This window comes from Vigna unguiculata, chromosome 6 (genome assembly GCF_004118075.2).
Source record: "Vigna unguiculata cultivar IT97K-499-35 chromosome 6, ASM411807v1, whole genome shotgun sequence".
In the NCBI taxonomy this organism is placed as follows: domain Eukaryota; kingdom Viridiplantae; phylum Streptophyta; class Magnoliopsida; order Fabales; family Fabaceae; genus Vigna; species Vigna unguiculata.
In genome coordinates, this window is record NC_040284.1 from 12,637,339 (window position 1) to 12,709,427 (window position 72,089).

At 32.8% G+C, this 72,089-nt stretch overlaps 2 protein-coding genes and 3 long non-coding RNA genes across 6 annotated transcripts; 3 read left to right on the forward strand and 2 right to left on the reverse strand.

The window, feature by feature from the left end:
- Positions 1-14,649: 14,649 nt before the first annotated feature.
- LOC114188806 lies at positions 14,650-15,591 on the reverse strand. The gene has a single exon (XM_028077450.1). It carries the CDS (start codon positions 15,504-15,506, stop codon positions 14,871-14,873), a length of 636 nt encoding a protein of 211 aa, XP_027933251.1. The 5' UTR covers positions 15,507-15,591; the 3' UTR covers positions 14,650-14,870.
- A 2,729-nt stretch (positions 15,592-18,320) lies between these two features.
- On the forward strand, positions 18,321-24,707 carry LOC114188934. The gene is made up of 5 exons (XR_003605532.1): positions 18,321-18,511; positions 18,635-18,695; positions 22,524-22,622; positions 22,730-22,812; positions 24,232-24,707. It is a non-coding gene; the product is annotated as an uncharacterized LOC114188934 (long non-coding RNA).
- A 4,661-nt stretch (positions 24,708-29,368) lies between these two features.
- LOC114186660 lies at positions 29,369-31,372 on the forward strand. Its single transcript, XR_003605125.1, has 3 exons — positions 29,369-29,475; positions 29,583-29,665; positions 31,085-31,372. It is a non-coding gene; the product is annotated as an uncharacterized LOC114186660 (long non-coding RNA).
- A 21,151-nt stretch (positions 31,373-52,523) lies between these two features.
- LOC114186902 lies at positions 52,524-56,158 on the reverse strand. Its single transcript, XR_003605169.1, has 3 exons — positions 55,669-56,158; positions 53,380-54,669; positions 52,524-52,826 (listed from the first exon to the last, which is right to left on the reverse strand). It is a non-coding gene; the product is annotated as an uncharacterized LOC114186902 (long non-coding RNA).
- An 8,139-nt stretch (positions 56,159-64,297) lies between these two features.
- LOC114186878 (probable mediator of RNA polymerase II transcription subunit 37c) lies at positions 64,298-67,222 on the forward strand. 2 transcript variants are annotated; one of them, XM_028074939.1, is made up of 3 exons: positions 64,298-64,455; positions 65,081-65,310; positions 65,386-67,222. In XM_028074939.1, exons 2-3 carry the CDS (start codon positions 65,091-65,093, stop codon positions 67,017-67,019), a joined length of 1,854 nt encoding a protein of 617 aa, XP_027930740.1. In that variant the 5' UTR covers positions 64,298-64,455; positions 65,081-65,090; the 3' UTR covers positions 67,020-67,222. The 2 variants fall into 2 exon arrangements, with proteins under 2 accessions (XP_027930740.1, XP_027930741.1); XM_028074940.1 differs by lacking the exon at positions 64,298-64,455 and adding an exon at positions 64,466-64,668.
- Positions 67,223-72,089: the final 4,867 nt, after the last annotated feature.

The following is a 72,089-nucleotide window of genomic DNA, read 5'->3' on the forward strand; positions in this document are numbered from 1 at the left end:
AGGTTAGGCTAAGCTGCCCTGGCTTGAAGGTTAACCGATGTCCACTTGGACCAAAGTTCTAGTCGAGTCAACTTAAACCAAAGGTCAAATCAAGTCGGCTCAAGCCAAAATTTGAGTTGTATTGAGTTGAAAAAAAATTTGAGCTGAAGTTGGACCAAAGGGCACGACGATCCATCTTGGACCATAAATCATGAGGCTAACCCAAGAAAAGGTAGAGATGGTCTGGCATTGGGAAAAGGTAAAAATGGGTTGTGATGAGCCAAAAGCCAAAATAGGTTGGGTTAGGCTGAAGGTCAAGACAAGTCGACTTAGGCTGAATTTTGAGACGGGACGACTCAGGCTAAACGTCAAGACGAGCTAGTTTGGGCAGAAGATATAGATAGGCTAACTCTTGACTCTCAATTTGTGTCGAAAGTCGAGATGGACAAGCTCAATTTGAAGGTCAAGAAGCAGAGGTCTAGGCTAAAGGTTGAGAAGGCTTGGCCTAGGCCGAAGATCAAGAACGGTGGGTCTTGGTAGAAGGTTGAGAATGGTAGACCTAGGCAGAGTGTCCACACCTGTTTGCCCGGGTAGAATGTCGAGACGGGTGGCATCAAACAGAAGATCAAGACCGATGGGTCCAAGCTGAAGGTAGATCTTAGCCAAAGGTCAAGACAGACTGACATAAACTAAACTTCATTATGGCCCAACTCGGGGCGAAGCTCATGACAGGCTGGCTCGAGTTAAAGCTCATGATAGGCAAACCCAAACTGAATGTCATGGTAGATTCAAACGGGCTAGCCCCTAATAGAAGGTCATGAAAGTCTAACCTAGATCAAAAGTCGATACAAACTTGTCTAAGTTGAGTGTCGAGACGAGTTGACTAAAGACTAAGATTGTGACGAGCACTCTCTGGTCAAAGGTCATGAAAGGCCAGTTATGACCGAAGTTCGTGACACAACAACACACAATGAAGGTCGTGACAACACGTCACGAGATCAAGGTCATGACACAAGATGATTATCTAATTTAAGCTAGAATAGGAAACTTAAAAAATATATACTATAATATTTGTAGAAGATATGTTATCCATTAATATCATATTTACAACATATATTTTTATTGGAACACAGTCGAGTAGTTAAAAAATTAAATGTTAATGCTTAATTATTACAAAATAAATCTTAATTGTTACGGTATATATAAATAACATATTCTTAGACTAATAATTAGTAAGATATGTAGTAATGATGATTATCAATTGTTCTGGTAGTCCCACATAGTTAAGAAGTTGAAGTTACGTACAATTTAAAATATTCTTCTTTGTTCCATCCTCTGAATTGTCTTTTAAGAATGAAACTGTAATAGAGCTTGAAACTCTAAAATGAACAATATCTCAAATGTGATGATTGACTCTATTGATGCTAACGGATTTGAGGTCGGAATACCACTTAATATATTTCAATTAATTCTTTTGTTTATTAACACTAAAATGATGTGCAAATCAAATTAAGTTATCACAAAGTTTATAAAAGAGTATTTGTCTAATTTAGATCTTCCACTTCAAATGTTGTTATAATCACAACTCTAATTAAATAAAAGATTATTGTAAGATTAACATATTTTAAAATTAAAAATTAAATGTTTTGAAAAAATTGTAAAACTTATTCTTATAATAAGGTTTTGCATTTTGTTGTTGCATTTGCTATTTAACAAACAATATCACACAATAATAGTCATTAGATATAAGGATAAATGAGACATGAATTCAAAAAAACAAACAAATTCATAATATATTAATTCATTACAACAAAATAATTAACTTTTATAGGAGTGATATTTAATAATAGGTTATAATCTAATTACAAAAATCATAATTTTTTACTTAAAAATGAAATTTTAAATTTAATTTAATTTTTCAAAATTAACTTATAATATAATAACAAAAACAATATCTAACAATATTCATATCGGGACTTTGAATCCCCATTTCTTTTCCTCAAGAGAGTTGTTGTGGAGTGGACCTCCCGCATTTAATAGCATGAGATGGACTCAAAATTTCACCTCGGCTTAGGCAATTGCTTGCTATACATCCATATTTTATTGGTTCACCTCCTCATTAAAATGTAATAACGAACACAATTTTCTAAAATCCTTTATATTAGAAAGCTTATAGATTATACTTCTCAAGATATTTCGGAAATTATATTTTGAAACAAGGGTTCTATATAATATTTAGAATTAATGCATAATTTGAAATAAATGTAAACTATTTTAGATTCATCCATACAAATAATTTCTTTATTACATCATAACATATTTTAAATAATTTAAAATATATTTCCTAATAGTCATTTTTAGACACGAAAAATTTGAAATCCTCGTGAAATTCCTTTAAAATTTTCCAAAAAGTTTGTTATATGTTTCCTTAGTTGGCTTTTGTTTCTCAATTACCAAAACAATTAGTTTTCCATAAAATTCATTAGACACAAAACATTTAAAAATTTGTTATAGAAAATTTTGTGACGAAATATGATGTGATTAGAAAAATAGGTGTCAAACATTTTTGTGATATAAATTATAACTCTGTCATAGATTGTGATACAAGTTATATAATCATAAAAACCTTATTTTTTTTAAGTTAAATTAGACGTTTGGTTTGAATTTTGGATGAAATAATTTAAATGTTTTTTGAAAAATTGATAAAATTAGGTCTTTTATGTAAGTATTGTACCGATATGTCATGTGTCAATTCATATTTTTTTTATTTGTTTATTTATTTAATTTAATTTATTTTCTATTTTTTTCTATTCTTTTTCTTCAGTTTTTTAGTTTGTGTCAGGTTAGTGTCATGTCTAGGGATGTCAAAAAAATTCGTACCCGCGGATAAAATCCGCAACGGGTAGGAAATGGATATTAAAAATGGATACTCGCTACTCGTGGGTACGTGTATTTATAATACCCGCATGTTAACGGGGCGGGTACGGATATCATAGTATCCGTACCCGTGGATACCCGTACCCGCTAAATTTTAATTCACAAAAATACCCTCATATATATATTAGTAAAAAATATTCTAACCTAATTTTTTCTAAGCTGCACATCTTTTCTTATCTTCTGTCTTCATTCTTCCACCTTCAAATATTGGTACATTGTCTTCTACTAGATACACCCCTTGACATTCTTCTCTTTCCTTTCTTTGAAATTGAGCATATACATCAAAATCCTATATAGACAGTGACGTTTATGGTATGCTTGTTAACAATGTCTACAAATTTATATAAATTATCTAAATATGTATTGGTTTGTTGTTTAGCATGTCTACGGAAAAAATTTCTACTCCCAAATGAAGGTGAAGAACAAGTGAAAAATGTCTCTAATGTTGGTGAATCAAATGTGGGGGAATCAAATAATATTCTTGTGAATGAAGGTGATGACTCAACCCAAGTAGAAACTGGAAGTTCATTTCAAACAGAGGATAACATTATTGGAAAAAGACGCACATCAGTTGTATGAAATCACTTTAAGAAACAAAAATTAGATGGAAAGTGGAAAGCCATTTGTAATTATTGTGGTTCAAAACTTTTGGGGGAGTCACACTTGATGGCCCACTTTAGGTGTTGCAAACTTCGAAAAACTCGAGACATCAAGCAAGCATTTCTCAAAATAGAAAAAATAGGGAGTGAAACAATAGTTGTTGGCAACTATGTATTTAGTCAAGAAGCAGCAAGGTGTGCACTTGTTAAGATGATAGTTCTACATGAGTATCCAATGTCAATGGTTGATCACATGGGCTTTAAGGAATTTTGTCTTGCTTTGCAACCTTTATTCAAGGGGATTTCTCGAAACACCATAAGGAGTGACATTATGAAGACTTATAATGAAGGAAAAGAGAATATAATGAAATTGTTATCAAAGAATCAGAGTCGAGTTGCAATTACTACTAACATGTGGACTGCTAGTAACCAGAATAGAGGTTACATGACGATCATTGCTCACTTTATAACTGATTCATGGAACCTAGAAAGTCGACTTGTGAGGTAAAGTTTCTAAATTATATAATTACAATTTGTATTATTTTCTATACTTGTTTATGAATAGATTATTAAAATATTTATCTTTATGTTAGGTTCATTTATGTACCTGCTCCTCATACAAGCAAGGTTCTTGCTGATGTTTTAATTCAATGTTTGATGGATTGGAATCTAGATAAAAACTTGTCCACTTTGACAGTTGATAATTGCACTACATATGATGCTATGATTGAGCGAGTTTTAGAGAAGATTTTACCTAGAAATATTATTTTAGGTGGCCAATTATTTCACATGCGTTGTTGTGCTCATATTTTGAATCTGATTGTTAAAGATGGTTTATGTATAATCTTTGATGCCAATGAAAAGATTAGAGAAAGTGTTCATTTTTGGACAACAACACCTAAAAGAGAGGAGAAATTTATAAATGCATGTGGTCAAGTGAACATTCCATTTAAGAAAAAATTAGTTCTTGATTGCAAGTCTAGGTGGAATTCTACATTTTTTATGCTTCAAGTTGCTACACAATACAAAGATGTGCTTCATAGATTATCACAGCGAGATTATCAATACAAAGCTTTACCTAGTGAACATGATTGGATGATGGAAAATGAGATTTGTCAAAGATTGGAATTATTTTATGATGTGACACTTTTATTCTCTGGTACTTTGTATCCAACTGTGAATGTCGTTTTCCCAAAAATATGTGAAATTAAGTTGTCTTTGATTGAATGACTTTCCTGTCCTAATTCCATTATTCATGGAATGGCTGCAACCATGATTACTAAATTTGATAAGTATTAGGGTGTGATCAACGGGGTGATGGCGGTAGGAATTGTATTAGATCCCAGGTACAAAATTGACTTGTTAGATTATTTTTTCCCTCAAATTTATGGAGAAAATTCTCATTATGAAATTGAGAGGGTAAAATCTATTTGTCAAGATTTGGTAAAAGAGTATGCCATTAAAGTCAAGGGTAAAGAATTGGCTGCTTCATCTCAAAGTTCAAACCTAAATGTAGTGGATGTAGGTATTCTTGGAAGAAAAGAAAGTTGGAGGTTAAATTTTGCAAAACATAAGATTGCAAAGAGAACTGGCACACCAAATTTTAAGTCAGAATTAGATCGTTATTTAGAAGAGGCAATACTTCCTGATTCAGATGCACAATTTGATATCTTAGCGTGGTGGAAAAGTAATGGGTTAAAATACCCAACCTTGCAAATGCTGGCGAGAGACATTCTAGCAATCCCCATCTCAACTGTTGCTTCAGAGTCTTCATTCAGTAATGGTGGTCGGATTCTTACCCCACATCGTAGTAGATTACTTCCAGATACTGTGGAGACATTGATGTGTCTCTAAGATTGGTTATGGACCAACATGGAAGGTAATGAAATTAATACTTTTACTTAAATATTTTAATTAAGTGATATTTAGAAATTTTTAATGAACTTATATTTTCAGGCTCTTCTAGATTAAAATTGGACAACATGAAACTTTATACAATGTTGCAAGATGTGGACATTGATGAAGTTAGTAATTTCTTTAATATTTCATTCAAAAATAAACCACAACATAAATTATTAGTGATTTTTTATTTTTTTATTTTTCAGGAATCAATCGGAGGACGTGGGCTTGTTGATCCAAGCACTAATTAAAGAATTTCTATTATGTTGAACGTCATTTTAAATTTATTTGTATAATTATTTGGATTTGTATGAACTTTATTTAAAATTTATGACAATGATGTATTTTATTTGAATTTATAATTAAATATTTATTTTTTTAAATATTTTTGTAAATACCCGCGGATACCCGTGGATACCCGCGAATATGAAAAAAATAGACGGGTACCCGCATAATGAATACCCGACGAATATTGGTACGGGTACGGGGCTGATATTTATCCAGCGGGTAGGGTACGAGGGAGCTACTACCCGTACCCTACCCGCCCCGTTGACATCCCTAGTCATGTCTGGTTGCACTGATAGTATAACGTGACAGTAATAGTGTCATGTGTCGATGTCAGAGTCAAATCTTATTGTTTTATATTCAATTCAGTCCTTATATTTTTTTATTTAATTTAGTCCCATTTTTTTTTTAAATGAAGCAATGTTGTTCCTATCTAAATTGAGACCAAATATATTTTTGTATAAATGTTGTAGGGATATTTTTATTAAAATTGAAATTTTTATTAAATATTTATAAAATTGTTTATATTGTTTTTAAATAATTCCAAAAGTGTTTAATAAAAATGTCAATTATAATAAAAATATCAATATAATATTTATATAAAAATAAATTTTGTCTCAACATTGTTTCATATTTAAAAAAATTGGAACAAGATTAAATAAAAAATAAATATAATAACTAAACTAAATATAACAAAATGACACTTCACACTCATAATTACATGTGACACTATTACAATCACGTCACATTGACAGTGTCATGAGACATAACACCTAACTAGCATGTGGACCAAAAAATAAAAAATAAAAAAAAATATGAACTCACATGTAACATGTCTTTGATGTCCTTGGCACGAATATAAGAGAAATGATCTAATTCAATCAATTTTTCAAAAAATAAAACCTAATTACGACGAGAGAAAAAGAATAGACCTACTTAAACCATTTCAACCAAAATTAGAACTAAACAACTAATTTAACCTTTGTTTTATATCACAAATATACTTAAGAAAGTAAAATTGCATGTTATTGTGATGAGAAGATTCATCACAAAATGTCCTTTGCTTTAGTGCATTTAACTTTACTTGAAAGAATTCAATTTGAGAGGAAAACAAGCAGCTTGAAGCGGGAATATACTCACCGTAAGTGCCAAAATAAATAATATATATATATATATATATATATATATATATATATATATATATATATATATATATATATAAAAGTAGCTTGAAATAATGGCACTTTGAACAAGTAATAATAATTAGATCTTACTTCACTGCGTGTTAATTATGATGATTAATAAACTCTTAGCGTGTTTGTATTTATCCCGATTTTGATAGAAAATTTCTACGGATATGGATATTTATTTTATCAGCAAAACAAAATTAAAATAAAGAAAGGACATCGGGTGCTTTAACCCATACACGAACAAAAAGTTTATAAAAAGTCCTGCGACCCTTCTCTACTACTAAACAAAACTAGTGGCAAAATAAAGACACTAAACTAGTTCCTATTGTTAAAAAAGAACCAATGAGACCAACAACAATAGTAGAAAGACATAAAAAAAACATAGTTGGTCAAAAACACTTTAAAAGATATTAGCATGTTTGCCATTAGGCTAAAGGCATGATAGTTGATCCTTACAAAAAACACACGCTTGAACCCCTTCCTTTGTGCCCTTTGTACCCTTTCTATCTTTGACTAACAAAATTTGCAATTGAGTTCAAAGTCCAAAGGCCATAATCTGCATTTGAATCCAAAGTTTGGAGGCCATAATCTGCATTTGAATCCAAAGTTTGGAGGCCAGTACTATTGCTGAAAACCAGATTTTACTACATTCTAATAGCCTTATCCACGAAATAAAAGAAGTTTGTTCTTTATATACCTATCCTAACACAATTTGGTTTAACCTACCAAACATTTGTCTCCTAGTAGAGGCCATTTAACAATCCTTGAGACCTTGAGGATTAAGAACTAAAGAATTAAGCACCCACACAATTTTAGTATTCATACAAATACCATATTGTACATCACGCCAACCTTAACCCCCTATTTGTTGTGCCTTTTATACCCATTATGCATTTCTCATATAAACCAAACAAAGGACATCATTACACTCCTTTTTCATGACTGCACCACTAAAAATAAAGATTGAATGCAAATAGTTGGGTAAAGGTACCATTCCAAGTACGAGAAGTGTGCCTTCTTGAATTTATACCTCAACCAAACCCATCTACTACAACGCTCTTGAACACAAATCTATTTCTCATCTTTCATATACCCCAAATAATCGTCACCCACATGCATTTCCAGATAATGTTACCTTTGGCATTAAGCTCCAACATACTAAAGTGTTTGAAATGAGACCAGGCTGGTTGTGTTGTATTGAGGTCATCCCCAACCACCGAGTATGCTACATTGACAACTAAATAATAGATGATCTACTATTTCAGTTGTCTCACCACATGACACATATATCGTTGTCTACCACTACACCTTTCCTATTTATGATCACCCTCCAAACAACATGTTGTGTAAGATCGGAGAAATTTAATTAATTAAATAATTAGTTAGTTAATAAATGCGGGTAGTGGAAACCTTTATGACATTTAATACTAACATGTATGACGTGGAATAGTACTAGTTCAAGGGGGTTAAGAGTACTTGGTGGTGTTGAGAAGACTTGGGTTTGAGTCCTATGTATGTTGTTTGTATGTTATTTAATTGATTATTATTTTAATAATAATATGTTTGATCATGATGAGTGATAATATAATCCTAAATTTATCGAAATTATCATGAAACATGTATTGGTTGTGCATTGACAATTTCATTTTTGGTCATTAAGCATAATTAAGCCTTAGTAAAGTGCCCAATTAAGAGTGAGAGAGAGAATTTAGGCACTTACCATTGTTGAGCACTGTGAGAAGAGAAAAATCCAGAGTAAAAGACTGAGTTTGTGAGTGAAAGGTGTGAAAATAACAGAAGCAAAGACTCCACCACTTAGCATGCCTCATGTGTAGCGCTTAGTTCCTTTCTTTCTATTATTTTGTTAGGTTTAAGTAATCGTGCATGCTCCTGTATATATTTCACTTTTCTTCATTCTCTTTTTATAGTACAGTTTTCACATCAATACACTTTTCGTTCTCTTCTTTCACGCTAGTTTTTTATTCACATGCACAAAGCTCTCTACAAGAGTCAAACACCTTTTGCAACACGTCAATCATGAAAGCCACGCATTTCTAAGATAGTATCAGAGCACTTCATCTGAAGTGCTCTAATGTGCGTCTCTGAACTCTCTTTCTTCTCCTTTTACGTTTTCTTGTTTCTCTTTCTTTTGTTTTTTTTTTGTATCTTTCACCATGAGTAAAGAAACACCTGACAACATCTTTGTGAATAGTTTCTTGTATCTTCATCCCAATGAAAGCCCAATAGTTTCTTTGGTATCGCCAGTCTTGGACATCAACAATTACCACTCTTAGAGCAGGTATATGGTCACTGCTTTCATTGCCAAAAACAAACTCGAGTTTGTAGACGGTACAACTCCTGAACCAGAGAAAGATAAAGACACTTACCAAGCTTGAAGGCGATATAATAACATGGTAGTATCATGGCTCGTGCATTCTATTTCACCAACCATACATTAGAGTATTCCATGGATGAATAAAGCTGAAGATATCTGGAAAGATACCAAGGCTAGGTACTTTCAAGGCAATCTCATACGTGTTTCCGATCTACAAATGGAGGCATCTTCCATAAAACAAGGTGATCTTATGGTAACAAATTATTTTATGAAACTTATAATTATATGGGATGAGATAGAAAATTTTAGACCTGATCCCGTATGTTCTTGCAAGAGTTAGTGTCCTTGTGGTGTTATATCTTTGATCTTGAAAAGGAAAGTTATAGACCAGGTCATGCAATTCTTTAGAGGCTTGAACGAATAATACAATAACGTGAAATCACATGTTCTCTTGATGGACCATATGCCCTCAATCAACAAGATTTTCTCCTACGTTGCCCTTAATCATAGGAAACAATGTGTTTAACGAGCTGAGATCAAAGTAAATAATGTCAGCAATCAAATAAGTTGTACCCATTATGGAAGACAGGGTCACCTAGAATCTAACTGTTACAGGAAATGGATTTCAGCAGAATCAAGATGGTAAGAATTTCAAGAACATGACCAAAAAGATTTGTGTTCATTGTGGAAAGAATGGACACACTATAGATGTATACTACAAAAAGCATGGGTTCCCTCCGGGATTTAAGTTTTCCAACAGTAAAGCCAACTCTATCAAAATGAAAGAAGTTCAACAAGAAGGAAATCAAGATACTGGACATCAAGAGCAAGACTTTCGTCTAATCTCTCAAAAGTATCAAGCTCTCATGAGTCTTCTGCAGAATAGTAACAAGGAAGGATTTGTTCCAGACTCACATGTCAACAAGATCAACACCATTTCCTCTTATCTAGCGTAACCAGGTAACCCTTTCGTTGGTTCGTATAATCTCAACAAAGATAATATCTAGATTCTGGATTCTGGAACAACTGATCATGTATCATGCTCTCTAAAACATTTCATTTTCTTTAATAAAATTGAACCTATTGTTGTAAATCTTCCTAATAAAACCTATGTTACTGCCACACACAGAGGTCACGTTAAACTAAAAGATAAACTTCTCTTAAAATATGTTCTTTACATTCCATCATTTGACTATAATTTGATCTCCATCTCCAAGTTAACTTCTTCCCTTAATATTGAGGTTATCTTTGCTACTAATCTTTGTGTCATTCAGGAACGAACCTCGAAAGAGAAGATTGGTATAACTAAAACTAGTGGCAGTCTCTATGTTTTTGATAACCTCGATGCTTGGACTAGTAGTTCTCGTGGATGTAATAGTATAGATGCTAATCTTTGGCATGATAGGTTAGGCCATTTATGTGATGATAGGTTAGGCCATTTATGTGATGATAGGCTAGCCATATTGAAACAAAAACATTCGTATATCAGATACACTAAAACTGATAGGTGTGATTCTTTTCAATTTGCCAAACAGAAAAGGCTTCCTTTCCCTAAAAATGCTTCGAGTGCAATAAAATACTTTGATATTATACATGTTGATATACGGGGGTCATGCTCCATCCCTTCTTTATATTCTCATAGATATTATCTTACAATTATTGATGGATACTCAAGATTTACATGGGTATATTTGATTAATAATAAAGCTGAAACATGAAAATACCTTGCCAATTTTATATCTTTTGTTAAGAATCAGTTTGAGACATCTATAAAGGTCATACAAAGTGACAATGGACCATAATTCAAGATGAGTAATTTGTATGAAGCTAAAGGGATCATACATCAGACAAGTTGTGTAGAATCACTAGAGCAAAATGGACTAGTAGAGCGAAAGCATCAACACCTAATGAATGTGACCCGAGCACTACTTTTCAGGTCATGTGTACCATCTCAATTTTGGATTTTGCTATTGACTATGCTACATATTTAATAAATGTTACTCCCACACCTTTATTGAAAAATGATTTACCCTTTGAAAGACTATACAAAAAGAAACCTGATCTTCCAAAAACCATATCTTAGTTTTTGTCCCTATTTCCAATTTTATATTCTTGTCAAACCAGTTTCGTTCTACCCCTATTCCAAACACCCTCCTCAAATCACTCCACCATCTAGATACGAGTCCAGAATTTCCATTCTCATTCAACTTTCTCGATGTACCATATATACATTCTAGAATGTCTTTCCACAACCTCTTCTCTATCATTCCTAGTCTCCATTTCTAGTTGGCCAGTAGAGCCATATTGAATAAAGTAATACCCTTAATATCCAACACTCCTTGCTCCTTGGGTTTACACAATGTTTTCCATTTTATCCATGCTATACTATTGTGGATATGGCTTTTAACGACAGTTAAAACAAACATGTTACCATGTTTCACGACCCATCGTTGTAACGTTTGTCGTTAAAAGTCTACGTCAATGAACGACAAGTACAACAGTCGTTGTCAATTTTCATACAAAATCACGACAATTTCAAAACTCATCGTTTTAACCTGTCTAAATATTATAAACGATAATTAAAATTCTAAAACAACGACAATTAGTGCAATAATTGTCGTTATAATATAATAATATTTAAAAAAAAAAAAGATTTAATATACCACGATGGCTATAGCCCTAACCGTTGTTGAATTTAATATATAACGACGATTAGGATAAGAATGATCGTTATATGGTGTAATTTTTTTTTAAAGCAACTTCTTGAAATTTTGAATTACCACAAAACTTGTTAGAAATTTCCACACAAAAGTAGTTCAAAAACATCCAAAGATTCAGAGAAAGTTCAAAATATTAAAAGATCTCAAAATTGTTACAAATATCTAACTAATATATATATATATATATATATATATATATATATTATAAACTAGCTCTAACTATAACTAATATCTAGACAAAAAATACTTCACCCACGCCTCTTGAACATAAGCTAATGTATTTGAATCCATTGGACTTGAGTCATTGAAATTTTGCAAAAGTTATTTGAAGTTAATATTAGTATATATGAAAGTTAGTTTATGTTAAAAGTAGTACATAGGTAAGTTAGCATATTACCTTATCTCAAACACTTTGATAACTGGCTTGCACAATGGTTTTCATCCATTGTATGACATAATAGTCACACTCATAGCTCCCAATTTGTTTATTGTTATATACTCATAGTAAAACTATTTAGATAAATTAAATGTTAATAAAAAAGTAAATGAATGATACAATATAAATACTTGGAGGGAAGTCCATTTGCCCTTTTAGTATATGCAGTTAATCTTCCACTCAACATACTATGTCCATTAAAAGCATTAAAACTAAAACAATCAATGTTAGAAAACATGATTATATATTCAAGGTGAATGTAATAGAAGGCATTTCTTAAAATAGACTTACGTGTCTACTATGCTTTCAAATAGATGGGAGGTTTATGTAAAGAGCAAAACCATCAAGTGATAATTTTGGTACTAATAGAATTGGTAGTTGCCAATGACGATTGCATTGAAAATTAGTTGAAAGATAATTAAAATGCAAAAACTATATGTTATGGAATAAAAAGTAAGGATATATTGACTTGTCTATATATGGAACAAGGTAAATTTGTTTCTTTCGCTACATTATGAAATTAGTGATGTACTCTTTTTTAGTTACTGTTACTTGTTGGAGTCATGAAATGAGGGTCTATAAATCCATGTGTCATCCTTTCCCGCTTCCAAATACAAATCATGCAAGTACCTAATTTGATAATGAAAACACACATTACATCATCCATAATTGCAGAACAGATATGTTTAAATCCTCATTGATTGCTAAGCTCGCTATCTAGGCCAAAAATAGCGGCATCCCAAGGAATCAAAGTTGCCTTTGCACTTATGGTTGCAATAACCTCCACTAATGTTGCTACTAGTTCCTTTAAATTTTGTGATACATGCAACTCTGTTAAATGTTGCTACACATAAAACAAACATGGAATTAGTTAGGATATATATATATATATATATATATATATATATATATATATATATATATATATATATATATATATATATATATATATATATATATATATATATATATATATATATATATATATATATATATATATGGATATACAAATTGATTCAATGTATGGTGTTATCCTCACGAGATGTTTTGGCTAGATGATGAAAGTTTTCAATTAATGCTTGCAATACAATACCAACCTCTGATATTTGTATAGGAATTGCAACATCACCATAATATATAGTCTCCACCATAACTTGTACCAAATGAGAGGGGAGACACTCACCATGTAACATGGTGGAACCTTAAAAGCACTTCTTGTGGGCACCAACTAGGGGGAGATACATAATGAACCAATATGTGCAAGTCACATTGGCACTCGAAGCCAATGTTACCCCCGGTTTCAGGTGCAACTAAACAAATCTCTTTAGTGTTGACTAAGACAATAGGAGAAAGGTCAGGTTGTACTATAATGGGGATCTTTTGTGAGATTAGTAAGCTCTCTAGCCGCTTGTCAAATGCTTCCATCATCGTTTGCCGCTTTTGACTCATCTTTTGACGCTCTTGTCTAATCTACTCCTGTTTTTTTCCCATCTCCTCTCGTAGTTGTTCTGCCAAGTCAATTTTCATTTTTTGCAAGGCTTCCTCCATAGTCATTGATAAGTGTCAATAATAAGTAAATATTCCATTTGAAATTGACACTTATAATGTATCAAATGGTGTTATTTGTGTACAAAATGAGATATTGAGAAATAGAGTTTTTCTTCTTTGCCACCCTATCTAACATTCCCTCCAAGTAAAATATTGTGCTAATGGGACACCTTTAAACTCTAGAATAAGTAATGCATGTCACATTTTTCCTCTATATTTAAATTTTGTAATTTTGTGTATCCGAACTCCCTTATTATTTTATCCTTAATAGTTGAACTCTCGTATAATCTAGGGAACCTAATTAAAGAAGCGTCTTTTACCCATATATCTTTACGAAATTTGATCCTAGATCCCAACCTGACTTTCCATTTTATATTCTAGTCATATCTCCCTTCTTCGCCTTCTTCACATATCTCGTTTAAGTTTTTCCACCAGCTAGATATGTATAGTGTTTTCTAGTGTTCTCTAATATTCATACCAAAACTAATGTACTGGACTCCATTAAAATTTCGTAGTTAAGCATATTTGAGTACGAGTAATACTATAAGATGGGTGATACCAAATCTAGTGCATCTACAAGATCAATAACTAACAAGTCTTTGTATAATGTATTCTTCTTGCTGCTGCGACTTATCAAGATCTTTTCTGCTATATATGAAAATTTCAAGAAAATAGATTAATGCAGCGAAATTATGATTACGCCGCAGTTGCGAACATTAATTTAGACCATGTTTCTGACTCCAAAACCGGGGGAGGGGGAATGAATTAATCATTCAAGCTTTATTTCAGTACATCAATTTTGACTACTTTCGAAACAACTTTCATCATCAAATCACTTCCACAAAACTATGAACAAAACTGGTGCCGTAATTAGTTGAAGTATCTATTTTTAATGTATAAGTGTACAAATTTCAAACATCTACTGAAAATACATGAAAATTATCAAGAAGAAACAACCTCTGTCTTTTCCTTTTCCTTCCATTCTAAACCTATCAATCTACGTGGTGAAAACCGAACCTTGTGCTCCGAAATGGTTTCAAGCTTAGGTGACCAAACCTGATCCTTAGACTTCACAAGCATTTGATAATGTTTTTTCAACTCAGGAGTGCTGCAGAGAAAGTTGTTGTGAGTGGTGGTGGGGTTGCATCGTTTACCTCTATTGATGAGCATTGTGATGAACTGAGGCATGACCTTTATGAGTACCCTTCCGTTGGACCCTTTCAAGTACTCAAAAGCGCATTCCCCAAATTTGATAGAGGCCTTGTTAGGGGATGATCCCAAAGACAAGAGTGAAGAGACAGAAAGGGTTTTGCATGTGAAGAACTGAATGGGAAGAACGAAATAGGCTTCACCTTCCATCAACTCATCTTCTAATGCTAAAGCAGGAATTGGGTGTCCTATGAAGAAAGAATCTGCATGGCAAACAACCTTATCTGGGAACTCGAACATGATCTCACCAGCCACATGCTTACCCTTCAGACATCTCGTGCTACCATCCCAGAATATAAGTTTCGATGACAACAATAATTCTGATGAACTCTTTTGGTGAAAGCATGGAGTCACAGCTGCATTTCCCATTCTACTATAGGTAGAACAAATCTTGAGAAAATATGGTTGTGTTGTTGTGTTGATGAGTAAACAAGGTGTAAGAATGATGAATATTATACATAAACAATGATATATTATATATATATATATATATATATATATATATATATATATATTCATGGTGAAGGCAATGGCTGACTTTGAATAAATTTGACTTTGATGCAGTCTATTAGGGTTGTTTGTGAAAGGCGTGGAAGGGTCGGTGGGGTCTGGTCAACCATGCCGGCTTTGAATATTTTGATTTTTTTTTTTTTGGTACACTCTTCTGTTAGACTTGCCACAATCACAAATCACCATTCTTCGAAGATAAGGGTTTTCATTTTTTTCTTTGTTGAAGATTTAACACATAAGGATTAGGGTTTGTTAAACCTTGATCTTGTATTCTAATGGTTATATTCAAACTATATTACACCATGCTTCTGGATTCCAATGATGGTGGGGTCTTTCAAGGTTTGTCTTGAGACAACATGGTATACCTAACATTGATTCTCATGTTTGGTCAGTTTCAGAAGCACGCATATAAATTATTGGCAGAGACAAAATTAAAATAAAATATTCAAACTATGAAATTAAAAGTTTATTATGTTTTTGTTCTTCGATGTTTACGTTGGGATTGCCTACTTTTCCTACTGTGTGATCCATGTATTTAGACATTTATGGTCGAAGGTTCTAACTAAATGAAGAAAAAACAAAGGATTCTCGAATATTCTTTATGGTATATAACAACTTACCATGGTCAACAAAATAAATGGTGTATAACAACTATGAAACCGTTCCTCTCAAGAAAAATCTATGGAAACTTTTTAAGTGCTGGGGATAAGACGAATGGCTTGATGACATGGATGAAATGGACTAATTTTTTTTTATAGGAATACAAACATGATAAATTTAACATGGAATTTGACTAACAATTATTGCTTAAAAATTTAAGAAAAAATTTGCATTGTTTGTATCCATTTTTGTCAAATTTGATTTAGTAGATTGTATATTTAAATTGATGAATTATTTCTTTAATTTTAATTGTAAAGTTGAATCATCTTTTAGTTTAACTTTTAATGACCGTCTTTTACCGTCACAAAATTATAATAGAGATAGAATTCGGGTATTTTCTACAATGTGTGAAGTTCGAAATTGTATGATTAAAAAATTAAGTGTGTCCAAAAGTCTTTGAATGAAAAAATCCAAAATTTAAAATAACTATAAATATTTATTAAAAAGTAGCGCACATAATTTTTAAGGAGGTTTATAGATAACGTCAAATATTAATTTTCTTTTTTGTATATAATATAGTTTCTCTTTCAAATTTTCCATCAATTTCTTAATTTTTCTTTTTACTTTTAGTTCTTCCATTCCAATCACTGCCTTTCTCACTTTAATGTTAAAAAATATCTCTACTTATTACAACTTTACAACTTTAGTTAGAGAACCTATATTAAAGAACTTATATAAGAAACAACCCACGTATGATGTTAGAATATGTTAATACAAAATTTCTAGTATTTTTTTTTTTCCAGAAGTTCTTATACAACTCGGAGAAAGAAGTAATTATTTTTTATGATAAACACAATCGTTATGACGAATGAACAGACGTAAGCTTTTTAAGAAACAGTGCGTGTTTTGACGGAAAACAAAAGCCGGTGATCACAAAGTTGACCAATAGACCAAAAAGATTTTTCTCTTTCTTGCAAACTATATTTGTGCATTTCAAACTTTTTCATTTTTTAATACAAGTGTATTTTTTATTTTTGACAACTTAATACAAGTCTATGTAGTGAGTTGTACATTCCAAATATTATTTCTTTATAAAGGTAAGAAATGAATAAATAGAAATGTTTTGACCCATCATAACATATGGGTATAATGTAAGGTGGTATATACATATATCATTATTCAAATTTATGAGTATTTTAAAATTAAAAATATTATAATTAGTTACAGTTTTTTAGTTGTTAATAAAATATTATGAAGCTTTACTTAATTTATGTTTCCTAGTAATATTTATTATGTTAGACAACTCAAAGAGAATTATTTAATTATATTAATTTTGTTTGAACTTCATTAATAATTAAAATAAATGAGTAGATAGTCTTTAATAATTGTCCAATGTAATTATTAAATTAAAATTTAATTTTAATATTAAATGTTAATATTAACCATGAAATAATCCTTATATTAATGTTAATATAAATCTTAATATGTAACTAATTTTGGATTTATGTTGAAAATTAAAAAGCATAGCCAATTATAAGTTAATATTAATGTTTTAACATGTATACTTAAATATTTAGCTGACTAAAAAAACTCTACAAATATTTTTTATAATAATTTTAAATTAGTAATAAAAATAAAGTACATTTTCGTATTGTTTGTGCAGGAGAAAATTAAAAAAAGAAAATATAAAGTTAATTTAACTTCATGTATTTAACAAAACGATCAAAAGCATTTTTTTTTTTCAAATTACAATTCAAATACGTCAATTTAAATTTGAAGACAAAGAGGACTAAAACTAAATTTAAATTTTATACTAATTTTATAAGGAACAATTGTTGATGAATATTTTTTTGAAAAATAATTTTCTTATTATGTAACTAGTGGAAGTGTTATCATGAACACCTGCATCCATGTATTACATGATAAAAATAATTATCATAACGTTATGATATTAAGATAAAATTGCATAAACAAATAGCTACACTATTAACATTTATCAAATTTAATATTGCCTTTAAATATTACTAACAGATCCACACACCCACACTGACCCACTTTTATTTTATCATTATGGGCTCAACTTTAATTTTGTAAGGGCTCATAGCCGACACCCTTATCCCCTGAACCCCCAACTGCCCCTTTTCGCTTCTCATTTTTCTTCCTTTTTCAAAAACAGCTCACTTACCTTCTCTCTTATTCTCAACCAAAAGTTCTCTTAGGGCACAACGAGATATTCCCTTGAGCTAATCAAACTCTTCCTTCGTGTAAGTAGAACTCGAAACTCAAGTTTCCTTCTAGTTCTTTTCTGTTTGGAAGCTCTAGCTCCATGTAAATAGTTGTGTGGTCTCAGTTTCGTGTGCCTTTGTCTTTGTTTTCAACTCTTTAAGCTACTCCAAGTCTTGGTACTCCTTCCACTAAGGGTTCCTTATGTTAGCTTTCAGAAATAAGGTAAGGGAAGCTAGTGTTTTTCATGTTTTTAAATATCTACCTATTTTTAATTTTATTTCATGCTTATAATGCTTTCTTGTTGTTGTGGTTGTCTGGAAACGTTGAAATACTGTTTGGTTTTGAATGTTTGATGTTGCATGCGTGAGTAAGGGAGGAACATGGTGTTTTCACCCAAGAGAGCAACCCTTGCTTAAGCAAGAATAGCAGAAAACTCTCTAGGTTTCTGCTCGAGTTGTCGCTTATGGGACGTGCCTCAGTTTGAGCGAAGAGAAATCTCGCCCAGGCGAGAAGGTCTCACTTAAGCGAAAACTCGCAAATAAAGGTGGCTACGCGGGCCGGGCTGGCCCGTTAAGGCCTAGCCCACATGGGGCTCGCACATCGTAGGATGGCCTGGCTCGGCCCGCACAAATTATGTGGGCTGCAATCACTGGCCCGCCCCACACATCACTTGGCCCGCGGGCTGACCCGCACAATTGGGACATTATTTTTATTTTTTAACTTAAAAGCATTTTAAAGTAGTCATACAACATAAAACAATGTAGTAAAACAATTCCTGGAGCATTATAGCAGTGTAATAAACCAAAATCTAGACAAGTGCAATAAACAACATAAAAAAACACTCCATAAAATGAAGTCTTGGAGCATTAAAACAAGTGTAACAAACAAGTCCTGGACATCATATCAAGTGCAATAAACAACATAAAAGAGTCCATAAAGTGGTCCTAGAACATGAAAACACCAAACCAACAAAGTTCAAATAAAAAACAGTCCAAGAAAACATCTTCATCTTCCATGCTTATAACATTGGAAGCAACAACGGAGGACCCTTCATTTACCACCACATTTTGGTAACTAATATTTTCTACATCTTTTGCACATTCAAACAAAAAAAATAAATAATAAGTATGAATGAATTTACTTTACAATAAAAATAATAGAAAGTAAGAATCAAATAATTATCCTCAACAAAACCATGCTTCCAACTAGAAATGCAAATATTGGATTCGACATTCTCGGGTAAGAGTCGACTCCTATATTTGTTAAGGATTTGAGACCCAATGCTAAAAGAAGATTCTGATGCCACAATTGTTATTGGAATGCTTAACAGATCTCTAGTCATTATTGATAGCTTAGAAAATCTTAGACTATTATTTTTCCACCATTCCAACACATCCATGTGCTCCAAAAATCGAAAACCTAGATTTGGTTCCTCCAAATATGTCTCAAGTTGATTCTTTCCAAATCTATTACTTAATTCATCATTGCGCTCTTTTAATTCCTATTAACAATGAATAAATAAGTTAGTAAAATCATAATGAAGAATTGTATACAAAATAAATCCAAGTTAATTCGAGTCCCAAAACCTCACAATGCTCTCTTATCGCCTGAGCGAGAGCTCTTTAGCTTGAACGAGATTGATAGCAGAATTATCTTGATTATTTGGTTGCTTCCATGATTGATTGATTTACTCCTTAGAGCACAAAATATGATACCATGTATGTATTATGCGATGTAATGAGACTAAAATTGATGTGTTTGGTGAAATGAAACATGACTTGGTTGGTTGGTTGATGGTAAAAGAGTTTTAAGGGAAATTCTTGGTGATGGTATGGTTAGTGTATGCCTTGATATATGAGATGTCTAGATAAGGAAGGTATTATGAACTCTAATAATCACTCACACTCACGTGGAGTAGAGTGATTATATGGTGAGAGTGGCAGGAGATCCTAGTCTTGGGAGGAGTTTGAGCCTGAGATATATTGGGATTAACCTTGTGATTTATTGGGTGATAACCCCTTGTGACTAGACTCTGCAGAGTTTAGAAATCAATGTAGGTGCATACTTCCTTAGAATTTTATATCAAGCGCATAATCCAAATATGGCGTCAAGAGTCAGTTGAGTGTTTAATTGAGTGAAAACTTTGTGAGTTGTTGTTTCTTTTCTCCATATATGTGTTTCTTGAGTGATGTACTTATGTAACTATATTTACGTATGAATTCTTAAATATACTAGCTTAGCCTTCTTTCTTTTTGTGTTTGTTTCTTTTTGTGTTTAGTTTTTCCTTTTTGCAATGATCACCAATGTTGGTGTGAGCAGATATGGAAATCCCTGGCAATCGCAGTGATGATGAAAATGTTGCAGTCTAGTTTGGCTACGGTGTTAGTTTTAGCTCATTGTTGAGCTCCTTTTGAAGTACTATTTTATATGTAATTCCTTGTTTTGTGATCAAATTTCCAGTTTAAACTGTTTTGGTTAAATTTTGTTTATGGCATACGTTTTCTGCCTTAGTACTCTTCATTCAGTATATTTTGAATTACTGTAAAAGGTTAATTTTGATATGTTTATGCTTTGACCCTATTTTATTATGATTATGCGACTTTTATTTATTAAATTTATCTATTAAATTGGATGTCACACCCACACACATGAGCGTCTACATCTATATTCTACTAAAATGATAACTAAAAAAAAACACATTAAAAAAATATTTTCATGAGAATAGTTTTAAAATAAGTTGGTATGTTGGAAGAAAAAGAATTGGTAGTATAAAAGTTATTTGGGCTTAAACTTTGTTGAACCTTTACATTTTTTTACTACAAGTTAGGCCTTAACTCAATTTATATGATTATTCAATAATAACTTATTTAATAAAAACACAGTAGACCAGTAGAAAAATGAATATAAGAAAATAAATATAAAAAGTAGAGTTAAAAATATTTTTAATTATATATAGCGAATGTATTTTGATTTTGTTTACGGTAAAAAAAAATTCTCAATATTTACTCCTTTTAAAATTTAAAATTATTATTTGTTATCAATAATATTATATGATATGCTATATATGTTAAAAAAATATAAGAAACCAAAATTAATAATTTTAAATTTTAAAATAATAAAAAAGAACCTAAAATCTTACAAAAATTAAAGCCAGTGATACATTTTATAAAAATTAAAACCGACAATTTTAAATTTTTGATAAATAAAAATGAAAAAACTACAAAATAAAAACAAACGAGGGCTAAGTATATTTAATTAATTACATTGAACTGCTTTCGTGTTTCTTGAATCAACAAACCGTACTTATACACATGTACATGCAAGTTTAACTACGTTGAATTAATAAGCTTTTTTATCTAAACTCATTAAAGAAAGCAAACCATAAATTTATTTATTTTTATAGAAAACATTCAATTAAAATAACCCAGAGAGGCATATAGTTTGCATTATTCGTTGACTCTTAAGGAAGATTCGAGCTTTGAAATTGTAATAATTTAATATAAATAGTTAGTTAGGGTTTGAGAAAAGGGCATCGTGCCAAATTGATTATTTTAACATTTATAGTTGAAAGCAATTATTAAATTATTAATGTTTGAAATTGAATAGAGGGCGTTTGGATAGTGTAAGTCACTGAAAACCACAAGTTTCCTTTGGAATAGGTGGGTGTTATTTAAACCTGTGGCTGGTTTATGACCAAACTATTACCTATTTTCTAAACCGAAACTTTTTTCACGTGTGACGACTAAACATTGGTGACTTGTAGGTGGGATAGGGCGTGAATCCATCATTTTCTTTTTTTTTTTATATAAAAAATCTTTAAATTAATATAAATACGAGTACGAGTATAAGTATAAATTTACAATCTTTTTTAAAATTAAGTACATGGATTATGAATATAATTGGTTTATTCATATCTTAATACATATATTGTAAGACCCTATTTTAATTATGCCTTCTTTAAGGGCTGCCCTACAGTATTGGGCCTAAAGGTCGGCCCATAGGTTAAGAGCTGTCCATGTTGCCCTAATTACACACTCTCTTCACTTTCAGAACCGTAGCCGTCACCTTCCTCAGTGCACCAAGAATTCGTTCTGCTAGAGTTAGGTTCTTACTGTTGTTGAGCTAGTTCGAAGTTGCCTCCTACTCCAAGTAAGTACTGTGGCTAGCCCATACTTGTCTCTATCGTTCATTTTGTTGCTTTCATAGCTAGGGTTCCAAGTGACCCATACTGTGCTTCTGTCTCGCTATCTTTCCAGTTCTCCCGTTCGTTCCTTGAAGCTGTTGTGCTCGTGCGTTCGGTAGCGAGGGCGTGTCGGGTCGTGTTGCTAGCTTATTCCAGGTAAGGGAAGCTAGAACCTTTCTTGCGTGATGTGCTCAACTTGTATTGTCATGGTTTGTGAATCCTCTGAGTTTGTGCATTGCTATGAATGTCTGGTTTTGGCTGGAACCTCTGTTGGGTGCGTGAATGCGATTTGCAGGTGAGAACAGTGGCGGACACTGATAGACTCGCCCAGGCGAGCTTGACTCGCCCAGGCGAGATGTGCAGAGGCTCGCCCAGAGCTTTCTGTGCGAGTGGTCGCTTGGGCGACCAGGGTGCGTTTTGAGCGAGCACACAACTCGCCCAGGCGAGAGGGATCTCGCTTAAGCGAGATCCCGCGTTGCTTACTTGTTCCTGTTGAGCCCTCGCCTAGGCGGAAGGGGACTCGTTTGGACGAGACTGTCTCGCCTGAGCGAGACCCCTCAGCCTGAGCGAGGTGCTGGGCGAGACAGTGCGGTGATTGAATATTTGTTTGTTCTTGAATGGTCTGTTTTGGGTTGGGTATGAATGCATGATGAGTGATAGGTATGTAATGGAGTATGAGGTATACGTCGTATGATCCCTAGATTACAAATGATAGGTTTGGCATGAAAGTTGGCATAATCTATACATGACTTGGATATGATGAGTTGGTTACATATGTATGTGTGTGGGGTCACAAACCTGGTATGAGCAATAATGAATCTTGGCGGTTGGCAAAGCTTTGGTATGATTGGCATGAGGAGAAACACCTTACTCATGATCGAGAATAACGAATTGGTAATGATTCAACATATGAGAAATGGAGTTTTGTTGTGGGTTTTGGGTTGAAACCTCATGTGCAATGTATGTATGAATCCCTGATTGTATATGAATGTTTGTTCGTGTCAGCGTGTAATTCCTCGGGGTCTCTAGGTGAGACCTCCAGGGCTGCACTTCAGTGGTCGGGACGTAATTCCATGGCCCCTGTTAGTGGGTGCCCATGGTGGTGCCCCATCTATATAACTAGGTAAGGATTCCAGGTAAGGACTGCATCCTGACACTCTAAGGGGCCAGTTAGTCTCACTTAGAGCAGACTGACTCCTGTGGTGAGAGTAGCAGGAGGCCTAAAATTCATTAAGGGCTAACCTTGTGGTGAGGGAGATTTGATTCATTGTAACACTTGTAACACATAGCTCGGAGATGAGCAGCTCAGAGTCGAGCAGGGATATCCACCACAAGTGCAAGCATCCGCTGAATCCGACTAAGTTATACGTATCCGGATGAGTCGAGTCGAGTCGTAGTGTATTTGAATGAGAGTCATAACATGTTTGGTTGATTATATGGATGTGAGATGATGAAAATACTTTTGACTGTATGATGCATATGTTGTTGGCTCTAGCTTACCCGTTTCGTTGCTTGGTTGTGTTGTATGTGGCTGTTCTTTCTTGCGATGATCATCGACTTGGTTGATGGGAGCAGATGGGCGAAGTTCTCGTGGTCAACAAGGGAATGGTGATTCCACCGTTTAGCCGTCTGGGCTGGATCTTACACTTCTCTTCTTCATGTCTTCTTTAGGGCTATGGCCCCTGTACTCGTTGTCTTTGGATTGTAAACTCTTAGTTAAACTGTTATCCTGTTTTTGTTGGCATCATGGTGTGCCTGGTTTTGTAGGGGTGATGGTATGAACCCCCGGACTACATTGTTGATTATCTCTGTGTGACGTTTCCTTTAATTTTATGTATTAAATTAAATGGGGCGTTACATTTATGGTATCAGAGCGGTCATTCCTTAGGTCTGTGGACTTGGGTTGTCCGCTTAGCTTTCTCTGTGTGTCTCTGAGTGTTTAGTTAAAATTCTTGCCTTTATCAAGCCTAACCAAGTGATTTTCTGTGTGCCAGTGGACTATGGCACCTCCTCGTCGAGCTTCTCAATCATCTCAGGGGGACGCACCGGATATCGCCAGAGCCATAGAGGCAATGGTAGCAGCTATGGTGCAGCAGAGTGCTGCGATGATGCAACAGCATGAGGCGTCTATGCAGCGACAGGCGGCATCGCTTGAGCAGCAGCAGGCTGTGATGCAGTAGATGGCGGCTGCGAGGGTAGTTGCTGAGGATGCTCATCGGCAGCATATGGAGGCCCTCCGCCAGTTGGAGGAGAACAGGGCGGCTGCCCCTGTGTTTGGTCCTGAACCACGACCTACAGTCAAGGAGTGGAGCCTGGAGGACTTTCTGAAACACCACCCGGCAAAGTTTGATGGGAAAACCAATCTTGACGCCGCAGACTAGTGGCTGAAGGACCTAGAGCACATCTATGACGCCAAGATGTGCCCCGCGGAGAACAGGTTGGCGTTCTCAGTTTACATGCTCATAGGGGAGGCGGAGCATTGGTGGAGCAGCACCCGATCCATCCTGGAGGAGAGGGATGAGCCAGTGACATGGGAGGCTTTCAGGGAGAGATTCCTCTCAGAGTACTTTCCCGACAGCATCTGGTACGCCAAGGAGGTGGAGTTCCTCTAGTTGACCCAGGGAGGGAAGACTGTTACAGAGTATGCTGAGAGGTTCAAACACCTCAGCCGTTTCTACACCCTGCCACTCGATGAGGAGTGGCGATGCAGGAAGTTTGAGAACGGGCTCCGCGGCGACATCCGCTTGATGGTAGCTCCTTTGTCCATCAAGGACTTTGCCGCTCTGGTAGAGAAGGCCAGGGTGATGGAGAAGATGAAGCACGAGGTGGAAGGCCAGCGCCCACAGCAGAAACAGCCGCCTCAGAGGATCGGTGGACCATCTGGGTCCAAGCCCAGGCATGAGGAGCGGAGGAGACCGTACGATAGGCCCCACCATCAGCCTTAGGGGTCTAGGGGTCTTCCTCCTCAGCAGGGTCGAGTGCAGTGCTACACATGTGGAGGACCCCACCCGAGGTACGCTTGTCCGCGTATGGAAGGCTACCGCAGATGCAACAACTGTGGCAAGGAGGGCCACTTTGGGAAGGATTGTCCCAACCTTGCTAGGGCATCAGCACGCCTTCCAGTTCAGACTCCTCACCAGCACCAGCGGAGAGATAGAGGCAACCAGCCTCAGGCGACAGGCAGAGTATATGCCATGACCGGAGCAGAGGCTACAGGTTTAGGTAACCTTGTTATGGGTTATTGTGTGATTTATGGGATGAGATGTTGTGTGCTATATGATTCTGGAGCGACACACTCTTTTGTGTCAAATGCATGTGTGGAACGGTTGGGTCTGCCGGTGCGCGAGCTGCAGTGTGAGCTTGCGGTGTCTACTCCGGCGTCGGGTTTGGTCAGGACGTCGTCCTTGTGTGCTAGGCTTCCAGTGGAGGTAGAGGGGCGCAGGTACATAGTGAACTTAATCTGCCTACCCCTACAGGAGTTGGAGGTGATCTTAGGGATGGATTGGCTCTCTACCAATCGCATCCTGATAGATTGTCGGGAGAAGAAGCTACTTTTTCCCGATGCGGAGGAACCTGAGTTGGTGTCGTCTCAGAGTGTTATGAGGGAACTACAAGACGGTGCGCAGTGCTACATGATCTTCACACATATGGAGGTGGAGAGAGGAGAAACGACGTCGGTGATACCAGTTGTGCAGGATTTTGGGGATGTATTCCCGGAGGAGGTACCAGGGTTGCCTCCCAGTAGAGAGGTGGAGTTCTCCATTGATCTAGCCCCAGGAACTGGCCCGGTCTCGATGGCCCCGTATCGCATGGCTCCGGCAGAGTTGGTGGAGCTCAAGAAACAAATAGAAGGTCTGATGGAGAAACAATTCATCTGACCCAGCACTTCACCTTGGGGAGCACCAGTCTTGTTGGTGAAGAAGAAGGATGGAAGTTCACGCCTGTGTGTGGATTACAGGCAACTGAACAAGATGACTATCAAGAACAAGTATCCACTTCCGAGGATAGACGACTTGATGGATCAGTTGCATGGGTCATCGGTGTTTTCGAAGATAGATCTGCGATCAGATTACCACCAAATTTTGGTAAAGGCTGATGACGTACAGAAGACAACCTTCAGATCCAGGTATGGCCACTACGAGTATGTGGTTATGCCTTTTGGCGTGACCAACGCCCCAGCAGTGTTCATGGACTATATGAACAGGATCTTTCGACCCTTCCTAGATAAGTTTGTCGTGGTCTTCATAGACGACATCCTTATCTACTCCCAGACTCAGGAGGAACATGCAGAACACCTGAGGTTGGTGCTTGGTGTTTTGAGAGAGAAGCAGTTGTATGCCAAGTTGTCCAAGTGCGAGTTCTGGATGGATGAGGTTCAGTTTTTGGGGCATGTGATATCAGCCCAGGGGATTGCAATGGACCCGGCAAAGGTCGAGGCAGTGGTAAAGTGGGAGAGTCCGAAGTCAGCCACAGAGATCAGAAGCTTTGTGGGATTAGCGGGCTACTATAGGAGATTCATAGAGGGATTCTCCAAGATAATGGCGCCTCTGACTTTGCTTACACGGAAGGACCAACCTTTCACTTGGACGGACAAGTGTGAGGAGAACTTCCAGGAACTAAAAAGGAGATTGACGAGTGCTCCTATATTGGTAATTCCGGATGTGGGAAAACCGTTTGAAGTCTACTGTGACGCGTCTCATCTCGGACTTGGCTGTGTACTGATGCAAGAAAAGAAGGCAGTGGCGTATGCTTCACGACAGCTTAAGGTGCATGAGCGTAATTACCCCACTCATGACCTCGAGTTGGCAACGATAGTATTTGCCTTGAAGATCTGGAGGCACTATCTTTATGGTGCTCAGTTCCGAGTGTTCAGCGATCATAAGAGCCTCAAGTACCTATTTGATCAGAAGGAGCTGAACATGAGGCAGAGAAGGTGGATGGAATTCCTTAAGGATTATGACTTCGAGCTCCTATACCACCCGGGGAAGGCAAATGTAGTGGCAGATGCTCTGAGTAGGAAGACGGTACACACTGCACACCTTATGATTAAGGAGGTGGAACTACTAGAGAAATTCAGAGACATGAGGCTACAGGTGGAGTTGGGGTCCGAGTCCATTAGGTGTAGTACCCTTACTATATCTAGTGACTTCTTGGGCTTGATCAGAGAGAGGCAGTTATTGGATGCCAGTTTGAACAGAGTTAGGGAACAGATTGGATCAGATGAGGCTAGAGATTTTGTTTTGGGTGAGGATGGTATACTGCGATTTCAGGGCAGGGTATGCGTACCTGATGACGCAGAGGTGAAAAAGTTGATTCTTGAGGAAGGACATAAGAGTCGTCTTAGCTTACATCCTGGCATGACTAAGATGTACCAGGACCTCAAGGAAACTTTCTGGTGGCAGGGGATGAAGAAGGATGTGGCTCAGTTTGTATCCGCCTGTCTGACGTGTCGGAAGGCGAAGGTGGAGCATTAGAGACCCGGTGGCATTCTACAGTCGTTGGAGGTACCGGTGTGGAAATGGGACAGCATCTCCATGGACTTTGTGACTCATCTTCCACGGACTTTCAGGGGACATGACACCATCTGGGTGATAGTGGATCGGTTGACCAAGAGTGCTCATTTCTTGGCGATGAACTTGAGGATGTCCATGGCCAAGTTGGCCCAGTTGTACATTAATGGAGTGCCCTCGAGCATAGTTTCCGACAGAGACCCGCGGTTCACGTCCCGGTTTTGGCAGACGCTACAGAGTGCTATGGGTAGCAAACTCACCATGAGTTCAGCTTATCACCCTCAGACCGATGGCCAGTCTGAGAGGACGATCCAATCATTAGAAGACTTGTTGAGAACTTGCATATTGGACCACCTGGGAGCTTGGGATGAAGTATTGCCTTTGATTGAGTTCACCTACAACAACAGCTTTCATGCGAGCATTGGCATGGCGCCATACGAGGCTCTTTACGGCAGGAGGTGTATGACTCCTCTTTGCTGGTATCAGGATGGAGAGGCCGTGTTGGTTGGACCCGAGTTGTTAGAGCAGACCACCGAGAAGATGAGGATGGTGAGAGATAGGATGTTGGCTTCGCAGAGTAGACAGAAGGCCTATGCGGATCACAGGAGGAGGCCTTTGGAGTTTGCAGCGGGAGATCATGTATTCTTGAGGGTAACCCGAACCACGGGCGTGGGAAGGACTCTCCGCTCAAGGAAGCTTTCGCCTAAATTCCTTGGCCCGTATCAGATCACGAGGAGGATTGGACCAGTGGCTTATGAGATAGCCTTACCCCCGCAGTTGGCGAACCTTCATCTAGTGTTTCATGTGTCACAGCTGAGGAAGTATGTATTTGATCCGGCCCACGTGTTGGAGGCTGAAGATATACAGATCAGGGAAGATCTCACAGTGGAAGTACCACCCATAGCTCTTGAGGATAGCAAAGTTGAGGAACGCCGTGGAAAGACCGTAAGTCTTGTTAAAGTCATCTGGGATCGGAGGACGGGTGACTCGACTTGGGAGTTAGAGGAGGACATGAGAACATCACATCCACACTTGTTTACCTGGTGAGTCTTTATTTTTGAGGTCAAAAATTTTCTTGTTACGGAGAATGTAAGGCCCTATTTTAATTCTGCCTTCTTTAAGGGCTGCCCTACAGTATTGGGCCTAAAGGTCGGCCCATAGGTTAAGAGCTGTCCATGTTGCCCTAATTCCACACTCTCTTCACTTTCAGAACCGTAGCCGTCACCTTCCTCAGTGCACCAAGAATTCGTTCTGCTAGAGTTAGGTTCTTACTGTTGTTGAGCTAGTTCGAAGTTGCCTCCTACTCCAGGTAAGTACTGTGGCTAGCCCATACTTGTCTCTATCGTTCATTTCGTTCCTTTCATAGCTAGGGTTCCAAGTGACCCATACTGTGCTTCTGTCTCGCTATCTTTCCAGTTCTCCCGTTCGTTCCTTGAAGCTGTTGTGCTCGTGCGTTCGGTAGCGAGGGCGTGTTGGGTCGTGTTGCTAGCTTATTCCAGGTAAGGGAAGCTAGAACCTTTCTTGCGTGATGTGCTCAACTTGTATTGTCATGGTTTGTGAATCCTCTGAGTTTGTGCATTGCTACGAATGTCTGGTTTTGGCTGGAACCTCTGTTGGGTGCGTGAATGCGATTTGCAGGTGAGAATAGTGGCGGACACTGATAGACTCGCCCAGGCGAGCTTGACTCGCCCAGGCAAGATGTGCAGAGGCTCGCTCAGAGCTTTCTGTGCGAGTGGTCGCTTGGGCGACCAGGGTGCGTTTTGAGCGAGCACACAACTCGCCCAGGCGAGAGGGATCTCACTTAAGCGAGATCCCGCGTTGCTTTCTTGTTCCTGTTGAGCCCTCGCCTAGGCGGAAGGGGACTCGTTTGGACGAGACTGTCTCGCCTGAGCAAGACCGCTCAGCCTAAGCGAGGTGCTGGGCGAGACAGTGCGGTGATTGAATATTTGTTTGTTCTTGAATGGTCTGTTTTGGGTTGGGTATGAATGCATGATGAGTGATAGGTATGTAATGGAGTATGAGGTATACGTCGTATGATCCCTAGATTACAAATGATAGGTTTGGCATGAAAGTTGGCATAATCTATACATGACTTGGATATGATGAGTTGGTTACATATGTATGTGTGTGGGGTCACAAACCTGGTATGAGCAATAATGAATCTTGGCAGTTGGCAAAGCTTTGGTATGATTGGCATGAGGAGAAACACCTTACTCATGATCGAGAATAACGAATTGGTAATGATTCAACATATGAGAAATGGAGTTTTGTTGTGGGTTTTGGGTTGAAACCTCATGTGCAATGTATGTATGAATCCCTGATTGTATATGAATGTTTGTCCGTGTCAACGTGTAATTCCTCGGGGTCTCTAGGTGAGACCTCTAGGGCTGCGCTTCAGTGGTCGGGACGTAATTCCATGGCCCCTGTTAGTGGGTGCCCATGGTGGTGCCTCATCTGTATAACTAGGTAAGGATTCAAGGTAAGGACTGCATCCTGACACTCTAAGGGGCCAGTTAGTCTCACTTAGAGCAGACTGACTCCTGTGGTGAGAGTAGCAGGAGGCCTAAAATTCATTAAGGGCTAACCTTGTGGTGAGGGAGATTTGATTCATTGTAACACTTGTAACACATAGCTCGGAGATGAGCAGCTCAGAGTCGAGCAGGGATATCCACCACAAGTGCAAGCATCCGCTGAATCCGACTAAGTTATACGTATCCGGATGAGTCGAGTCGAGTCGTAGTGTATTTGAATGAGAGTCATAACATGTTTGGTTGATTATATGGATGTGAGATGATGAAAATACTTTTGACTGTATGATGCATATGTTGTTGGCTCTAGCTTACCCGTTTCGTTGCTTGGTTGTGTTGTATGTGGCTGTTCTTTCTTGCGATGATCATCGACTTGGTTGATGGGAGCAGATGGGCGAAGTTCTCGTGGTCAACAAGGGAATGGTGATTCCACCGTTTAGCCGTCTGGGCTGGATCTTACACTTCTCTTCTTCATGTCTTCTTTAGGGCTATGGCCCCTGTACTCGTTGTCTTTGGATTGTAAACTCTTAGTTAAACTGTTATCCTGTTTTTGTTGGCATCGTGGTGTGCCTGGTTTTGTAGGGGTGATGTTATGAACCCCCGGACTGCATTGTTGATTATCTCTGTGTGACGTTTCCTTTAATTTTATGTATTAAATTAAATGGGGTGTTACATATATTCACACTCCTTTAGTTTTAATTATTAAAATATTGATAATTTATTAGGTAATTTAAAAATATATATTTATTAATTTATTTCATCTTTAGTTTTGTAATTTTTTTTCTTTTCTTTCATCACACAATCCTTTGTATTTTCTTAATATATAGTGTGATTTGATCAAAATTTACTAATTTTGTTCACATTTTCAAAGTGTATTTCCTCTTATCATAATATTAATTGCATAATTTTTCCTTTAACTACTTTCATTTAAATGATATTTTTTATTTTTAAAAACACAAACCACAATGAAATCAAATAGTTTCTTAAGGTATATAATTGATAATTTTTACTTACTTTTAATATTTTTATTTATTATTCTTTTCACTATAAAATATTCGACTCTTAATCTTAAATGTTCAATTGTATAACATATACCTCTTTAATTCTTAATTTTTTTTCATTTGTAGTACCTTTCATTTGTAAAAAAAAAAATGCATTCTCTTTGGATGATTTGTGTGATTCGATATCCACCAAATGCATATGTTCAAAATATTTTTCGTTCGATTATAACATTGATTACACATTTTTTTCCTTTGTGTATTTTTGCTCAAATGGGATATAGCCTTTCATGAAATGCAATCATAGATTTCATTAAATCAACATTTAATTATTTTTACTCTTATTTATAATTATTTAACTTATTCAATTTTTATTTAACAATTTGATTTGATATGCAATTATAATTATTTATATTTGACATTGAATAAAAGAAAATGCGTTCTCTTTCTATTTTGATTTTTTAAAAATATTTACTTAATATTTAAAACTAAAAATACGGGCAAGCTACCCACATTATCCGAATGAAAATGAAAATGGGACAAAATTTCATTCTTGCTACATGTGAGAACATAAATATCAATAAACTTTTACTTTGAAAATAAAGAAGAGAATACTAAAAAACAAGAATAACATGTCGTAAAATTATTAAAAATTTAAGGTTAAATTATTCTTTTAGTCCCTATTTTTGTATTAAAATTTGAATTTGGTCCCTCAATTCTTTTTTATCTCAATTTAGTCTCTATTTTGGAAAATTTGATGCAATCAAGTCCTTTCCGTTAGTGGTGTAGTAACGGTGTTAAATGGGGTGCCACGTGTCAGCTTCTGGATTTTTTGAATTTTTTGAATTTTTTTTAAATTTTTAAAAAAATTAAAAATTTACCACGTGTCAAGCTGACACCGTGCCACGTGGCAGTGACAGTGCCATGTGTCACTATTATGGCATGTGTCATTTTCTCATTTTCAATTTGGTCCTTGTATTTTAATTTTTGTCTCAATTTAGTCTCAATTTTTGTAAAAATAATACAATTTCGTCCCCCTCCAAATTGAAACAAAAATTATAAAATGTTATACAAATATTTTTATTAAATTTGATTTTTTTTATTCAAATTGATATTTTATTATATATTTTCAATAAAACTAAGTTTATTTAAATTTGTTTCACATTCAATTTTACTTAAAATTGTTTTCAAATTTTAAATTTATTTGTTTTTTATTGTTACATAAACTAGTTAATTTTTCTTAAATTATATAATTGTTATTTTTATACCAACTAAAATATTTGTATAGAAATTATTGAATTTTACACATTTTAAAAATATGTAATTATTTAAAATATAAATTCAAATAAAAAACAATATTAAAGTATAATGTAATAAGATATCAATATAATTTATGAATTTTTTTGTTATTAGCATTATTTTCTATTAACAACTTTAAAATAATTTTAAATAAAGTTTAATATAAAATATAAATTAAAATAAACTTAATCTTGTTAAAAATATTTACTTGAAATATGAATTTTGATAGAAATATTTGTGCATATTTATATAGAAATTAAATTTGGTTTCAATTTAGAGAGAGACAAAATTGCACAATTTTTACAAAAATTGGGACTAAATTGAGACAAAAATTAAAATACTGGGACCAAATAATTAAATTTGGTTTCAATTTAGAGAGAGACAAAATTGCACAATTTTTACAAAAATTGGGACTAAATTGAGACAAAAATTAAAATACTGGGACCAAATTGAGAATAGGAAAATGACACATGGCATAATAGTGACACGTGGCATTATCACTGCCATGTGGCACGATGTCAGCTTGACACGTGGCAAATTTTTAATTTTTCTAAAAATAAATAAAAAACAAAAAAATTCAAAAAATCCAAGAACTGACACGTGGCACCTCATTTAACACCGTTACTACACCACTAACGGAAAGGACTTGATTGCATCAAATTTACCAAAATAGGGACTAGATTGGGATAAAAAAGAATTGAGGGACCAAATTCAAATTTTGCTACGAAAATAGGGACCAAAAGTATAATTTAAGCAAAATTTAATTAGTATAAATAGATTATATTATGAAGAATTAAGGTAGCTATTATTTTAGATAATATATTATGTGACTTTAAAAAAAATGTAGCAGTTACAGGTTTCATATTTACATATGCTATTGATATTTTAGTATATGGGTTGAAATATTCTTAATAAAAAAATTATTTTAACTAATAAATATTTCACAATAATACTACAATTTATAAAGGAGTTAAAAACTGATGAATGATTAATTAATGAAAAATACTTCGCAATGATTGACGGACATCAATTTGATATGAATTATTTTAAACTTAACATGTACAAAGTACGGGTTTTCACAAGTTGATTTTGGAAATTTGTATGCACAAAGTTAGTTTATAAGTTAAATAGTCCAATTCAATTGCGGATCATCAGGTGCAATTCTTAAGATAATAAAGTTAAGCCGACTTTATGTACATAATGATTTCCAAATGTTTGTATATAGAATTGATTAGTCTTCGAAAGGTTTTGATCTCCTACTTCATAAACTTTTACAATATTTTTGGAGTACTTTTTTCTCGAAGCAAGTGAAATGTGGTATTTACAAGTACTCCGACACCCAAGTCAGAGAGATGAAATATATGATCATTATAATGATAATATGAATATACGTGATATCGAGTCAACTTTATATACCTACTCTTATTAATTATCTCTAGAAACATTTAGATTCCTTCATAAATGTTAATGAATGCTCTATTGTAATTGTCGTAACGTTAATCACATGTATTATGGCCTTGTTGAAGCTAGTAGGTCTTTGTCTATTCTCGTATCACACCCTTAATTTCCTTTGCTGAGATGTATCAGGTTACCTTGGCTGAGATGTAACAGGCCTTGTGTCCAAAGCTCACCAAGTTATTGGCTAGGATTTATCAAACCCACCTTGGTTGAGAGGTGTCAGACCTTTCATAGGGAAAGAGGGAAGGAGTTTGGGAAACAATCATATCTTTGGCAAAAATGTACTCTAACCATCTTGGCCTAGAAGTGGAAGTCCAACACAAACCGAGATGTGCAAGTCCTACACAATACAACAAAGAAACTGTAAAAGTAGTTTATACCATTTATGTAGCATAAAGAAAAATAAAAATTAAAAACTACCATAGATATAACACTCACTAGAGAGTCTCTCTGATATGTCTTTGTTATGAAAGTGTTTGTTATAGTAGTTGGAAAGAAATTTGTTTTCTAGCAATTATATATCTAGTTAACTACTACTATTATAAAGAGTTTTCTTGTGATAGTTGAATTCGTTCAAATTCTTCTTACATCTTCTTTCTTAAATAATATTCAGTTCAAGATTATTCTTGGTTAAATCCTTTTTGTTTCTATAACTCTTCAAGTTAAATTCCTATAATTGCTATAATCACAATAATTGGTTTCAGTCACTTTGGTCCTTTTTTGTTTATAGTGGCAGACGCGACTCAAAATGTTGTAGCTCTTAAAGATTTAGAAGAACGTTGAGTTCCATATTGGAATCACAGTTGGTAGATTTGGTTGGATCTATACAAAAGAAGCTTATGGAATTTATTAAAGACCAATTTTAAGAACTCTTGAAACCTCTAATAAAGGAGGTATGAGGCACTCAAATGTGTGAGGTATGTGTGGGGTTCGTCATTCTCAGGCCCCATAGTCTTGTGGCACGCATTTTTCTCCCATTGACTTTCCTCATTTTTCTGGTGAGAATGCGAAACAATGGATACACCAATGTGAGAATTACTTTTTGATTTATAATACAGCTGAAGAATTGCATGTCAAGTTAGTTGTTATTCATTTGGAAGGGAAAGTGTTGCATTGGCATATGGCAATGGCTCGATCTGCACCCTATACTCCCATACTTTCATTAAGAGAATATATGTTGAGTTGTTTCTTAGGAGGCATGAAGAAGGAAATATAGATCTTGGTTCGCATGTTATCACCACCTACGGTTACTCGAGCGTTTGCTTTGCCTAGATTGTATGAAGCTGCTAGTTCTTCATCTATACCTGGAACATGAGTGCTTGGAAACTTACTTAAGGTGCATGTGTGTTGATGTTCCACACATGTGGTCAAGGTGGCTTGGTCTAGCTGAATTATGGCATAATACCACTGATTTACCATATCTGTAGAGAATGTTTTTGTTGAAAAAGAACCTAAATCCATCTTGGACAAAATAACTTTTAGAAGATAAGGTTCACTACAAGAAAATGTCTCATTAACAACCAATTTCACTACTAAAAATTTTCATATTTCATGGCATTTTTTGTTTTTGCAAATTTCTTAAAAAATTTGCAAGAAAAGACTTGTTTTGCCATTTTTTCCAAGAGTTTTAATTGGTAAGTAATTCTTCGTGGATAATTATTTCTTACAAAATTATAAAATTTACAATCATTTCCTACAAATTTTTTTATGAAAAGTATTTTATACAAAATATTTGGCAAAACAATTGGTAACAATTTCTTGCAATTTTTTTATAACAAAATTTGTAAGTATTTCCTACAAAAAAAATTCAAAACAAAATTGGCAAAAAATATGTATTATTTTTAGTAGTGTTTTAGTGAACAATTTGTTAGATACCAATTTACAAAATAAAAAATTATTGGTTACTAAAATAATCACTATTATGAACAGAAAAATATAATTGGTCTCTAAATTGACACTAAAATTTAACTACCAACTTTTAGCTACAAAAGAAAACTAGTCACTAAATATTAGCTACCAAGGTTTTTGTTGCCAAAGAAATTGATTTCTAAATTAGTCTCTAATTAATTACTGACCAATTTAACGACCAATTATAATTTTTTTTCATAATAGTAACTATTTTACTAACCAATAATTTTTTATTTTGTAAATTGGTATCTAAATTGATCATTATAGTAACTAACAACTTTTGGTCACTAAAATTAGTTAAAATTGATTGTTAATGAGATATTTTCTAATTCAACCATAACTAAATATTGAATACGTGTCTTAATTGATTTAATGATTAGTTAAATAATATATATATATATATATATATATATATATATATATATATATATATATATATATATATATATATATATATATATATATATAACAAAATAAGGATAAATTGCAATTTTATAAATTCATGTTTGCAAAGGAACTTATACAAGCCTCATCTATTTGTAAAACAATTCATGTTTGAAAAACAAAAAATGTATCCACCCACAGAAAAGAAAAAAAAATGGAAATAGTCAACAAAGCTATGTCATTTATAGCAATTGTGGTGCTGATCGTGTTTGCTTATCAAAACTCAATACCTATTCTTACTTTCTATTTTTCTTATTAAGACTTCTCATATCATAACTAACTGATAAGATGTGTATAAAGGACACAACGAGTGATGGAAATAAAAACAAAAATCCCAAGTCAACTTTCTGAAACACCTCATGGTCGACATCTTTTCCATTTATAATTTTTTGGGTTTTTTTTTCTCTTTTTTCTAGAGGCATTTATTTAATACATTTTTGTGTTTTAAATGTTCATAACTAAAAGCATGCCTTTCTCGAAGAATTTTCTTATCCACGTACACTTCACGTGGATAGTGTAAAACGTACTTTAATTTCTCATTTTTCCATTCTCCTCTTTCTTTCTTTTTTCTCATTTCGTAATAATTTTTTTTTCTTTTTCTTATTGTTCTCCATTTTCATTCCTTTCATCTTTTAAAATCTGGCTATAGTACATATTTAATTTGTAATTTTAGAGGTTATATAGTTTTGTAATCATATGACAACCGAATTAAAATTAATTTTTCAAAATTTTATTATTTTAGATATTTTTAATTCCTATAAGAGACATGAGAGAGAAAAACCTATTCCGCATAACTTGATTTATACCCATTTTTTTTATTTGTCCTTGGGTATTTCTTTTATCTATAACTAGTCTATGACCCGTGCATATGCACGGGTCTTTTTTTGTTTTTTTTAAAAAATAATATAATTGATATTATATTTATTATTTATAGAAAATGTATAATTAATTTTTAAATAATTTTTTTTATAAAAAAGAAATAAAAAATACACATTTTTTAATAGTAACCTACGTACCTTTTTTTATTTAAATATAATATAAAATTATCTCATAAAAATATGATACTATAGTTTTATAAATTTAATAATAATATTTATAGTTTATGGTAATTGTAATAGAAATATTTAAATAAAATAAAAATAAATATTATCAATTTTGATTAAATAAATATTTAAAAGTAATACTATACTAATATTTTTACTATTATTAATATTATCAATAAATTTAATAATAACAACAATCATATATAATCATAATATTAATATATTATATATTAATATCGTTAATAATACTAATAATAATAATAATAACAATAATAATATAGTAATAATTTTACTATTACTACTAATGTTAATAATTTTTACAATAACAAAATATAATAGTAATAATACTAATAGTAATACTAATAATTTCACTCCTAATTTAAGTATTAATTTTTGTATATTATAGTTAATAATTTTTCTAATTACTTCTTTACTTATAATAATAATAATAAATCAACAACAAAAGGAATAAAAAAATGCAAGTAATTGAAACATGATCATGTAGTAAATATCAATAAAATGGGTGTCTAACTATAATAATAATATCCCGTATTGATAAAAATAAAAATAAAAATAATACACAACTACATATATATAAAGATACATGGTCTCCTATTTTGTTTTTACAATTATATTCTCTTAATTATTATTTTTTAAATTTACATTATTATTGATAATAAAAAAATTAGTCTTTAGTTCTATTATTTTACTAATTTTAGTAACTACTTTTTTTAATTCAGCTAATAACTCGGATGTAAAGATAAATCAACAACAAAACAAATAAAAATGCAAGTAATTAATATATAATCCATAATAGATAAAAGTAAAATGTGTATCTAAATACTACAATTCAAATAATAACACTAAGATCGATATTAATATGATAATAATAACACTAATATTATTTAAAATAAAAATACAAATAATAATAATAATTATTATTATATTAATATTAATACTAATGCTAATTATTATTTTTTAAATTTAAATGATTATTTATAATAAAAAAATTACATTTTAGTTTTATTATTTTACTAATTTTAGTAACTACTTTTTTAGATTCAACTAATTACTTAAATGTAAAACAAACCAACAACAAAGAAAATAACAATACAAGTAATTAAAATATAATCTCGTAGTATATAAAATAAGATATGTATCTAAATACTACAATCCAAATAATAAAAATATAATCTTGTGTCAAAACGGAAATAATATTAATAATACTAATATTATTTATGATAAGTATAGTACTAATAACCGTAAATAATAATAATAGTACTAATACTAATAATTTCACTACTAATTTAAGTATTAATTTTCGTATATTATAGTTAATAATTTTTCTAATTACTTCTTTACTCATAATAATAATAATATTAATAATAATAATAATAATAATAATAATAATAATATATAATAATAGTAATAACTATTTTTTTTTGAATTAATTAATCCGGTGTAATGATAAATCAACAACAAAAGGAACAAAAAAGTGCAAGTAGTTGGAACATGCTTATGTAGTAAATATAAATAAAATGGGTGTCTAACTAAAATAATAATATCATGTATTGATAAAAATAATAATAATAATACACAACTACATATATAGAGATACATGGTCTCCTATTTTGTTACAATTATTATTTTTTACATTTAGATGATTATTGATAATAAAAAAATTAGTCTTTAGTTCTATTATTTTACTAATTTTAGTAACTATTTTTTCTAATTCAACTAATTACTCGAATGTAAAGATAAATCAATAACAAAACAAATAAAAATGCAAATAATTAATATATAATCCTAGTAGATAAAAGTAAAATGTGTATCTAAATACTACAATTCAAATAATAACACTAAGATTGATATTAATATAATAATAATAACACTAATATTATTTAAAATAAAAATACAAAATATAATAATAATTATTATTATATTAATATTAATACTAATACTAATTATTATTTTTTAAATTTAAATGATTATTTATAATAAAAAACTACATTTTAGTTTTATTATTTTACTAATTTTAGTAACTACTTTTTTGGATTTAACTAATTACTCAAATATAAAGACAAACCAACAACAAAGCAAATAAAAATGCAATTTAAAATATAATCTCGTAGTATATAAAAGTTAAATGTGTATCTAAATACTACAATCCAAATAATAAAATTGTACGTAATTAAAGTATAATCTTGTGTCAAAATTGAAATAATAGTAATAATACTGATACTATTTATGATAAGTATAGTACTAATAATCGTAAATAATAATAATTTTATTAATAATAATATCATTAAAACTAATAATAATAATATTATTAGTAATAATAATTTTTTCTAGTTTTTTTATAATATATAAAAATATTAATAAATTATATATTGATATTATAAGTAATTCTATACTAATATTTTTACTAATACTAATATTATCAAAAAATTTAATAATAACAACAATCATATATAATCATAATATTAATATATTATATGTTAATATTTTTAATAATACTAATAATAATAATAACAACAATAATAACAATAATAATTTTACTATTACTAATAATGTTAATAATTTTTATAATAAAAAAATATAATAGTAATAATACTAATAGTAATATTAATAATTTCACTACTAATTTAAGTATTAATTTTCGTATATTATAGTTAATATTTTATCTAATTACTTCTTTACTCATAATAATAATAATAATATATAGTAACTATTTTTTTGAATTAATTACTCCAATGTAATGATAAATCAATAACAAAGAAAAACAAAAAAGTGCAAGTAATTGGAACATGACCATATAGTAAATATAAATAAAATGAGTGTCTAACTATAATAATAATATCCTGTATTGATAATAATAATAATAATAATAATAATAATAATAATAATAATAATAATAATAATAATAATACACAACTACATATATAGAGATACATGGTCTCCTATTTTGTTTTTACAATTATATTCTCTTAATTATTATTTTTTACATTTAAATGATTATTGATAATAAAAAAATTACTCTTTAGTTCTATTATTTTACTAATTTTAGTAATTACTTTTTTTAATTTAGTTTATTACTCTGATATAAAGATAAATCAACAACAAAACAAATAAAAATGCAAGTAATTAATATATAATCCGTAGTAGATAAAAGTAAAATGTGTATCTAAATACTGCGATTCAAAATATAACACTAAGATTGATATTAATATAATAATAATAACACTAATATTATTTAAAATAAAAAATACAAATAATAATACTAATTATTATTATATTAATATTAATACTAATACTAATTATTATTTTTAAAATTTAAATGATTATTTATAATTATAAAACTACATTTTAGTTTTATTATTTTACTAATTTTAGTAACTACTTTTTTGGATTCAACTAATTACTCAGATGTAAAGACAAACCAACAACCAAGCAAATAAAAATGCAAGTAATTAAAATATAATCTTGTAGTATATAAAAGTAAAATGCGTATCTAAATACTACAATCCAAATAATAAAAATGTAAGTAATTAAAGTATTATCTTGTGTCAAAATTAAATAATAGTAATAATAGTAATATTATTTATGATAAGTATATCACTAATAACCGTAAATAATAATAATAATAATAGTAATAATAATAATAATTTTATTAATAATAATATCATTAAAACTCATAATAATAATATTATTAGTAATAATAAATTTTTCTAGTTTTTTTTCATAATATATAAAAAGATTAATATATTATATATTGATATTATAAGTAATACTATACTAATATTTTTACTACTACTATTATCAATAAATTTAATAATAACAACAATCATAATATTAATATATTATATGTTAATATTGTTGATAATACTAATAATAATAATAACAATAATAATAACAACAATAATTTTACTATTACTAATAATGTTAATAATTTTTATAATAACAAAATATAATAGTAATAATACTAATAGTAATATTAATATTTTCACTACTAATTTAAGTATTAATTTTCGTATATTATAGTTAATAATTTTTCTAATTACTTTTTTATTAATAATAATAATAATATATAATAATAATGTTAATAATACTAATAATAATATATAATAGTAACATAATATAATAATAATAATAATAATTATTATTATATTAATATTGTTTATAATTTTATTACTATCACTACAAATAATATTTATAATAATAATATTATTAATAATTACAAATAATAATACTTATAAAAATATTACAAATAATAATATTGCTTATAGTTGAAATCATAAATAAATGAAAAAAAAATAAAATTGGTTTTTGTAGGATTTGAACCCGGATCCTTTTATTACACAGTTTTAAAATGACTAAAAACTAAATTTTATGATACTTGTCAATAAAAGAAAATGGGTAATGTAGTAATTTTGGTGGTATCTTCTTTTCTTAATATGTAATAGACAATATATAATGAGGATTCTCTCTTTTGTGTTCACATTTCATAATATCAATTTTACCCTTTATAATATAATTTTTTATTAATTTTTTTAAAATTAATGGTTATTTTTACTTATTTTCTATAAAACTGTTTATCTTTTTTTCTTTTTTTTATTCATTAACAATTAATTTCTCTATTCATTTCACTTTATTTTTAATAAATATAAATTTATTTTATATATTAACTTAATAATATTGCACTATTATCACCTATTAACATATTAAAATGCGTACACAAGCATGATAACGCCTGTGTGGACGCTAATTCAAAGATAATGCGAGATGCAAAGAGTTTGTTGGCAACATTACAAAAGAAAAATGTTGGACCAAAAAGAGAAGTTAGCCCAAAATAACTATTATAAAACATAAGTTGAGTAGGCACACAAACACAACATGGATACTTTTGAGGAAGATAATATAATTTATGTAATATTCTATTATTTTATTATAGTTTAAACTGTCAAAAAGAAGAAAAATATAAATAAGTTATTCAAATATAAACTCTGAGTGATAAGACCATAGTACATGAGGAAGAGCTTCCATAAAAAATTGCATATCTTATTTAACGGGATTTCTTTAACAGCTCTGCCTCAATCCACTTCATAAAATACTCAACTGTAATTAAGATAAATTTCAATTGCCTTGTGACTAAAGAAAAGGATCCTAAAATATCCAACACCCATTGGTAAAATGACCAAGGTAATAAAACTGAATAAATTTGTTCTGTTGGGACCATAACAATATCTACATGCTTATGGCATTACTCACATTTTTTTACAAACGACATGCAGTCCTCTCGTATAGTGGGCCAAAAAAAATCCAACCCTTAAAACTTTGTACCATAATGCTATGCCTCCATTATGACTTCCACATAATCTTGCATGGACATCTCCCATAATATGTTGAGCTTGCAGCTTATCCACACATCGTAATAGAGGTCACGAGAAGCCTCTTCGATATAATACTACTTCCATCACCATGTATCATGATGCATATTTCCGTATAGTTTTTGCCTGCTTAGCATTTTGCGGTTGTTTTCCGTGCAATAGCTAGTCGATGGATCCTGCATCCAATGATCTTCACCTATTATTTGGAGGATGGAATCCAACATGACATTGGGCGTGGGTAAATGCTCTTGAATGAAGGATCTATTACAACCCGATGGTTTTGTGTTGGCTAACTTGGATAATAGATCGGCCATGACATTCTAGTCCCTAGGGTTAAAGAAAAATGTGAAAATTTGTTAGTCATTTCTTTAACCTTTCAAAGATAACTGGCCATATGTGGATTCTTAGGTTGAAATTTTCCTTCTACTTTCTTGGTTATGAGTTGTGAATCATTTCTAACTAGCAAGTTCTTTACACCCATTTCTTCTAGTAGTTTCATCCCTACTATTAGGGCTTCATATTCTAGTTGATTATTGCTTGCTTTCAAAAAGAAATGAAAAGAATGTTAAACTAAGACACCACTAAGTCCTTCCAGTTTTATTCTTGCACCACTACTCTTCAAGTTTGAGGCCTCATCCACCGAGAGTTTTCATCAAGAACATGTGTCGTCTTTCTCTACCAGAACGGTTAGTTCGGCCACAAAATCAGCCAAAACTTGGGCTTTAATTGGGCCTCTACTTTCATAAATGACGCCATATTCAAATAGCTCTATGAACCACTTCATCATCCTACTTGCCATATTCATCTTTCGGCCAATCAGTTTTAGTTACAACCTTGTAGTTTTTGAAGTAATGCCTTAACCTTTTGGTTGTGAATACCACTGCAAGTGTTGTGTTTTCTAATTTTTAATATACAATGTGGTTTCTACTTTTTAATACCAAGTCCCCATCATAAGGTTCCAAACTTTCCATTGGTATGCCTAGATTGATGAAGGCCTCCCAAAACATAACATCAACAAAGCTACCTTCATCAACCAGCATACGATGGATCCTTCCGCTTCACATGATTATGGATATTTTTACCGGATTGACAAGTGTATCAAATCGCATAAGTAATAAAGTGAAAAGTCCAAGTATCGTTTCCCAAGAGACTTGTGAAACACTTGACAACTCTTGCAATTCATAACTCAATTAGACAATAAATTTCACAAGAACAAAAATAAAATTCATTTTGTATTTTTATCAAACATATGGTGTGCAACAATATATGATAAAGGATTCACTAGGATTGAGTTTCATGATTCAATTAAAAGCGAAAGCACCAAACAATATACTTTTAATTCCTTATCTAGCATTCATACCTTTTGTAGCAAACAAAAATGTCTTATCGACAAGTCTAAACTTGAACAATAAAAACACTATGTTTAGAAATTTTTATTATACATTTACATTCAGATCAAAATTTTGATGTTAAGAATGACCAATGATGTACTTTATGTCTAGATGCACAATCAATTAGTTGGTTTTCTAGTCTAGGTTCAAATATCGTGTCTAATGATTAGATACCCACAAATATGTAATCAATAATTATCATGCAGTTAAAACAAAAATAGAATAAAAAAGTGGTTGATAACAATTATATTGAATAATGGAATTCAAGAAGAGTTAAGAATAAATTACAATGTACCCCTACAAATAAGTGAGTTAGTTACTCATTAAGATTCTAAATACTAGAATAATGATGAAGATGAATGCCTCCAACCTTCAGAATGTGCCTCTACCTTCTTTCCTTTTAGGTCAAGTGTCCTTCTCACCAAAACTATTTATATTTCCTTCTTTCCCCCAAATGAGTTTTTTTTTTTCCAAAAGGGGTTTTTTTTTTGTGCCTAGGGGGTTGTGTATTTTTGACATCTGTCAAATCCCTTATTTATAGATTTTACAAATTGGAATGGGCATGTAGCTTTATATTTGATATTTTATTGGAGTAACCAACTTTATTAATATCTCTTCTTGCTAATAACATTGATAATCAATTTTGTTGATATTCTTCTTAATTTATTTGATATTTCCACTTATTTGTAAAATATTAAATATGTAAACCAAATACTTATATTTTCCAATTTTATTAAATAAAACATAAAATATCTAAAAATAATAATAAAATAAGAATAAAAGATAAAAGAAAACATGATAATGTCAATTATCAAATATGACAATCGGGTCATCTGCATAGGGGACTACCCCAATACAATTATCATCCGAAAAGGTAATGATCACATTATATTCTCGACCAACAATCGATAGGGTTATAACATATCGTGTGTATCTCCTCCTTGCATTACTTTTACATCCTCCTCCAGCAAATCCTTCGACTATTTCATGTAAATCGTCTTTAACGCGCGATTCATGTTCTTCCTGCTTTTCCTTTTGGTCATCATATTGCCTTCTCTGCTCTTTGAGATTATCGTGCTTGCGAAACATTTCCAAAAGGCCTTCTTTCATAAGTCTATTGATCTATCTTCACAAAGTTATGCAACTTTCGGTATAATGACCATTTGTTCGATGGAAATGGCATCAAGCTTCTCCATCGACCCCCATTTGAAAATTTAATCTTTTGGGAAAGGTCGGTAGTTTCGCTACGTATACATCCCTCATTAATTCTCGATTAATCATCCTTAAGTCTTCTCTCCCATCCCTCCTATCCTACTTCTCCACATTTCTCATGTGGTTTACATAGTGAAACACATGTCGTCCCTAATCGGTCTAAGCAGGCCTCCTGAACATCGACATTTTCTCGTGTCCTCCTTGCTTACGCATAGTAATGCTTTCTTCCTTCCATTCAACTTCCCCTTTCCAGGTTATCACCTTTTCCACCTCTATAAATGATCATGTCCTCATCCATACTTTGCTCGTGTTTTCGGGCCTCCACTCTTTTAAGGATTCTCCTAAATTCCCCTTTCACAGGACTTTTATGAAGGCATTGGTAAACATCCCTTCATTTGGTTAGGCTATATGCATCATTAGTTCACAAAAATGCCTTAAAAACTTCTCCAATGATTCATCCTTCTCTTGTTTGATGTCAAATAAATTAAACACCTTTACAACCTTAGGTTTGTTAGCAGCAAAATGGATTATGAAGAGTTGGGAAAATACATCGAAGGAGGTTATGTTATGCTTAGGTAAGTTGTTGAACCAATCCAATGTCTTCTCCGACAAGGTGCTTGCAAACATTTTGCTTCTTACAGCATCAGATTCCCCGCATCTCAACATGTAGGCCCAAAACACTTTAATATGTGTTAATATGTCCTATCTTCCTATGAACGTGTTAATCTTTGGAAAAACATATTGGGGGAATATGTTCCTGCAGAATATTCTCAACGAATGGCTGAAAGTCTATGTCTGCTTCAACATCAGCTAACACATTCCTCTACAAAGCCACCTGCATTTCTTCATTCATCTTTTTGTAAAGCTCTTGATTCCTCAAAGACTCCTCTAATAGGCCTCTTGTTTTTTTGTTTTCTCGCTTTAAATCTTCTTGTTGCCAATGTGAGGCCTTCACCTTTTCTCAAATATCATCTATTTGTCTTATTAGGTTCTCCATCATAGCCCTTAGTTAACCTGAGGTGTGAGACGATGTTTCCTCTACCATTTCATTCTCTTTCTCTCTCTCTCTCTCTCTCTCTATATCTCTATCTCTTTCTCTCCTCTCCTTAGTGCTTTGCTTTCAAACTACATAGTGCAGACCCCACGTGGGCACCAATATGTTCTAGTTGAAACGGTAAGGACTGATCAACCAGAGCATTCAAAATGTTCTGCCTTTTTCTAAAAGTTCTTCTCCCAGCCACTGAACTTCTCACCTATCCTTACTTATTTAAATCTTTTCAATTATATCCCCATCTTTATGCCTCCATTAAACCTACAATCATATCAATAATGATTAGTTACAAAATATCACAACCCTTCAATTCCAGTTGATATTAGTATACTTTACCCACTCGTGTAGTTATGACATTCTGCATCGTGTTATATGCTTTAGTTTTCACGAAACCGAAACATATAATGACACAGTGGCATTTTTGCAATTTTTGCAACCTTTTCAGCATTGATTCTTTTAACACCCGAAGAAGATTGGGGTTTTTTGCTTCTGATACTCTACAACTGGTGCCAAACATCCTTATAGGCTTCGATTTTTCTGACCCGAAGTCGAAAAGTTAGGTAATATTTCAAAAATTGCACTAGGAGCTTGATATTTGGCCTCAGGTGGCAGGGGAACCCGAGCTAGAAGTCATTTTTACCTCAGTTAAAAATTGAACCAAAGCTAGAAAGTTTATAAGGCTTCAAAATTTGCGAATCATTGTTCTTCATCTTCCTTTCAACTCCATTCTCTCTCTCTACAAACTCGTGCCACCTACTTCGCTGCTCTGTTTTTTCATCCACGCTGCATTCTTATGCCTCTTTCCACACCAAGCACCACCAAGTTGGTTTGGGTTCCACCGCTACTCCTTCCACAACCGTACTGTTCTGATGTTCCTTTCTTTCACACAACCATTGTCATGTTGGTCCCTCTTTCCATACCAGTCATTGTTTGTCCCTCAAAGTTGTTCCATTCTCTCTCTGCCTCTCATGCCAACGTTGTTCCCGTTTCGGCAAGCCATCATGTCGCCTCGTTCTTCTCTACCAGCCACTATTACTCGTCGCCAAGTTCTCCTTACATGTGGTGGTTAGTTGGAAATGTGGAAAATTACACGTTTCCCCTTTTTATTTTCGCGTTGTGTGTAATTATTTTTGCGATTTGGGTTGTTGTTTAGTGTGTTATTGACGTTTTTGTTTGTTTTCCTTTTTTCTGCTATTTTCATTATCTCTTGTGTTTTTGTGGTTGTGTTTTTTATATGGTATTGCTGCATTGTGGTGGGCTGTGAAAACGTGGGTATCATTGCATCCTCCCATTGTCATTTGCTTTTCACACTCCCCGGTTTCTATTTCAAATATGAGCCTATGATTGTGTAGTGTGTTGGGTATTACTTTTATTTTATATATATGTGGTCAATTATTTTATATGTATTAGTTTCAAATATATATTTGTCAACTATGTTTTGTATCGATCTTCGGGTACATATTTGTTTGTGGTTGATAATCACTTTCATTTCGTGTAACCTGAAGACCAATGCAAAATGTTTGTAAAATTTCGTGAAATTTAAGATATGTTTTTTAAAATTAATATGTACCAATAAAATAAAATAAAAAGGTGAATCTTCTTGAATGGTATAGGGTCACACCTTGAATAAAAAAGTGACATGATCATTCATTCAAAGATTATTGAGATTGTTCACGCGATTTCAGTATATATACATATAGATCGATATTGGATTAATTCACCACACATCGGTGTTAAGTATGAGAAAAGAGTAGAAGAATTTATATAATTTGCGTTACATAATGACGGTAGAAGTGATGATGAGGTGAAGTTTAGATACCTTTGTGTCAACTGTTTGAATGAGAGAAAGTTGAATGCAACTAAAGTTAAGGAACATCTTAATTTTGATATTTTCGTCAGAAGTTATACAATATGGACATGACATGACGAATTAATAGACTTCCCAACTCTTTCCCGAACTGAACATGTTGTCGATTCCACCATGGAAGAACGATTGGAAGAGTGACTGGAAGAAGACAATTTGGAGGACATGATCTGAGATGTTGGTGCAGAAACTTTTGCACAAGCACATGTGTATGCGACAATGTTTGTTGATGCAGAGACTTCGTTGTAGTGCAATAAACAACCGTTGTGCGTGCTCGTATTACAATTAGTTGGGAAATGGTAATATATATTTGAATTGAAACAAATACTTTGCAACATTGTTTTTCTATACAGTAATTGAAGTTAATGTCTTATTTTGCATACCAATTCCTGAGAAGTCCATAAAGTTTGGTAGGCTAGCTTGTGCAAAATTTATAATTCAAATGTACAATAGTATTTAGGATATTCACTTGTTCTAACAAAAGACTTTTAGATGTAGTTGAATTGTGGATGATGTTGGGTTTGATAAAATGTATTGTGTTAGGTTTGATAAAATGTATTCACTTTTTTAATTTTTTAATTTTTTTAAATGTATATGTGTCAACCCAATAACATGCCACGTGTCAAAGTCAACGTTTTATATTCAATTTAGTTCCTATATTAGTTATTTTTGTTTAGTTTAGTCCTAATTTTGTTTGAAATTGAGCAATTTTGTCCCTCTAGAAAATGAGATCAAATTTAATTTTTATAACCTTAAACCAAAAATATTTAATAAAATATGAATTTTAACAAAAACATCATTATAATTTTAATATAAAAATTAAATTTGGTTCCAATTTCGAGAAGGACAAAATTGCTCAATTTTAAAAAAAGTTGGACTAAATTGAACAAAAATAACAAATATAGGGACCAAAATTGAATATAAAACATTGACTTTGACACGTGACACGTTGCTGGGTTGAGACGTGAACATTTAAAAAAGATTAAAAAAATTAAACAAAAAGTAAAAAATATATATATAAAAAAATCAAAAAATCATGAAGTGACACATGGTAGCCACTGTTCATTATCATTAATGATTTAAACGCAAGGGACCAAATTGAACAAAATTGACGAAATTTAGGATCTATTTGAGCACAAAAACAAAATTAGGACTGATTTGACAAAACTTAAGGAAAATTGAGACCAAAAAGATATTTTAATCTTTGTTGAATATATATAGGTTAAAAAATGTGGGAAGTAACAAAACAGAAAATTTATTTAGAAAAAATATTACATATGGCCTCGATTGTTACACCAATCGAAGTAGAAAGACACATATGACCTCAGTTCTTACCACAGTCGAGGCCAAATAGTCAATAAATATGGCTTCTGTTCATGCATAACTGAAGCCAAAAAAGCAATCATATTTAAAAAATAATTGTGTAATTTTAAACCATGTGGTTTCGATTCTTAGTAGAACCGAGGCAGAATATAGAGTTTTTGCTTCGGTTGAGAATCGAGGTCAAAAGTTGACTTTTTTTATCTCGCCTTAATATGTTTCGGTTCTGGAACTAAGACAAAATGATAAAAATAACCGCGGCCAAAAGTCCTTCCTACACTAGTGACTTTATCAATGTGCGCCTTAAGCAATGGACATGATGATCCAATTGAAATAAATCCTAAAGATCCAATTAGAATTGAACTTAACACCACAATATTATATTTTCCTACAAAAACTTACGAGTTAATTAATGGTTCCCATTAGTTACACACCCTTCCTATATGTAACAACTTGAAAAGGAAGAAAGGAACTTGGACGATTGAAAATCAACCATGTGTGAAATAATAGTGGTTTAAATATTGTTACTAGAATAAAAATTATTCTTTTTATTTTCAATATAATTTTAAGGAAAAATGATGTAATGACTACTAAAATTTGACTATTTTGTTACTCCTTGACGTGGCTTTTTAATTTTTATTTTTATTTTCTTTTGGAACAATCCAAATTCAGCTTGTTATGCAGTCTCTTCATATGGATACAACGGAGCAAGTTGGCAATGAAGAAGCGCTCCAACTTTCGTAAGTTCCTTGACGCATTTTGACCGTAACTTCTTCCCAACCATTCACCTCATTCTTCCCAACCCACAAGCATGGAAAGGAGAGAACGATGTTGATTCAAATGTAGCCTAGATTTTTTTTCTTCTTCTTGGTGCCTCTGTGCTTCTTCTTGGTTTAACCCACTCCTCTACTATTCATTTTTCGGGGACAATGGGCACTCCCAGCTTTGCCTTTGGAGCAGAAACGAGCTATTCAACAAATATTGCCAAATTTATGAAATATAATGTCAGTCTGTGCTTTAAAATGCCAAGTTCCAATGCTTCATTAATTTTTCAAGTAAATCAGGTGTTTTTAATGGTCAAATGTTAAATCAGTACTTGGAATGCATATTTGCAAAGCCAAGTATTTATGGTTAGAATCTTTAGTTGTTTGTAAAATGAAAATGGGATGTTCTTTCTATAACAATTTTCAGTTTTTTCTTTTTTAGGGAGGATAGTGTTAGCAAAGAAATATTTCTAAAACGTTTGTTCTCTTGAACTTATTATTGGTTGAAGCTTAATGGTAATTAATTGGCTTAAATGGTCTCCAAAACAAATGACACAAAACCTGTCAAATACATATGGTGATCCAAGTACAAATAAGTATGGAGCTGAGAAAGACATTTTGTACAAGTCTAACAAAAGTTGCAAAATTAATCTTTTTTGTACATATCAACTTACATGTACTTATTATAGACCAACAATGTAATTACAATTAACTACTTATGAATCCAAACTAATTAACTGGTTTGACTGGTCTCCAAATAAAATGACACAAAACCTGTCAAAATGTATATGGTGACTTAAGTACAAATAAATGACGAGTTGAAAAAGACTTTTTGTACAAGTCTACCAAAACTTGTAAAATTAATTGTTTCTTTAACACCAATTTACATGTACTTCTTATGGACCACCAATGTAATTACAATTAAATACTTATGAACTCAAACTAATTAACTGGCTTGACTGATATCCAATAAAAATGACACAAAACCTATCAAACATATATGGTGACCCAAGTGCAAATAAGTGAGGAGCTGAAAAGGACAATTTGTACAAGTCTACCAAAATTTGTAAACTTAATCTTTTTTGTAGACACCAGCTTACATGTACTTGTTATAGACAATCAATGTAATTACAATAAACTGGTTATGAACCCAAACTAATTAACTGGTTTGATTGGTCTCCTAAAAAAATGATACAAAACCTGTCAAACATATCTAGTTACCAAAGTGCAAATAAGTGAGGAGTTGAAAAGAACTTCTTACACAAGTCTACAAAAACTTGTAAAATTAATTTTTCTATACAAAACCTGTCAAACATATATGGTGACCCAACTGCAAATAAGTGAGGAGTTGGAGATGATATTTTGTACAAGTTTACCCAAACTTCAAAAATTAATATTTTTTGTACACACCAACTTACATGTACTTGTTATAGACCACCCATGTAATTACAATTAACAATTTATGAACCCAAACTAATTAACTAGCTTGACTGGTTCCAAAAAAATGACACAAAACTTGTCAAACATATTTGATGGCCTAAGAATAAATAAGTGAAGAATTGGAGAAGACTTTTTGTATAAGTCTACCAAGCTGACACATAAATATTTTTTCATGATTATCCAATTACGTATTAATTTATATATAAAATTTATTAATTTTTAACTTTTACTAAAAGGAATCCATGTTTAATTGATAAAATACATTATTTTCTATTTCCACAAAAAACATATTAACTAAAAAAATGTTAATAAAGTGTATTTTTGTTTCTATTCTTATATGTGTTTGATGAGATAACAAGATATATTAATAATACTAATAATACATATAAAAGTCATGGAAAATTGGATATTCTTGAAATAGTGACAAATTTTGCTATTCTTCTTCTCCTTGCTCTCAAAAGTCTTCATCATGTTGTTGCTATTGCAGGTTCTTCTTCTCTCAAGCTTAAAAGAACTCCAAAATTATATAAGTCACTCCTTGTCCTTAGATGACCTTTACAATATACACAATTGAAAAAATGTCAGTGGTTATAACACAATTGAAAAATGTCGGTGGTTATAATATAAAGGATCATTTTTTCCTTAAACTATTTATGAAGTAATTTTTCAGACAACACACCCATTTTTGAAAAGCTTAATACATGTGGCAATATAATCAAGAGCAACGTAGCCAAAGGTGCCCATCACCCTTGTAGAAACATGACTTTTGTCACCTTCTGGTCCATTTTTTGTCAACCCATTATCAGGGAGTTTTGGATTATAACTTTGTCATTCACAAAAACAAATTTTAGAAACCCAGGACTAACTAATAAACTTATCTCTAGCTTGTATGATCAATACTATTTCACTTGTAGAATCAAGTAAGACATTAGAAGTTTTGAGGTTTTGAATATTACATCTACTTCATTAGTGAAGAAATGTAAGGCCCTTGGCAGCATGAGCAATATTCACAATAAATATCTAAACAGAAATGTGAATGCTGAATTTAAATTTGTCTAACAGAAATTAAATGACAGTAACTATATAATGTGGCATGATTTGCTTACTGTAGAAAATTGGTTCATGCAAATTAGAGAAAGAGAAGATTATCTTCTCCATTACATCCTTTGACATCGCTTCCTTGAATAGATTACGAGAAATCAAATTTTCATGCAACGATCTTAAGTATGAGAAATCACATAATGATGAATATCACCTTACAGGGCTTTTCAGCTTGGGCCAATGGCCTGACCAATTTAGTTTTTTCTTTGTCATTAAATAAATACATATTTTTGAATGATTTAATTTCAGTCTAATAAATAGGCTTTATTATGTAGTGTATTTGGGCCTAGACTACAATATCTGCCAACAGCCTACTAATGTTCTTAGTGTGGATTCATTGTATCCACCAGCATGCTTAAGCTAGTTGGACGTGCAAAGAGAATCAGCCCAATATTTGAGTGGTACAGATGATGAGGCAGAAATTTCAGATTTGAGGACAAATCCTTCTCAAGAGGGAGGGGATGATGAGATGCCTCTAAGCAAGGGACCCACAATAAGAGCAATGGTTAGGAGGATACAAGAGAAATGGGCCTCCAATGCACATACAAGGCCCAAGATGAACTTTACATGGGCCAAGGAAGATGTGAAGACCTAGCCTAAAACTCTTTGTTTGTAAATATTAGAATAAGGTTTATTTTTGGGCCTTGTATTTTGAGCTTTGTAGAATAGGGTTTTTGTTTGGGCCATGTACTGGGCCTTGGAGGGTTTTTGGGCTTTGAAGAGAATTGGACCAAAGAAGAGTTGGGCTTGAAATTGGCCCAACAAAGAGAGAGAGCGCATTTGTGAGAGGATCTAGATCCTTCTTGCTCCAAGCTTGGTCACCAAGCTTCTCTTATGTGCCTAGAAGCAAGTCCCTTGTGACTTGCTTAGGTGGCAAGTCACACTTGCCTCATGCTCTCTTTTTGGCTCCAAATACCACATTCTAGATTCTTTATCCCTCCATTTTTCTAAACCACTTAGCTCTCCTTTTCTACTATAAATAGAGAGCTTAGGACCCTTGTATTTTCATTCATGAATATAGTAGAGAAACTCTATTAAGATGACTCCAGACTCCTCTCTTTTTGTGAATCAACTTAGGCTAGAGTTCTCCTTCTTGGTTTCCTCTAGCCCCCTTCCTTGAGTGTTAGCCCAACCTCACTTGAGAGCTTCTCCAAACACCATTGCCACACCACTTCTCCTCTCATCTTCTAACTTCCGCACCTTCATTCTTCTCCATGGAAGCTTCTCAATTCTGCATGGCTTCTCCTTGGCTTCCTTACTCTTGAAGATGGACTCATCACATAACATGTAGCCAACTTCAAAGAAGAACAAAAAGAAGCTTAGTACATAATTTTACTTCTATCTATTTAAGAAAGCATGAAATCTAAAATATGACCTATGAACCTAAGAGACTAGCTAAAACCAGTAAAAACAGAACTTAAAACTACATAGGCTTAAAACAACTATGACAAACTATCTACTAATTCATGCAAACTTAAAAATAGCAAAAGATTAATGGAAATAAAAATAACTACTAAAACTTATGCAGAAATTTAAAATTTTCCTTTATGCCACTTGATAAACTACTCTAGAAGACTACTAAAATGAGTATTTAAAACTGAAACAGGATTAATACCATTAGAATTAACTAGAAACAGTAACTATAAAATATCAATTTCAACTACTAAAAAACTATTGCAGATACTTATAAAATTAAAATTGAAATAAAAAAAGTCACTGTATGCTTAGAATGTACTTCATTAATCATCCGCTCCACCTCCTCATCACTTAATTTCTCACCAAGAATTATCATAACATGTATCAAGTACATTTAAAGCCCCAAGTTCAAAGAATAATGAAGAGATTAATTACCATCATTGAAGACTATGCAAATTTTAAATTATTTTTTTAAATCACAACTAACATGCTGCTTATGTCGTTGATTCCAATCCCTTAGCTTTTTACAAACTAATTTTAAGTCACAAGTAAAATTAGTCTTCTGCATCAGGATGGAACTCATGAAAAATGTTTTTTTCACTAATTCCAAACTTTATATATTTGCAACAAAATTCAATTACAGGCTCAAAGCTAATTTTAGGATATTAAATCAATTTATGTACTGGTATAAATGAAAAACTCCTTTTAGGATTATCATGATAATCCACTTCATTTCTTGTGCATTTGTCTCAAAGTTCATTCAATTTTTTTCTCAAAATTTTCCCACTATCAGAACTTATACAACCTCGCATAGCACCTACGAATGCTACATACAATAATCACGTGCGAAACTTCAATGTAAACAACAACAAACAAACCTGTTTTCACCTCAAATCCCTTATCGTCAACCCTCCTGAAGCGGTCCCTTGCCTGTTGTGCAGCACTTGGGTCAAAACCAACAACATTTCACTTTTCACCTCCTCACAGCATAGCAGAACCCTAAAACAGACAAAACGATGTCGTGCACTAACCTCAACGACGAGAAGGGCAAAATTTCTAACTATAGCGCTGGTGGCGGTGCCACCTTTACGCCAATTGATGAGTTAGAGGGCATGGGGGGAGTAACGGGAGATGCCGAGGGCGTCGATGAGGGAGGTGGGGAGGACAGACCCCTTGAGGCCGTAAGAGTCGCGCCCGCGATCGAGGTTGGGGAGTATGAGGCAAATGGCTAGGAAGAAGTTACGGTCAATGAAGAAGGCATCGAGGAACTTTCGGAACTTGAAGCCCTTCTTCGCTGCCGACTTGCTCCGCTGCATCATGGGAAGAGGCTGGACAACAGACTGAGTTTGGATTGTTTCAAAAGAAAAATAAATTAGAAATTAAAAAGCCACGTCAGGGACTAAAAAAAAGTCAAATTTGAGTAGTTATTATATCATTTCCCAATTTTAAGTTATGTGTGACATCTCTTGGATTTTCCTACTTCCATGTATAAAATGTGTTCTAATATTTTAAAAATGACAAGTATAAAAGAAAAAGAAGAAGTACCACAATACATTTCCTCAGTGACAATGTAATTAATCTTTCACTCTCCACGTAATTTATTGTCCATTGTACCGATTTAAATTTTAAAGTTAATATTGTTTAGAAGTTATTGTTAATAATTTGAGTTAAAAACAAGAAATGTGAGCTTTTATAAATGGATAACAGTTAAAAGAATTAAATAGTAAATAATTAAAAGCTATAACTTTATTTAGCAAAGACAAAAATATAAGTTACATATGAAATACACGAAACAAATATTTTATACATATAATATACTATAATGGGAAGAGAACTTTTGATTAATCCAACGGACAGTGAAAGATTAATTACATTCTCGTATTGGATAATGAAACGTATTATTGTACTTCTTCTGATTTTTGGTTTTTTAATTATCAATTTTTTAATAAAAAAAAATCCTCCTCTATTTGTATATTGGGTAAAAATGACAATCAAATACATAACATATAACATATAAGTGAAGTGCAAACCTCACCTTACAAACTAGTTGTGTGGGGTTGAGTTAAAAAACAAATTGTGTTGAAAGTCCCACATCAACTAAAGATAAGGTAATCTCATAATATATAGGTGAGGTCCAAAGCTCACCTTATAAGCTGGTTTTAAATGATTGAGTTAGACTTTAACTCCACTTCTAACATGGTCTAATATTAGGATAATGATACAATGCCTCAGTTTTTTGACCCCAATTTTACTCGCCTACATGGCATGAGTTATTTAATATTTTTTAAAGTGTTACTGTAATTGGAGGCAGTGTCCCAGGTTTTTTTGTGTGGTGTGCACGTGCGTGAAATTGGGGAAACATTTTAAAAAAATAAACTGAGTTGGTTCGATTTTCCCTCGTTCTTCTTCTTCCGTAACATTCTTCTTCCAAAAGCTTACACAAACACAGAGCTTTTTCTTCCCCAAGAGCTTTTTCTTCCCCAAAAGCCTCTTCTTCCAGAAAGGTTGTTGTTGATATTTGGTGTGGGTAGTAGTCGAAGCGGAGAGCGGACTTCTCAAGAGTAGTTTGGGTTGTTGGACGTGGTTGGTTCACCGAAAATTGGTGGGTACCGTTGGGCGCATTTCTTGGCCGCAGTCTTAGTGGCGTAGTTCTTGGTTTATTGAAGGCCATTCACACAAGGAATCTTTGCCCGGTAGGTTATCGTCAAAAACCCCTGTTTGAAGGCGGTTAGTTCCGAAATGGTTATTGGTTGAATGTAGGTGAATGTATGGTTTTGATTCCATAATTGAATGAGTTTTGTGCACTTGAAGTCATTGTTGAATTTTTGACAGTAATTTGTGAATGTGGTTGAACATTGTGTATATGGTTTAATGTGGGTATTTTTTTACTTCGTTGCTTCTACTTTCTTGATTTGTGGTTGAACATTGTGTGGGAAAGGATATTTAAACAGTTTAACATATTCTGCCATGAGAATTGATAATTGTAGTAGGTATAAATGGTCCAGTGGAAGGAAAACAGTAGTGAAAGCTTTGCAATGAGTTTGAAAATAAATACAAGGCCAAATTCAAATATCAATAATTGGAATGCAACCCTTAAAGCACTTGCATGCAGTTCTTATCCCCACCCCCTTCTCCTAATTAGAGACCAACTAATGCTTGTAGCAGACCACATGCTCACAATAGTTCTTACCTATATAATATGTTTTTTTTTTGTTTTTAGTCTTTCTTTGAAGATTACATTTGGTAACATTATCATGTTGTTCTTTTTAGGAAGAGCTGCAATTAATTAGGCAGAAATTCGTTTGTGATTGGGTTTTACATGAAGATAATGTCCACCGCGATGACGTTATTCAATACTATGATCTGTTCATGAAGAAATAGCTGTTGTAAATGTAGAAGTTTGTAGTTTTGCATACAACATAATTTTGTGACTGTATTGTTTTGGAGACTAAGGTTATGAATTTGGGCATACCTTTGATGGAATACAATAACAAGCTTTTTTAGAAATGGGATGTAGATAATTGTAGATATGTATAGTTAGAATGAAGTAGATGCAAGAAATGAATGTACTTATTGTATATTTTGTTCGAAAACTTGGATGAAATAGAAATTGATACTTACACAGTAATTTATATGCCATATTAATACATTTGAATTTGATTGGAAACTGTTATTTGACTTGTAATCTGTTTTGCAGTGTTTGAACTAAAAGTGTCATTGAAAAAGGTACTTATATAGGCACAATAATATATATTGTTGAATCATTTGTTGGAGTAAATATGTAGTTTGTACATTGACAGGTTTATTGATGATTTGATGATAATCCAACCATTTGAATGTGAATACCATTGATGGCAAACGAAATTTGTTGTGAAAACAGACCTCAAAGGGAGTTGCAGTATTCTTTGTACTATATGTACACTTCAAAAAGACATTTATACAAGGTGAACAATATACTTAATTTTAGGAAGACAAATGTTAATTTTTGGTTGAATTAAATTTTAGTTCATTCATTGAGAGAAGTTTACTGATCAATGGTCGTTGATGGAATTATTTGGATGTGTTTTGCATTGTGTCCAAACCAGTTTTAATGTAAAAAGACATTTGAAAACCAGTTTCAGTACTGCTCGTACCAAATCTAGACTTGAAAAAGACACTTATTCAAGCAGAAAAGTAAAGTTCATTCTAAAACCACAAATGTTGGTTATTTTTTTCTATCTTCATTTCTACTTATTTGTTTGAGTTGTTTATTGATGATTCACGTTGATGGAATTATTTAAATGTGTTTTGCATTGTGTCCAAACTAGTTTTTATGTAAAAAGACATTTGAAAAACAGTTCAAGTGTTGCTCGTACCAAATCTAGACTTGAAAAAGACACTTATTCAAGACGAAAAGTACAATTCATTCTAGTACCACAAATGTTGGTTATTTTTTTTATCTTCATTTTTACTTACTCCTTTGAGTTGTTTAATGATGATTTACGTTGATAGAATTATTTGGATGTGTTTTGCATTGTGTCTAAACCATTTCTTATGTAAAAAGACATTTGAAAACCAATTTCAGTACTGCTCGTACCAAATCTAAACTTGAAAAAGATATTTATTCAAGCAGAAAAGTACAGTTCATTCTAGTACCACAAATCTTGGTTATTTTTTCTATCTTCAATTCTACTTACTTCTTTGAGTTATTTATTGATGATTCACACGTTGATGGAATTATATGGATGTGTTTTGCATTGTGTCCGAACCATTTTTTATGTAAAAAGACATTTGAAAACCAGTTCCAATACTGCTCGTACCAAATCTACACTTGAAAAAGACACTTATTCAAGCAGAAAAATACAGTTCATTCTAAAACCACAAATGTTGGTTATTTTTTCTATCTTCATTTCTACTTATTTCTTTGAGTTGTTTACTGATGATTCACGTTGATGGAATTATTTGGATGTATTTTGCATTGTGTCCAAACCATTTCTTATGTAAAAAGACATTTGAAAACTAATTCCAGTACTGCTCGTACCTAATCTAGACTTGAAAAAGATACTTATTCAAGCAGAAAAATACAGTTCATTCTAAAACCACAAATGTTGGTTATTTTTTCTATCTTCAATTCTACTTACTTCTTTGAGTTGTTTATTGATGATTCACACGTTGATGGAATTATTTGGATGTGTTTTGCATTGTGTCCAAACCAGTTTTTATGTAAAAAGACATTTGAAAACCAGTTCCAGTACTGCTCGTACCAAATCTACACTTGAAAAAGACACTTATTCAAGCAGAAAAATACAGTTCATTCTAAAACCACAAATGTTGGTTATTTTTTCTATCTTCATTTCTACTTATTTATTTGAGTTGTTTACTGGTGATTCACGTTGATGGAATTATTTGGATGTGTTTTGCATTGTGTCCAAACTAGTTTTTATGTAAAAAGACATTTGAAAAACAGTTCCAGTACTGCTCGTACCAAATCTAGACTTGAAAAAGACACTTATTCAAGACGAAAAGTACAATTCATTCTAGTACCACAAATTATGGTTATTTTTTTTATCTTCATTTTTACTTACTCCTTTGAGTTGTTTAATGATGATTCACGTTGATAGAATTATTTGGATGTGTTTTGCATTGTGTCTAAACCATTTCTTATGTAAAAAGACATTTGAAAACCAATTCCAGTACTGCTCGTACCAAATCTAGACTTGAAAAAGATACTTATTCAAGTAGAAAAGTACAGTTCATTCTAGTACCACAAATCTTGGTTATTTTTTCTATCTTCAATTCTACTTACTTCTTTTAGTTGTTTATTGATGATTCACACGTTGATAGAATTATATGGATGTGTTTTGCATTGTGTCCAAACCAGGTTTTATGTAAAAAGACATATGAAAACCAGTTCCAGTACTGCTCGTACCAAATCTACACTTGAAAAAGACATTTATTCATTTACAATATTACAATTCATTCTAATACCACGAGGAATACATATAATTTAAAAGATCAATGTAGTTGTTTATAATTAAAGTAGGACCTCATTTACCACAAAACACAAATATCAGATTTAACGACAAACTTTAACATACATAACATCACATCTAATTGTTTGAACATCATAGTTACTCGTCACACAAACATTTGTTGACAAAGACTGTAATGAATTCATCGGCATCAGCGTGATCCACTTGAAAGAGCACACGATCTCCTTCTTTCAATTGATGTTCATTGCAGAATTACTTCCAACCCTTCCCAATCTTGGTGGAGTGGGGTGAATATGAAATTAGAAGTTTGCATACTACAACATTATTAGGACCACTAAGAACAACCTGATTGATATCTCTTGATCAAGGTAGCAAATTTGGTGTTAAGGTCCTAATTGGCAAAAAACATAAAAAAAATTTCGGTGAAAATAGAAAACTTGAAAATGACATATACCAGATGAGACCCTCGACTTTGATATTTGGTCAACCTCACACAAAAGATTATGTCATGAAACTCAGTGACGTTTTCCTTGAATACATTATTTTTTCTCGACACTTAACTTTTTGTTTAACAAACCAATATTTTATGCTCTACAAGAATGCCTGAAATTAATCTGCAAATATTCATATTAAAAACCATAGGTTAAACTTATTCTATTGAAATATAAATTAACAAAGCAACAAAAACTAAAATACTTGACTTATATCACTACAATCTCCAACTTCACAACCTTCACTACCTTCGGAACCTTCACTAACGTCACTCATGTTAACTGACCTAAAATTATGAAATGCATTAACCAAATTTAATTTAAACGAATTCGGCACAGATCAATAAAATTACACACAACATAGTCAAAAACCAACAAACTAACTTTTTAACATCCAACAACACAAATTCAGTTTGCTTTTTGTACCCACCCAAGACTAAATGTTGAAACCAACAAACTCACTTTCTAACATCCAACAACACAACTATAGTTCGCATTTTGTACCCACCCAAGCTTAACTGTCGAAACGCGTCTTCTTCAAAAGCATTCCCACATTCAAAGCATTTTTGCTTACACAAACCTGTTCACATTCCGAATTAACAGTCCACAACAACATTTAGGATTTAGAGAGCATCGATTTGGGGAACAACAACACATAAAATTGGCATTTCAATCAGAGAATAAGAACATACGACAATAGGGTTTCATTTGGGGAAGAACAACACAAAAATACGGGATTGCAATCGGGGAAGTAAAACATACCAAATTGGCCTTTGATTTGGAGAAGAACAACACCAAAATTAGGGCTTGCAATTGTGGAGGAAGCTATAGCAGTGATTACCAGCGATTGTGGAGGAAGCTGCAATAGCGACAAAGCCCACCTCTGTTTTCCTCTCCCAAAACCGCACTCTTTGTTTTCCCAAAACTGCAGTCTTCACTTGTTTTTTCTCAGTTTTCCTGTGCGAGCGAGTGACCTACAAACCATTCTTAACTGCACGCGTCAGTTCTCTTTTCATATTTAACAAAACATTAAAATAACCCATGCCACGTAGGCAGGTAAAATTGGGGTCAAAAAACCAAGGCATTGTATCATTATCCCTAATATTAAGCCTTCCATCAAAAACTTAAAGATTATTAGTTCATTTTGTTAATTGAATCAGTGTCCTAGGCAGTAAACAAAGTGTTTTTCAGTAGAGACGTTCACTTTGACGTCTAAGTACATGTTTGGTTTCACTTTGGAAACACCCAAAATCAATTTCAAAAATCAATTGTAGATGGAAAATTCACAACAAAGAGAAACAATTCTTTCTAACTTCTCCATCAACCAAAATTGATTTTCCAACATCAAATAGAATCAATTCTCTCAAAGTGTTTTCAAACACACCCTAATTCTTGGAAAACACAACTTCAGGAATGGAGTTTAATTGGGAGGAAAGCCACCCTGTAGTGACTTATTCAACAAACAATAAATGTAGTAAGCAGCAGACCTACAATACACAAAAGATTTCCCTCAAGTCTCGAAGATAATTAAATTTATTCTAACAGTGTTGAATCTGTGGATGGTGATCTTGTCCAGCACTTAGCACTTATGGTAAATGTTTAACCTGAGAGTGAGTTTTGATGAATCAATCTCTAATAAAATATGGAGGTTAGCAATGGAAGATGAGTTTGAGAACATTGTGAAAAGTCAAATGGTAGATTTTCTTAACGAACAAGATTTCCATTGAGGTTAAATAGGTCTTTAAAACTACACTCAAGTTAGATGGCTGAATTGCAAAGCATAAGGTGAGATTGGTGGCTAAAGGGTTTATGTTGAGAGAGGGTCTATGGTGTTTGCTTCAATAGCCATACTGGACACTATATGATTGATTGTTAGCCTTGGCCAATTGGAAGAAATGGGATTTGTGGTAGTTGGATGTTAAATTAGCTTTCCTTAACGAAACATTTGATGAAGAAATCTTCATTACTTAGCCCCTTGGATTTGTAAGCAAAGGGAACAAAAAATGGTTTTGAAACTAAGAAAAGCCTTGTATGGCTCGAATCAAGCACCGAAAACAATTAATCTTAAAATGTCATTCAAACAGAGTATAAATTGTTTTGTGATAATTGTTTTGTATAATTGTTTCATTCATTTTAATGGTATTCAATGTTCACCATGAGCATACTTTTTGTATCTATGCCTAAGTTGTGTGTTAATTTTGTATTCTTGGTTCCAACAATCATTATATCCAAACTCAAATTTTAACATACTTATAGATTGTTGTTTTTTTTCTACGCGAGTTTGATTTTTGACTATAAGAAGCAAACTTTGTCGTAGAGACAAAACCTCCTGGGAACGAACTATTTGGATAGTTTTCTTTACAACCACTTTCGAAAAATAATAAGATCAACAAAAAATAAAATAATATTGGTCATACTTAAAATTAATTTATCATATTATTTTCAGTTTATTTCCTATTTTTCTAAATCATTGTTAAAATTTTATTTTCAACAACATTTTCTGAAGAAATGTTTAAAATTATAAAAACATATATTAGAAAACAAAATAGCAGTTTGACCATTAAAAACAAATGAAAACAACCAATAGACGTACACATTCTAAATTTATATTTGTTCTGTTCATCCTCTATCCTTCTCTTATACGTGGGAACTCCTTTAATAAATACTAGCGCATATATATATAAAATATACTATTAAGTTAATATATAAAATAAATTTATATTTATTAAAAATAAAGTGAAATGAATAGAGAAATTAATGGTTGATAAATAAAAAAAAAGATAAACAGTTTTATAAAAAATAGGTAAAAATAACCATTAATTTTAAAAAATTTAATAAATAATTAGATTATAAAGAGTAGAATTAGTATATAAAATGTGAATACAAAAGAGGAAATCCTTTTTATATATTGTTATAGATAAAAATGAAATACCATCATAAGAAGATCAATTTCAGTCAGAAAATTATAGTCAATTGTAGTTGGTGGATGATTCATGCACCATTGAAGATAATTATAAAACTGAATTTTCCATTATTAATCTTTTATGAAGAACATTGTCTATGTTGGATTGTATACTATATTGTACTTGACTTGACTAATCCACCCTCTGAGGCAATAAACAGGGAGATTGAAAGGACATTCTTTTGTGGAGGATTCAGAGTTGTTATTGAGTTTCTTATTCGTGCAAGCAATTCATTCCAGGTAAATAATATCTGTTTTATGTTTATCCTAAGCAGTTAACCAAAGAATCCAAGTTCAAAGACAAAACTAACACCGTTTTTTTCCAAATATTTCTTCACTCCGATACTCCAATGATCAATGATCTTAACCCAAGATAGCCACCAAATCAACAATGAATATGGTCCCTAAAATTACAAAACCATAATCTTAGTCCTTGAGTGCTTCACTATACCAGTTATGAGTCCATGTATCCTTCACTTTTTGCTGCATGCATATCAGTTAATTTTAGTACCTACTAAACTGATTGATAGATGTCAAATTCAGGGATCATTACTATAACTATTATCATTATTTTCTCATAATTTTAGTAATTGTAATTGTAGAGACTGATTTGTTCTGTTACTCATGTTTTTGCATGCTTGTATATTAATTTTAACATAAACGTATAAATCCAATTACAAAAAAAGTGTGTTTAATTAGGAGGACTCATTTGTGACTTCTGTCTTCTGATATAAACGAAAAAGTGGTTCGTCTTATAAAGTAAATGTGAACTGCTTCAACTATTATGACTTAATTGATAGTGCTGTTGTTGTATTGTATCTCTTATCATTTCTGACTTGAACGGTTTTTGTTTTGTTTTATTTAGTTGAAAGATTATGGCAAGAAAGAACGAGGGATGCGCTGTGGGAATAGACCTCGGAACAACGTACTCGTGTGTTGCAGTATGGCAGGAGCAGCAGGGTCGAGTGGAGATTATCCACAATGACCAAGGCAATAACATCACTCCTTCTTTTGTTGCTTTCAATGACAAACAAAGATTGATAGGTGATGCTGCTAAAAACCAGGCTGCCACCAATCCAGAGAACACTGTGTTTGGTAAGTTCTCTATTTTTTTTTTTCAGTCTTCCTTAAAATGTCTATGTATGAACAGAATTTTTATAACTTCTGCAGATGCTAAGAGATTAATTGGTCGTAAGTATAGTGATCCCATTGTTCAGAAAGATAAAAGGTTGTGGCCATTCAAGGTCATTCCTGGTGATGGTGACAAACCCATGATTGTAGTTAACTATAAGGGTCAGCAAAAGTACCTTTCCGCCGAGGAAATATCATCTATGGTTCTCTCAAAGATGAGGGAGATTGCAGAGACTTTTCAGGGAAAACCTGTAAGAAATGCGGTGGTTACTGTGCCTGCTCATTTCAATGACTCTCAGCGTAAAGCTACCGTAGATGCAGGAACCATTGCTGGCCTCAATGTTATGCGGATAATCAATGAACCCACAGCTGCAGCTATTGCATATGGTTTTGACAAAGGAATCAGAAGTGTTGGAGAGCGAAATCTTTTAGTATTTGACCTTGGTGGTGGTACCTTTGACGTGTCTATCCTCACAGTTAAGGATAAGGTATTCCAAGTTAAGGTTACTGCAGGAAACACTCACCTTGGAGGAGAGGACATTGATAACAGAATGGTGGAGTATTTTATGGAGGAGATCAAAAGGAAATACAGAGTGGACATTAATGGGAACCCAAGAGCTCTGAGGAGGTTGAGAACTGCATGCGAAAGGGCAAAAAGAACACTCTCGTCTACATTGACTACAAACATTGAGATAGATGCCTTATTTCAAGGCATTGACTTCTGTTCTTCAATCACTCGTGCAAAGTTCGATGAAATCAATATGAGACTCTTTCAAGAGTGTTTGGAGACAGTAGATAACTGTCTTAATGATGCTAAGATGGACAAGACCAGTGTGCATGATATTGTACTTGTTGGTGGCTCTTCTAGGATTCCTAAAGTGCAGCAACTATTGCAGGATTTCTTCAACGGCAAGGATCTGTGCAAGAGCATCCACCCGGACGAAGCTGTTGCTTACGGTGCAGCTGTTCAAGCTGCTTCGTTGTGTGAAGACATTCAGAATATTCCTGACTTGGTGCTGTTGGATGTAACACCACTCTCACTTGGTACATATACAACGGGAGATATCATGGGTGTAATGATTCCCAGGAATACTAGAATTCCGGTAAAAAAGACAGAAGTGTATGCAACAGTTTACGATAATCAAACGTGTGCCTCAGTTAAGGTTTATGAGGGTGAAAGAACAAAAGCCAGTAACAACAATTTGCTGGGGCTTTTTAGTATAACCTTTCCTCCAGCTCCCCGTGGCTCTCCTGTTCTTGTGTGCTTTGTCATCGATGAGAATGGTACTCTGTCTGTTTCTGCCGAGGATCAAACCACGGGCAATAAAAACCAGATTAGCATAACCAACAGCAGAGAAAGACTATCAGCTGAAGAAATGAGTAGAATGATTGAAGAAGCTAAAATTTATGAGGCCGAAGATAGGAAGTTCCTTAGAAAGGCTAAGGCAATGAATTCTTTGCATGATTACGTTTACAAGATGACGAATGCTTTGAAGGACAAGTATACCAGATCAAAGCTTTCCTTGCAACAAAGGTTAAACATCAGTACTGCAATTACTAAGGTCACATGTTTGCTTGATGATGATAATCACCAGGTTGATGTGGATGTATTTGAGGATTATCTGAAGGAACTCGAGAGCCTCTTTGATCAGATATTCAGCATCAACGATTAGTTACTTTCCAAATGACATATTTTGCGATTCCAATTTTCCTTGTTGTTGTGTGTGATCAAGACAAAGTGTTTGTGATTAATGTTACCTTCACACAAAGTTTGATAAATTGTGTTATTGTGTCGCACTTGAGAGCACTCTGTGCTTTTGAATTGACTCACCTGGTGTTCTGCTTTATCTTCAGAAAAATAAAAGTCTATTCTCAACTCTTTCGATTCGGGTTTTTTTTTTACAAAAGTAGTGTAATTTTTCCTATGTAGACTAATTATAAAAATATTACGTAAATAAGTAAAGTTGTGTTTAGGAAACATGATTTCGCACTAAAAAATAGTAAAAATCGTATTAAAAAATAAGACTTATACTTTTTATATAGAAATCGTATTCCATTGTACTTTCATATTTATGATTTTATATGAACGTGTGTGAGTATATATATATATATATATATATATATATATTAGGTTTCTTTATTTTATTCCTTATTATTTATATATGTTTTAAAGTTTAGAATTTTAAACTATTTCTTAATAATATAGTTAATTATTAAAACAAATAGACTAATCTTTCGCAACCATTTGAATTAGTTTTGACAATTTTTATCCAATTTTAACAATATTGAAACTATTTTTAAAGGAATGACTTGTTAAAGCAATTTAAACAATGTAATTAGATGCTTAATAATTGGATTGTTTATACTATGACAAAACTGGAGAGGAGAAGGGATAGCGCACATACAAAGAATTTATATTGGTTTGATTCCTTAAAATTTACATCTAGTTTTCCCTAACAAACCACAATTAGAGATCTTTTTCACTATATATCAAAGATTTACAAAAATACTTAGCAAATCTTAACTCTAAGACAAGAAAAACATACAAGCAAGGTTATACCACACACTTGCTTCAAACACAATCACATTTACAGTGAATTGCAACATAGCACAGTATACAAAATTACAACTCAGTAATCAGATTGAATACATCTTTATTCAATTATGGTTTTCCTTCATCATGCCAAGCCAATACCATGTTGAAACCAATCTTGATGAACTTCAAATGGATCTTCCAAAATGCTCCAAGAAAGCCTTCTTTCAGTGTTTTTTCAGAGAATCAAAATTTAATTGCTTAGAGAAAGAAAAAACTATAACACAAAATGCTAGTTTTTAGGCTTAAAAGGTTGTGCCGATAAAAATAATTGATTATATTAATTTCCTAGTTGATTAGGTTTTTAATCAATTAGATTATTGACCTAATTGATTAATTGTTCAGTTTTTCAACTACCTTTCAAACTTTCATACCATATTGATTCATAATATATTATGCACATGATTAAGATTCTAATGGGTTCTAGTTTGGCCTAATTATAAAAACATCTTTCATATCACTTGGACATCATCAAAAACAACAACTTGATCTTCTTTGACATAGTAACAACAATCTCCCCTTTTTTTATGATGGCCAAACCTGCATACAATAGCAAAACCTTTCTCCCTCTTTGGACATGATAAAAAAAGGATAAAAATGGAGAGAAAAGAATACAGAAAATAGCTAATCATAATGAAGTATATATCTAAACATGATGTAGTATATATCCAATCAATCCAACCAAAACATTACAAAAACATTCAAAACCTTGGGTTGCTCCCCCTAACTTGAAACCCCTTATTGTGATGAAGAGGCCATTGGAAGCAGAGAATGTCATAACTATGGAATGCATGTAATCATATAATATGATATCAGAGTAAAATGCAATAGATGCATATAGGTAAAAAATAGAATATCAAAGTACAAGAACAATTAATCAATCAAGTACCAAGAAAAGAACATCATATACTTAATGGGCAAACCAAATACAACAAATTATATTATATTAGCTCAAAGTACAATCAATCATAAAAGAGTATTCTTGATCCTAGAAGCTAGATGCGTGGTTACTCCCCCAAAAGAAACATAGAACCTAACACCTATAATCACTTTCTCATCATAAATTTTCAAATATTGAAATGTAAAAAGTGTTGGAGAAAAAGGCGATTTATCAAAGCATCATGTAACCAATATAGCACAAGATTAGTTGATTTGGAACTTGGCATAAACGAATATCACAAAGAAAAAGTATAAAAAAAACCCAGTAAGGATATCAAAGACCATGCAAAATGCATAACAACTTAACATTGTACACACACGCAACATCACACACATACTTGGATTAGCACCTTAGCAACACACATATAAATCAGCACACACACTTCTCCCCATTTTTGGACATTAGTAAAATAAGGGAATAAAAGTGAAAACTATGCAAAATGATGAGATACATGCAGTACCAATACCACAAATGTTTGTTCAGACAAAGATGCAACATACCAAGGACAAACAAAATACAAAACATGTATGCAACACTCACCTCATACAACATATAGGCAAAAGAGATACCCTTCTTAAGCTATTCAAAGTAGATTAGCCAATGTACAAATTAACACCAAATTAAGTCAAAATGTAAAGCAAAAGAAGAAAGACAACAAGATTACAAACCCTAATCAATCAGATAGTTTATTTGTGGAGATCCCTCATCATCATCAACAATGGCAGCAATAGACTGTAAGACCTAGTAAAATTAAATAAATAATTATTTATTTATTTAATATAAATACGGGTAAAAGGATCTTTATAGTAATTAATGCGGAGAGTTATGACAAGTAATATTACTAGCTTATGTGGTTGAGAGTACAAGAATGTGTTGATGGGACTTGGGTTTGAGTCATTGTATGCCATTAGTGTGTTATTTTAATTGTTTGTTTTATTTTGGGTGCATGCATGAACACGTGGCATGGTGTCATAAGTATGGATGTGCATGAAATGTTAAAAAACATGAATTGGCTTGATGGTTGTACATTTGCTTAGTGATTGTGTGCACGTGGGTTCAAACCTTGATCGATGCTAAATAACTTCTGTTTCGTCCAATTTCTTTTTGCCATGGGTTGGAAGGAAGAGAGAACCTAAGGAGAAAAGAAAAAAGGGCAAATTGGTAAAGCAACTAGAGAGATTTTGAGAGCATTAGGTATGACCCTGAGAGAGGATTGGGAGCTGGGTATTGGTAAGAGTAAAGGAAGGTCATTCTAGATCAAGAAGAGACTCTATAAGGGCTTTTGGAGCAAGGAAATCCATGTTAGAGGAGTTTCTCTATATGTTTATGTTATTGTTATGTTTTCTTGGCATGTTGTATGATTGTGGTGCCTTTTCTCGTTCGATTTTTCCATTGGTTTCACGTTTTTGGATTTTTTCAAAAACCGCCTGGTGGCTTTAAAGGCCCTTCATGCGACGCATTTGATTTGAACCCATTTTCTAGGTTTTTCCCAGAAATCGTTTAGCAACTATGAAGGCCCGCAAGGCAACGTTGCTAGAATTAGTTGTTTTGCTGCATTTTTGGTGGATTCTGCGATTTTTAAGGTTATTGCCAAGTTCCCTATGTATTTAGAATGTGTGATGATGTATAATTATTGATGAATGTCACTGGTAATAATAAACTTGATGATTGAATATGTGCATCAATGTGAGGGGTTCATGATAGGGTTGGGAATGGGTTTGAAGCATGATGTGCAGATTCCATTATGTGCTTTGGCCATTGTATAATTGAATTTGTTGTGTATGTTTGTTGGACTCGTGATTTGATGTGATATTCTATACAATTGGTTAAATCGATCGAGACTTGGGGAAAAATTAGGTTTCACAAGTGTAGGAAAACTTTAACTTCTGCTCAGGTTTTATGCACTGTTTGACGATACGTATCCTGCCGCCAAGTAACAGGCCAATGAAATGGTGCAGTTCGCATTTTAGATGTGTTGGGTGGAATTTGGGTGTTCTTGGGATTTATCTAGATTTTCGTGCATGATATGATCATTTGGGCATAAGGTATTGGGAAGGAGACACGTGTATGATATGCGATTTCATATTGGTGCTAAATTTTGCTGAGCATGTGTTAATTGGAATAAAAAAGTGTAATAGGGGTTGTTTTTACTTTGTCAATGGCAGTGTACAGTTCCTGTTTTGGGAATATACTTTATGTGCAAATTGTATTTTTGGTTAGAAATCAATAGGGCATGCTTTAACTTGGTCAAAGAATACGTGTAATGGATTCTTGTTAAAAATTTAAGATCTTAATTGCAGATTAATTATGCATATGGTGTGTGAAGTGTGATTGAGTCATGTTAGCATATTTGAATAGGCATTTTTGGTGTTTTGGATTACATGTGGGGTGATCAGGTTCATTATAACCTCTCTAAAGTGCCAAAAACCAGTAGCATTTATGCTACTGGTATGGTGCTTAGCCTCATGGGACAAGCCGTCAGACGATAGTAGGTGCAAGGAAGCCTTGGAAGCATACAACGTCAGGCAGCATCACGTGTCTCGCCAAGCGGCATCACATATGAATTTTATTTTAATTCAAACAATAACAATCATATATTTATCATGCTTTTAAGAATCATTATACATTAAAAAATATACATATATCATGTATCGTATCCTATTATTTTCAAAATAAATTTATCGACGTATCGAATGCGTATCGTATCTCATCACGTACTGGATGTGTGTCATATCTGATCCAGGTATCGTATCGGTGCATCATAAAATGTAAGTTATCTTTGATATCTCGGTCGGTCTTCCTTCGTCTAAGTAAATAATTTTGTTAGTCTAATTTGTAAAATTAAAATTTGGTTTTAATCTTTCAAATTAAATTCAATCATAAATTTGAGATTAATTTATTAATTTGATTAAAGAAAAATATGAAGTTAGTCAACAAAATCAATTTCTAAGGTCAGTCTATTCTTTTATAAAAGATAATAGCATCAAAATAAATTTGACTTTGTACCCAATCAACATGATGTATATGTTAAAACTTCCGTCGAATTAAATGTATACATATTCGAAACCGTGGACGGTAATTGCAAAAATAAACTAGATACTTATTATCATTAATTTTCTAATCGAAAACACAAAAGAAAAATCTTTGACTTATGGATCAAGATTCAAGAACGACTCTAAAAAGAAAAAGTGCATGCAATAATTTTTTTAT

Coding starts and splice junctions, on each gene's coding strand:
- LOC114188806 (XM_028077450.1), bottom strand. CDS start 15,506: ATGGGAAATGCAGCTGTGACTCCATGCTTTCACCAAAAGAGTTCATCA.
- LOC114186878 (XM_028074939.1), top strand. CDS start 65,091: ATGGCAAGAAAGAACGAGGGATGCGCTGTGGGAATAGACCTCGGAACA. Junction 65,311..65,385: donor TCCAGAGAACACTGTGTTTG/GTAAGTTCTCTA, acceptor TAACTTCTGCAG/ATGCTAAGAGATTAATTGGT.